The 72,089-nt window shown below is 45.4% G+C and overlaps 1 protein-coding gene across 1 annotated transcript; it reads right to left on the reverse strand.

Moving 5' to 3' along the window:
- Positions 1–23,443: 23,443 nt before the first annotated feature.
- Positions 23,444–53,547, reverse strand: LOC146861806 (uncharacterized). Its single transcript, XM_085643038.1, has 3 exons — positions 53,438–53,547; positions 46,141–51,382; positions 23,444–23,530 (listed from the first exon to the last, which is right to left on the reverse strand). The coding sequence occupies exons 2-3, from the start codon at positions 51,337–51,339 to the stop codon at positions 23,444–23,446; spliced, it is 5,286 nt and encodes a 1,761-aa protein (XP_085499164.1). The 5' UTR covers positions 51,340–51,382; positions 53,438–53,547.
- Positions 53,548–72,089: the final 18,542 nt, after the last annotated feature.

A 72,089-nucleotide genomic window follows, 5' to 3' on the forward strand; every position in this document is an offset into this window, starting at 1 on the left:
AGGCCAGGTTCAGGAGCAGCCTGACCTGAAGGGTAGGACTACTGTAACAAGTGTCCTGACCGGTTCTCCTTCCAGAGGTACCGCCCCAGTTGGTAGGGAGCAGGACTCTGGAAGGGGGTGCAGAGGGTGGGAGAGCCCACCTCTGACCCCGGTGCAACCTGAGGGGTTAAACCCTAGGTTAGGAGACCAGTTCTCAGGGAAGGGTCCTGAGCTGGTTGGTGAGTTATGTTACGGGGTCGCCTCTCAGAGGAAGAGAGGGCGGAACCCTAGGAGAAGAGGTAGGGGGAGGAGAGCCTCACCCGTGACTTTTGGTCAGCCTGAGGGTACGGACCCTAGGCTGGAGGATCAGTGGCAGTTTAGAACTGCCCTGATGAGGGGTAGAGTGGAAAATGGTCACTATGTGCCAGGGGTTACTACCCCCCACTCTGTGGTTAGGCAAGGACCAGTGGCGCCTAGATGGTCTAGAGCCTGGTCCGGGCCACGGACAGCTGAGGAGTACCAGGGGTGTAGCCCAGTTGGTCCGCCGAGTTTTTTCAGAGGAAACCATGTGAGTTCAGAGTGGCGTAAAACCGGAGAGTGTCCCTGCCGTTGCGGGCCTGCGTCCGTGTTTTATCGCCCCAAGCAGGGAAGACCATCACGGTGGTGATTGGTCTACCCTGCATTTTGGCTGGAAGGGGGTCGTGTTGGACTTGGCCCTTCTGGCAGGTTCACCCCCGAGACTTTTTGCTTTTTATGGGTGACTTGGTGTAATGATTTTTGGTTTAGGCGCACTTTACCGCTGTGTCCCAGGGTAAAGTGCGTGCGTGTGTTGAGGTTGGCCTGCCCTCCCATAGGAATGCATGGGGGAATGTATGTGTCCCAGTAGTTCCTGATGCGTGGGGTGTGCAGGCCCGAGTTTGGTATGTGCGGACTCGTGTGAGTGAATGCTGCGCGATGATGTGTGCGGCGTGCATGTACCTAGTGTGGAAGTGCCACTTCTAGAAGTGGGCACTTCAGTGTGCAGTCTGAAATGTGTGGCTTGTCTGGCGATTGGCTGGTGGAGGTCATGTGACGGACTAGGGAAATCCCCAGGGACAGGAGGAGTCACCCAGTGGTGAATGGGAGTTTAGCATACTGATGGCTGGGGAGGAGTATACCTGGGTCCTGAATAGGACAGGGCTTTCCCCACACACTGCTGGCTCCGGCCCCTGTGGTGCGTCTGATGACCCTGGCCTGCCAGTGAATAGGGAGAGAGGCTGAGCAAAACAAAGTGCTCAGGAACCTGTTGTAACTGGTTCGCCCCTTCCCTGCACCTTCAGACAAAGACTTTTACTGTATAAAAAGGGGCTGTGTCCCCTTACAATGGGTTCTCTTCCAGGATCCACTTGAGGGGGGGCCTGCAGCTGCTGGGCGCCAGGAGAGACCGCCACTGGGGACTGCCTCCCTGCTGGAGGGCCCTGTGAGCTGGCTCTGGGCCCAGTCTTTGCCCCCCTGCTCTTTGAAGGACCTTTTGGCTGGACTTGGTATCCCTAAGCGCCTGGGAGCGCTTGTATCTACTTGTAGCGCCTGGGAGCGCTTTTTGGGCTTTATAGCGCTGGGAGCGCTGTGTGGCTGTGTAGCGCTGTGAGCGCTTTGATTCTGCTTGCGGGTGCCCACACCGCTTATTTGAGTACTCTTACGGCGGGTGCCCACCCCGCCGTACATCGCACCTATCGAGGGAGCTCACCCCTCTTATCGCCGGGAAGATCACCGCTGCGGCCCCGGCAAAACAGGAAGTCAGGTGGCCGAGGGCGGGCCTCCGGGACACCCAGGACCGGAAGTAGGAGGGCGGGAGCCTACCCCGCCTCCCACCGAGGACTCGCGTTGAATTGCAAGCCCCGGAGCAGGCAGGAGCCTACCCTGCGCCCCGGGGTACTGAGGAGAGAAGCTGCCTTCCCGCGGACCGGCCAGGAGCTTAGCGGAGTCCCCGGAGAACAGCCCGGTGAGTAGGGAAGGGCTGGGGGACTCCGTACATGCGCTGTGGGTGCCGGTCCCAGACCGGCCTATTCCTCGAGCGGCCCTCATACATTGCAGAGCCCCGTGAGGCTCAAAGGGGGCATGAGTGTTTAGAGCGCTAGACGCTCCACCGACGGGGACATTATTCTTTGGTGCCCAGAGCCCCGAGGAGGCTCTAACGTTGGGGGCGCATTGGTTGTGCAGAGCCGCTTGAGGCTCTAGGGGGCATTTCGTTGTCTAGAGCCCAGGGAGGGCTCCACAAGAGAGACAGATTGCTTCTAAAGGGCACAGTGGTGCCCACGCTCCTTCCTACAGCTGCCCAGCACTTAGTGGGCAGTTGCAACGTTTAGGTGGGAATAATTACGTTTTGCTTTGCGCAGCTGGCGCAGCCTGACTTGAACACAGGGCGTCCTAGCCTGGACAAGGCCAGTTGACCTAGGGACTGCCACAGGTGGTGGCGTATGAGTTTGTGCGCAATTGGTCCTTTCCTTGCACCTCTGAATGTGTTTTGATGCGTCATGTGCCTTGTTTTACACCTCTGAATGTTTTTATGCATCATGTGTTTTCCTTCCCTACACCTCTGAATGTGATGCATCATGTGTAACGTTCTATTACCCCTACAGGTATTGTGATACTTAGGTGGTTGTTTGCTTTCTCCTAGTACAGGTGGTACTAGGGAGGTTCTGAGTCCCTGCGTGATAGTCTCCTAAGGTGGTTAGGGTTGCGTAGGTGGTACTTTCTTGTTACCAGTAAGTACTGGTTGTGTGCAATATATATGTTATTTTTGTGCTACAGTAATTTTATATTTGGTGCTAAGTGCTAAATATCTAAAAGTGCTAATTCCTGACAGTGGTCCATGTGGCCCTGTCCCCTGTACATATAATCCCTTGTAAATTCTGGCCGTGACTGTTGGCACATTGTAAAGTGTGTGTTTTTATCTAATGTGTTGTGTATAATACAAAGGCTATTTTTATAGAATACCTTGTGTGGAGTTTCCTTTGTGGTGGGCCTTGGGTGTTGTTGCTGGGTGCGCGCGCAGACGCTTTACACATTGCCTCAGAGATAAGCCTGACTGCTCGTGCCAAGCTACCAAGGGGGTGAGCAGGGGTTATCTTTGGCGTGTGACTTCCTTGCCCTGACTAGAGTGGTGGTTTCTGCCTGGCTTTGGCGCAAGCCCTAGCCAACCAGAAATCCCCATTTCTAACAATTACCAAAAGGCTGTGCTGACTGTTTGCCAGCCAGGGCAGAAGGTGTGGGTGTTGGAGCCTGTGGCCCCAGTAGCCCTCCAAGATACATAGAGTGGCCCCCATACAATTGTTGAACAGAAAGGGGAGGTTACCTACTTGGTAGACCTTGGAACCCCCAGGAGTCCCCAAAGGGTACTCCATGTCAACAGACTAAAACCATATGTTGACAGGGCAGACATGGGCTTGCTCATGGCTACTGATGAGGGATAGGAGGAAGAGAGTGACCCAATCCCTGACCTGCTCTCTCAGAACCCTGATGATGGATCAGTAGATGGTGAAGCCTTGGGAGGCAGCCTCACTGTCCAGCAGCAAACTGACTTGAAAAAATGTCTCTGCCAGTTCAGACCAATGTTCCCTCTAATTTTTTTCTTCTGTGTGCAACAGTATAAGGTCTCTGTGCGCTGCTGCCAAGGCTATGTGCGCCAAGAACCCAACCACATGTGTGGGTGCAGCGACAAACATCAGTGCAAATATCGCTCAAATGTTTCCTTAATAAGATGAAAAGACAGTGTATTTCTATACATACAGCACCACATGAATGGTCTTAAGGCAGGTTTGCAACATACAACAAACATAAAAAGGATACAATATTCAAAAGCATATTCTCCATTAAAAGTCTTTTAATGTAACAATGTGTCCCTTATTATCACTTGTCAAATGTGAATGCTACATCCCTGAGAGGTGTCTGTGTTATTCAAGATTGCACCACAATGGGTTCTGTGAAAACGCATTGTTGTGCTATCCTTAGCCGACCACAGAACATTCCTTATATGGTTATCTCCTGCTCTCCTACTGCATTCTTTCATGCCTTTCTCAGCCCCGCCAAGTACCACACATCAGACTTAGACTAATGCATTTTAGTGTGGTGGTCTGCATCACCACACTGAAATGCATTAATACACATTTGTAGCGCCTTGACAACACCTGAGTGCTGTGAGGGAGAAGATGGAACTGCAGCTGCAAAGTGCACGTCATGTGCACTATTGCAGTAGATAACGCCGTCCAACCCACCAAGAATTTGGGCCCCACTGAATAATGTGCTAAACCCGTCCGGTGTAATTTCAAACACCAGGACACTTTCAGCAGCACCTGCATGTTGTCTGATTTCCGTTTGCAAAAAGCAACAACGTGCAGGCGGGACGGGGCTTTCTTATTTAATACTACTGCTGGGCCCGTAACAAAGGCCGAATTTGAGGGGTCATCAGGCCTCCTTTTGTTCGAGTATCTTGGCTGGGGGCAGTCAGGAGCCTCACACCTGACACAAATGAAGCGAAGGTGAAATAAAGGCTCAAACCCAGTGGCGGCTGGTGCCATTTCATAGTGGTGGGGCGTAAACAGTGTGGAAGAGAGTTACGTCACGCTTGAGTGAGGCAAGGCTTCGACCGACATAAGTGGGGTTTGGCTAGTTTCCCACGAAGAAATTTGTTAAAAAAAGAGTATGCAAATAGTGCATTTGAAACCAAATTTCAGAAAGCATGAAGGTAAATATCCTGTACGGCTATTTTATATGGAATACAGGCTCCTTCACTTGGACACTTTGTGTGACCCTGTACCTCAGTATACTTATCTGTACATATAGGTAGCACGTAGAAAACTGAGTTTTTGCATTTGCTCACATTGCCATACGTGACTCAACGGCTGCTTACCACATGTGGTTATGATTACAACTTAGCTAGTAGCGCAGGATGGGGGACAAATACAATTCTAAGAGAAGCTAAAGCCCACTCTACATATACATTTTAAAGAATTTGTAAGAATAAGTGATTTTCCAGCCAAATCTAAAATTGTTAAATCGTCCTCAAACTGTGGATACAAGAGAAGAGCCCTAAATTTTGTCCACACGATAAAAGAAAACCCTTACAATTTACACACTACCAATGTTTTGCAGCCATTTTTACAGGTACTCAAAGCATTCCTCTTAATTTGCGACTGAACTAAACAGTTTGAAGTCATCTTTACAAGGCTGGAGGCATCAAGATCTTTCCTAGCGAGAATGGGGAGATGACAGAGCTGACCCAGCAAAAACACAAATGGCGAGCATGTAGCTGCAGGCCACGCTAGAAGTATGAAACCGTGTAGAATTGCTACAATAAAATAAAAGAAAGGATTCAGTTAGCCCAGATTCACTATGTCTTTTTAGGATGCGATAGTGGGACACTGAGTGCGCTTGACAAAGTAAATTGTTGATAAAATCAGCGCAGTGTCTTTTCATGTACAAAAGGTATTTTTGGGCCAAAGTTGACTAAGGGTGTTACTAAATTATTTGTCGATGGGGTTCTCCAACCTGTTAATATATGCACAATTTTCCCGTTCTTGCAACGAGGCACTGCAGAATTATACACCGCACACCTCGACTTTCAGTAAATCAAGTAGGCCTTACTTTATTTAGCTGGAAAGCATGCCTGCAGTTAGAATGCCTTTTCTTCTTGTGTTTAATTTGAAAGATGCGACTTTCATCTTGCTCATTTCCTTGCTGAACCATTTAACCCCTTGGCTGCGGCAGGAATTCCGCCGCAGCGCTGGGGGGGGGGGGGGGGTTTGGGGGCAGTGCGGTGGCGCTGTGCTCATGACGGAGCCACTCCGTCATGAGTCACGGTTGAGCTGTGCTCATGACGGAGTGGTTCCGTCATGACTCCACCCACTGCGCTAATCGCCCGCACAGGCGGGGATTTAGTGCCGCGTGGGCGGAGCGGCCGCCAACGGCCGCAGCATGACGGAACCACTCCGTCATGAGCACACGGCGCCCGTGGCTCATGACGGCGTGGTTCCGTCATGAGCTCGGAACGGGTTAACATGCTAAGAGCTGTTTTCTCACGTAGTATAGTTAGCTTGATGGCTTTTTTGCCCAAGGTGCCTTGAAACCTAAAGGTGGCCAAGAGCTCTGGGAAAGTTCATGTTCATTCATGTTGACGTTGACAAATACATAGGAGTATTATATGCATGATTTGCTCGAGTAGTAAGTGGCCAAAAATTATTCTTTGATTGCAAACTCAAATTCTGCACCCACTGCGGGAATACAGATTGGGTGCAAATTAGCTGGGATGCATGTTATTTACCCAGAATTTTGTGGGTAACTGAAGGCTGTCACAAATCGTAGAAGCAACACACACACGTCCACCTACACACACTTTTAGCACATTCATTGGAATGTCCCAAGAGCATGCACTATTAGCGCACTCTCCAACATTCACAGGCTCATAATGAGGTGCAAATTGCACCTGGTCGCTAATTAGCACCCCACACATTTTATCTAAATAACATAGAACGTGCTTACTCTTTTTTTCTGGGTGCGCAGTCTGTACCCCTATTGGGGCCAAGCTTGATTGGTCCAATATACGGTTCGTACAAATATCGCTGAGATGAGGGCACCGCATACAGAACTTGAATAAAGACATTGGATGTATTAAACGATGCAGATGTTTTTTGCTACGAACACGTAATACACTTCTTTTTTTTGTCTTACAAGGCAAATGCACTCCTCTCATAGATTTAAAGCTCTTATTTGCAGTTACGTCCCTTTATAGTTTTATAACGATCTTCATTCTTCTTGCCTGACCACTACAGTGAACTATATCAAGACCATGTTCCAGAACTTTCAAAAAGGCACTCAAACCGCTGCGTTCTGTTAAGAAAAAGCACCCAGCAAGCCCAACAGCACGATGTGTGCTTTCACAATCACTGATTCATATTAGTGATTGTGAAAGCACACGTTGCGCTGTTAGGCTTGTTGCATGCCTTTTGGTAATAGAGCGTGGCAAATTGCACGCCTTTTTAAAAGTTTTCATGTTAATTGCAGCTCCCAACATGCTTACACAAGGGGCTGCAATTAACATGAAAACTTTCAAAAAGGCACATAAACTGTCACGCTCTGTTAAGAAAAGGCAGGCAGCATGCCCAACAGCACGACTTGTGCTTTCACAATCACTAATATATGTTAATGATTGTGAAAGCACACATCGTGATTTTAGGCTTGCTGCATGCCGTTTCTTGATGGAGCACAGAGGGGGGCAGATTGTCTGCTCTTCTTCAAGTATTCATGTTAATCGCAGCAACCATCATGCTTCTACGGGGCGCTGCGATTAACCTGAATACTTGACTCTGGTGGTGTGTGCGCTGCAAGGAAGTCACTGCGCGCTCAGATTCTCAAAGGTGCGCGGGTGCACAGGCGCGCAACTTGAAGGGAACAGTGGTTCAGACATATGTTTTCTCTGACTCCAAGTCAGACTACCCGGTGCACTCATGAAGTGGACACTGGGGACAGACAGTCTGCCTGTTAAAAACAAGATTTACAGGCAACCTGATCATGTCAGGGACTGTATCAGGACAGAGGTCCAAAAGATGCTGGATTTGGGAGTCATTGAACCCTCAGATAGCCCTTGGGCTAGTCCAGTAGTCCTTGTGCCTAAACCTCACACCAAAGATGGAAAGATAGAGATGAGGTTTTGTGTGGATTACAGGGGTCTCAATGCAGTCACTAGGACTGATGCCCATCCCATCCCAAGGGCAGATGAGCTGATAGAAACTTGGCTGAGGCCAAAGTATCTAAGCACATTTGACTCGACAGCTGGCTACTGGCAGATCAGACTAGCTGATGATGCAAAGCCAAAGACAGCATTTTCTACCCCTAGTGGGCATTATCAATTAGTGGTAATGCCCTTTGATTTGAAGAATGCACCTGCCACTTTCCAAAGGTTGGTGAATAAAGTCCTTACATGCCTGGAAGACTATAGTGCATCATACTTAGATGATACTAGTGTCTTTAGCTCCACCTGGGAGGATCAGCTGGTCCACCTAAGGAATGTTTTGGAGGCCCTGAAAAAAGCAGGCCTAACTATCAAGGCTACTAAGTGCCAGATAGGGCAGAGCCAGGTTGTGTACATGGGCCACCTTGTAGGTGGAGGCCAGGTTCAACCACTACAGAGCAAAATCCAGACCATAATTGACTCGGTTGCTCCCACTACCCAGACTCAGCCTTCTTAGGCCTGACTGGGTATTACAGAAGATTTGTAAAAGGTTATGGATCCATTGTGACTCTATTGAATGACCTTACTTCCAAGAAAATGCTCACAAAGGTTCAGTGGACAGCTAGCTGTCAAAAGGCATTTCATGACCTGAAGCAGGCAATGTGCACTGCTCCCATTCTGCAAAGTCCTGATTACTCCAAGAAGTTCATTGTGCAAACAGATGCAGCTTAGTTGGGGGTAGGGGTTGTACTGTCACAATTGAATGATGAAGGTCAGGATCAGCCAGTAGCTTACATAAGCAGAAGGCTGACCCCCAGAGAGAAACGTTGGTCAGCCATTAAGAGGGAGGCCTTTGCTGTGGTTTGGGCTCTGAAGAAGTTGAGGCCATACTTGTTTGGTACTCACTTCATTGTTCAGACAGACCATAAGCCCCTCTTATGGCTTAAATAGATGAAAGGTGAAAACCCCAAACTTTTAAGGTGGTCCATTTCCCTACAGGGGAACCATGCCAATGCAAATGGACTCTCCAGATATTTCCAATTAGAACATGAAGACTCAACTGGTCAAGGTTAGCTTAATGTCCCTGCATTTGGGGGGGGGGTGTAGGAGAGTAAGATCTGCTTCTTATGGTTATCCTCTCTTTTTGATGATGCTGTAACACTGTTTTTTGACTTTAGTCTGTCTGGGGCCCTGCTAATCAGGACCCCAGCCTAACTGCTTCCTCTCTAAATTGATTCATAGTACCTTGGGTACAAAACAGATTGGATTCTGAGGTGCCCTTATAAGTTCCTAGTATATGGTATTATATATACCCAGGGCATAGGTACCCCAGAGGCCTACCAGGGGCTGCAGCATGCATTATGACACCCCTGGGAAGCCCTTCAAAATGACACCACAAGTCTTCTACTTCAGCCTGAGTAAGGTGGTGTATGCATCCCTTACAGAGATGTATGCTCACTATATCTCACCTATCACTGCACATGTAAACCTAGCAGTCACCCCTATGGCAGGCCTTATCAATCCTGAAGGCAGGGTGCTTGGTTTTGTGAGAGAGGGTGCCCATGCATGAGCAGAGCCCCTCTGCAGCATTCGGAATCTCTTCTCCGGGGTTGTCTGTGATGCAGCCTGACCATATACTCTTAAGTGCATTATAACAAAACGGTAAATGCTAACTTTGGACTGGCTGCACGGAAACATGTCATGTTTGGTGTCAGACCCCTTGGAATCATACCCCACACCAGTAACCGGTGTGGGAGTATGATCCCACCCTTCTAAACATGACAGCACCGGTATACTCGGTACCAGCTTAAAAGAACCCTAGCATCACAAAATGGATGCTGCAGCCACAGACACGAGTCTGGCCTCCTGCTGCTGACCAAAACTCCAGCAGGGGAGGCCTGGACAATAGGTTCCCTCTCACAGGGAGGTGTTACCACCTCCCAGACAGGCTTTAGTGCATTGGGGCTGGGTGGGTGCACTGTGAGAGTGCTTTGAAGTCCTGCACTTGGGGCACATTTGGTGACCCTGTGCATAGTCCAACTCAAACCGGTTGCAGTGGCTACCAGCCCCTGCTCTGGTGCAAAACTGGACAAAGGAAATGGGTGTAGCCACCCCTCTTTCCAAACCCTCTCATAGAGGGGTCCCCTGAGTTAATCCAACCCCTTCCTTGGGTATAAAGAAGGAACCTATGTAACCAGAATTTTAGATATTCATGGACAAAACTCTGCAACTGAATCCTGGACCTTCGACGATCTGTTTAGTGCTAGATGACTGAAGTATCTCCCTTGGGGTAAAGGAGTTACTCCCCTGCTTGGCAGGCACCAAAGACGCATATGTCCAGTCTGCATCTCCGAAGCACCTGCCGGACGCCGAAGACCAACACCAGAGGTGGATTTTAAGACTTCCCAGAGGCCGAACCGAGTCCCCAGAAAAGCTGAGACCCGTAGCCCTCGTGGGTACCGTGGAACCGGAACCCCCAGACACCGCGTACATTTGCAAGTGCATCAGCTTCCCGACGACTCTCGAGGCTGTACATTGGGTTACCTGTAGCCCAGACTCCAAGCACCCTGTGCACTGAAGATTGTGAGCCTACACTCCACGAGTGTTCCGTGAGCCCGCTCTTTACATTCCCGCTTGAGGTACCTTCGCGATCCCTGGTCCATCAACTGGTGGGTCCCTGTGAAGGCAACTCTTACTTCAATGGTGCTTCCCTGGTTGCTCCAGACCTGCTCTGACTTGCCGGTCCGCACCGAAGCATCTTTCTCTTTTCTACGTGGGTTGCTGTTGCCAAGGCTTGTTGTGTCCAATCCGGGCACCGATGCAGCAGCACTCGACATCCTTCAAGGGACAGCTTGAATCCAGCTCCTGGTTATCCTCGACGCCTCCTGGTCCTCGTGGCTGAAGAGTCAAACTTCACCTCTTTCACCTGAAACACCTGACATCGTTGGGCATTCGTCTATCGTGCCACTGGTCACTGGCAAGTGACCCAGACTCTGTCCCATCAGCTTTGAAGTTCTTCGCATCTCCAATCCTGGCTTGGATCTCTTTGGACACTTCACATCTTCCCGGCAGCAGCACTTCTTCGCCAGCTGGCATTGAAAACGACGACGCGACCTGACACTATTTGACACCTATGCAGCCGGCTTCCTTGGGTGAGGTAACTCGAGTACTCCGGTGCTCTCATGCGTGTTGACCCTAGAACTGTCTGAGTCCAAGAGGGTTCGGTTCTAGTCCATTTCTAAGTGTCCTTTAACTTTAAAAATCTAACTGCGCCTTTCCCCATAGAAACTACCTGAAGCTCGCGGCTGTGTTCTCACACTTCACACGGCCCCCGTGGGTCCCCTGTGTCACTACCTTGGGTGGTTCCTTGGAGTCCCAGCGATTCTACAGGCTCGAGGCCTTGTGTCTAGTCAAGTCGTGGTTCTTACACCACTTATTAGTATATGGTTTGGTACGCCCCTAGGTCCTAACATGTATTGTGCTATTTTACTGTAATATTTGAAGTGTAACTTATGTGCTTTTGCCTCTAGCCTCATAAAGAGACTAGAGGGGTGTGTTTAGGAATAAATACATATATTTTATATATACCTGGTGTGGTCTCCTTTCATTTTGTCACTCAAGAGATTATAGACTGGTAAAACAAGCTGCTTTACATTCCTTCAAGACTTAGCCTGAAGGCTGCTCTCCATAGCTACCACTAGGATAGCTTTCAATAAAGCTTGTCTTTAACCTATCATCAATAAGGAGTTGTTTGGACTGGTGGAAGGTGCCCACTATCACTAGTGGACAGCATATACCAGGCCAACTTCCCACATCACATTTAGCCATCTGTTGACATGGTTGAACATGATTGGCTTAGTAAGCATGACCCACAGCTGTACGGGGCAGAACTCAGGCATAAAGTTGAAATTACACAATTAAACATACATGTATCAATTGGGCAGCCTCACTGATAACATGTTGTGCCTAACTAGCCAGTGAAAAAGGCAGCTGTGGGGGGTGTGGCTTGGTGAGCCAAGATGACGGTCACACTCTGAGAGTGCTCCAGACCCATCTGCAATCTGCCGTCATCCTGAACCTCCAGTAGGCATCATCAGGCGGAGACACCTCTATCACTAGGGTGTCTGCGTCTGTGGCAGTCCTGATCCCCTGAACAAACGCCCACCAGAGTGACAGAAACAACCGAAGATCACCCGCGGAGCAATGAGGCATGCGAAAAAATGTCAGTGGACTGACCTGTGCCTGAAGGGCCTGCCGAGTGACGGATGTGGTGATCCCGGAGCCCCTGCAGCCCGCCTGACGCTTTGTGGGCAAGACTCAGATCCTGTGCCTGCCGAAAGTGGTCTCTAAGACTGTCTGGCGCTCTGAAGTTCCAGTGGCAGCCATTCAGCCCAGAACGAGCGAGACGACCACCAGTGATGCCTAAGGTGCGGAGGGGTAGCACACTCAGCAGCAGAGCTGCCGCCCTGCTTCCTGTGGTGGCTGCGACTCCCGACAGTCAGACTGCGGGCAGCCTTGGGCTGCTTGCAGGGCGTTTGACCTGCGACCGGCATGACGCATTGCGAGGGCCTGGTGGACTGCAGACTGCAGCCTGCGGCCTTGGAGCAGGCACCCTTTGACAATCGGTGCACAACCTGCCTGCTAACTGCCTCCACCCCTCTAGACCCAGTGGCCAAATTAACAGCTTTCCTCCGGCCCACAAATCACGGTGACTTCTGCCCCCCTGCTGAGGCTGATGGCGGCCAAAGTGACTGGGCGACTCGCGGGGGCTTTCCCCTTAGATTGGGAGATCCAGTGGGCCACAATAATGCAGTGAAGGGATCCTGTGTGGCCTCACGGCTGCTTCTTTACCATCCCAAGGCCCCGACGCTGTGGAAGCAGCTGACCTGCGATCAGTAGGGCACCCCGGGTGACCATCGCACCACAAAGACTAACCAACCTAAACAGGAGCAGCAATCACTGTGAAAGGCGAATGCTGATCAATCCGTGGTTGGCGGACTTGTGCACCAGTCCCTGAAGGAGGCCCCCCTTTTGGAACCCGGTCAGCCATGTGAGCCTACTTCTGTGTCCTGGAAGGCGAGCAGACAATAGTCGTGAGTGCCCTTGCGCGCCACTTACTCCAAGGTGCATATGGCATAAATGGAGAGGTGTACTGCATTGGTCTGTGGCATGAGGTGTGAGACCCAAGTCCACCTGGGGGATGGCCTGACTGGGACCGGAGGCCCAGCAAGAGCGGAGGCACCACTACATAACCCGCACCCAGTGAAGGAGGGCACTGTGACATTGCAGTTTATGTACAAGTGACCACATACTCCTGAAAATCACTGACTAAGAGCCCAGTCCACCCCCTCTTGCCTTGCACTTTTTCCACTCTCTGAATGCTGGACCACCTACACAAACGATTGGGTCTGAGTCCTGTGTCGGCTCTGACAATCTGACCCTCGCCTGAGCTTCTCCCAGGGCAGCAGGACCGTTTCATCTAGCTGGGCCAGACAGTGCTCTATTGACCCAGGCGGGGGTGTGTGCTGTGGGGTTGGGGTAATCCCCTCTTGGGTGTCCGTTCCATCATGGGGAAAGACAAAGGAGCGAAGGCGTGTCTGACCCAGATCCGAATGGAGCAGTACACACTCAATGGCCCCATCCAGGTTGAGACTGTGCCTTCTGTGACCGGTTGCCCTGAAGGGGACCTGGCTACCATATTGCAAGCCATCAATACATGTCAAGAGTCTATGGAGACCAAGATTGGAGAAGTCTGTGTGGATTTGGCCCACATCCGCCAAGAACACTGCATTGCAACTACCTGCATAATGACAGCAGAATTCCGCCTTTCAGAAGTGGAAGATGACGTCTCAACAATAAAAAACGCAAGTGACGCAACTTCTATCCCACACATCTGAACTCTATCAGCGGACTGAGGATTCAGAAAATCACTCCCTCCAGAACAATCTCAGCCTGGCCGGCCTCCCCGAGGGCACAGAGCCTACCCAGGTCAATACCTTTATTAAAGAGTGGATCAGATCTTGAATGCCTGTGGATGCCCTGGCTCCCTGGGTTGTTGTGGAGCGGGCCCACCACGCTCTCTCTCCAAGACCACCACCAGGAGCCCACACAAACCAATAATTGTGAGGATCCTCAACTTCTGAGATCGTGATGCTATCCTGCAAGAGGCCCCCTCCCGAGCAGAACAACTCCACAAAGAGGCCAAGTAATGATCCTCCCTGGCTACACAAAGGAAGTGCAAGCCCATAGAAGATCATACACTCACGTAAAACAGAAGCTGCGGGCCCTCAAGCTGACTCCTCTTCCCGGCCCGCCTCAAAGTGAATTTCCAAAGTAAATCCTTTCTTTGATACGCCAGAAGCAGCGTGGACCTGGGCAACCGAACAATGTCCAATCCATCCAATGAATAGTGCCCTTTTGGTGGATCACCAGTAGGGGCAGTGGGAGAATGCACGGGTAGCCTCCTGTGGGTGACGCGCTGGGTCCCGTAGAAGACGCAACACCCGTGGAGCGGCATTCGCCTCACCTGCTGGTTCCCCCAGGAGAGAACTGGGTCCCCGGGACTCCGCGAGAACTCAAACTAATGAAACCTGCTGACCGAAGCAGGTCCTAATCACTCTCCAAGGCCCAGCTCTGATGAGACCGACCTGTCACGCAGCCCCCAAATCTGAATCGAAGTGCTGCCACTGTGAAGAATTGTACCTGGAGGTACACAAATCCTTGAACACTGAGGGGCTCAACATGTAGCCCTACACTACGCCCCATAACTAACTCATTTACACCTTAAGCCTTTGTTTAATGGGTGACAGATGCTTCATTTGGTGATGTATGGGGAAGGAGGTTGGTTGGGGTTTCTGACTGGGACTGTTCTCCCAGCCCTCAGTTATGTTACCTTGTTTTTTTTTGTAAAAGATGTCTTTATTGATAAGAAAACAAAAACAGAACACACCGGCAACAGTCCCGCCCAACTTCCTTCACAGGGGGACGCATATTAGGAGGGGAGGCCAGGGAGCCAAACAGCCGCATGGGGGATCAACCAGGTCAAGCAAACAGCCCTATAGCTAGAAAGAGGCCCAGGCAAGGTCCGAGGTATCAGGGAGAATGGCAATTGCGGGGCCTCACTTCCGCCCAGTAAGATGCCCCTGCAAGGTCCATGCTATCGGGAAGGGCCCAGCAATCGAGAATTATCCAGCTCTCCCCCCCTCTTCAGGCGCCGCTCCTGAAAACAAACTCAAAAGAAAAAAAAAGAAATCCCCCCAACCCTCAACCTCCCCGACCCTCCCAACCCCTCCCCCCAGTGGTGGTAACTCTCAATCATACGCAGGGACTTTCCCAACCGGTAATCACACCTGGAACAGGTGAAGGGCTCGAACTGAGGGAGGACACACCGCCGCCGGCAATCCCTTAGAGAGAAAGTGCACTAGAGGGCCCCAGCGGAAAATGAAATTCTTAAAGGACCCCAGGAAGACATCCGCCATCCGTTCCATGCTCAACAATTTCCACAACCTCGCATGCCACAAAGATATCGCCGGGGCTTCCTTCTTTTTCCAAGCTGCCGCCAGAGTGATCTTAGCCGCCCCCAAACACAGCCAAAGGATCTTTTTGTCCGCACGCGTCTGGTGTGCAGGAGGGGATCCCTGAGAGTGAGACCCAGCAACACGTGAACTACGGAGTCCGCGATCGGGTATCCCAAGATCTCTTTAATATGGGACAGTATCTCCTGCCAATAGGGACAGATGACCGGGCAATCCCACCAAATATGGCGGAAGTCCCCCAGGAGACCACAGCCCCTCCAACACCTGTCTGAGGAGGTAGGGAAGATGCGGTGTATCTTGGCGGGAGAGAGATACCAGTCCATCATTGTCTTGAGATGCGCCTCGCGCAGTTCCACTGAGTGGTTGTGGCTGGCCAGATCGTGCCACAAGTGAGACCATTCTTCATCCGCGACAGCCCTCCCCAGGATGTCCTCCCAGAAGCCCATATAGCGCGGCCTCGGAGAGAGAGCGGTGGCCAAGAGATGGCCATAGATAAAGGAGATGGCTCCGCGCATCGTCGAAGTGCGCGAGAGAAAGGCCTCAAAGGGGGTGGGCGGCCTAACTGCCACCTCTCGAACCGATGGGGACAAAGCCCAGTGCAACAGTTGGGTGTGGCAGAACAGCTCTGTCTGAGGAACCCCATAATCCCGTCCACAGTTTGCAAAGGTGAGCGGGGCAGAGCCATGAAACAAATGCGTAAGAGCGAGACAGCCCCCGCTTCTCCATGCGTCGAATGGACCCTCTTGCATCACGGGCGGGAAGGCCGGATTGAAATGTATGGGAGTAAAAGGCGATGGGAACGTAGTCCAGTGCTCATCCCCAGAAACCGAGTCCCAGACCTTAAGGGTGGTGCCGGTAGGTGTGCTGATGTACGCATTCCGGGGCCTGTCCCCCTTAGGTTTCCATACCAGATCCCATATCGTGCGTCCCGCCACACTTCTGTCCATGTGGAGCCAGTGTTTCTCTGAAAGTGGTTGGGTCCATTCCACCAAGACCCGCAACTGCGCAGCTTTATAGTAGAGGAGCAAATCCAGGAGGCCCACCCCTCCCTCTCCCCGTGGGCGTCGGAGAGTGGCAAAAGAAAATCGAGCTCGCCCCCCTTGCCATATGAAACGGAGCATTAGAGTCTTGACCCGGCGAAAGAAATCAGTGTCCAAGACAATAGGGAGCGCCTGGAACAGATATAAAAGCTTCGGCAAGAGCGTCATTTTGATCGCGTGTATCCTGCCGAGCCAAGAGATAAACAACGGCTTCCACCGTTTCAGATCCGCCCGTATCGCAGCCATGAGAGGAGGGAAATTCGCCGAGTACAGTTTCCCCACTGTGGGGGTCAAGCGCACCCCAAGGTATAGTAATGAGGAATGAGTCCAAGGCAGAGGCGAGAGCGGCCGGAGGCGGTCCAGCTCCTGCGGCGAGAGTGTAAGATTAAGGATGTAGGATTTGTCATAGTTCACCTTAAACCCCGATACCGCCTCAAAACGCGCCAGGGATATCTGCACGTGGGGGAGGGAGTGCGCAGGGTCCGCCAGCGAGAGCAAGACGTCATCAGCGAACAAGGAGATCTTGTGCTGTTCGCCCGTAAAGGGTAACCCCCGAATGTCTGGGTGTTCCCGTATCGCCAGCGCCAGCGGCTCAATACTCAGAGCGAACAGCAAGGGAGAGAGAGCACACCCCTGTCTCATGCCCCGTGAGTGTGGGTAGAAGGACGAAAAGTGGCCATTGACCGCGACACGGGAACGGGGCCCGCTATAGTTGGCCCGAAGCATGGTGAGGAAGCCATCAGAGAACCCAAACGCTTCCAAGGTACGGAAGAGAAACTGCCAGTCCACCCGGTCAAACGCCTTCTCGGCATCCAGGCCAAGTAAAACTGCCGGAATGTTAAATCGGTTGGCCTTCTCGATGAGGTGAATCACCCTCCTAATGTTATCATGGGTTTGATGCCCTTTAATGAACCCCGACTGATCCGGGTGGATTAGCACCGGCATCAGGTCTTGCAGGCGGGACGCTAGGATAGAAGAATAGAGTTTGGCATCGACATTGAGCAGGGCAATCGGCCTATACGAGGAACAGAGAGCAGGGTCTTTACCGGGCTTAGGGATGACTGAGATGACGGCCTCCGCCATAGAGGCCGAGGAAACCCCTGACTCAGCCATCGCATTAAACAGTTGGACCAAGAAGTCACTGACATCGGCGGCAAAGGTCTGGTAGAAGAGAGTCATGAATCCGTCTGCACCAGGCGCCTTATGAGGCTTCAAGGACTTGATGGCACACAGTACCTCTTCTCTAGTGATGGGAGCAGAGAGCAGCTCATTCCAGGCCGCAGACACCTGAGGGAGCGGGAGAGTGCGCAAGTAGTCCCTCTGAGCCGTGGAGTCAAGGGATTCCCCCGCGTATAGCGCCGCACAAAAGTCACCGAATCGGGCAGCGTTGGCCGCATCGCAGTGCTGCAGCGTGCCCGCTGCGTCCCGAATGCCTCCGATGTATTCCCGCTCACGCTTACGGCGCAGTTGGCGGGCCAGAAGTCTCCCCACTTTGTTCCCCTGAGCATAAGAAAGATGATGAAGCTTCAGGAGGGTAAATTCCGACCTATTATTGTAATGAGCCCGGAGCTTGCCCCAGATAGCAGTAAGCGGTCGCAACGTGTGTTTGGAAGGATTGTCTTTGTGCGCACGCTCCAGTACCGCGAGTTCCGCCTCTAACGCCTCTCGTTCCGTTCTCCTCAATCTATTCAGAGCCGCATTAATGGCTAGACAACTACCCCTCACGGAGGCCTTAAAGGCATCCCACGTAGTGAAGACAGATGTGTCTTGAATCGGGTTAAGGTCTAAGAAGTCCCGAATCGCCACACGGAGCTCCTTGCAAGAGGAATCGTCCCTCGTCAGGGAGGCTGGGAAATACCATCTGCGCGGAACGTCCCCCACCGGCGCCCACTGTAGCCCCAGCGCAAACAAGCTATGGTCAGAGACGGAAAGGGGAAAAATCTTGGCCTCACTCACGGAACCCCGGAGGGACTGGCTGTAAAAAATATGATCCAATCGGGAGTACGATTGGTGGACATGAGAGAAGAAAGTGTAGTCCTGGGAGAGGGGATGCAGGGAGCGCCCCCCCATCCAGCAACCCCAGCTCCTCGATCCGCTGGCGCGACTCATCAGAAAAGACCTCAGTCTCGGCCCTCCGGCAGTGGGAGTAGTCCAAGTCTGGATCCCAAACGAGATTGAAGTCCCCTCCACAAAATCCTCTATAGTTCGCAGTAAGTTCAAAAGGAATCTATTTTGCCCCACATTGGGAGCATACAGCACAAGGAAGGAACAAGTCCTTCCGAGTAGCATCCCCTTGACTAGTAGCCATCTACCCTCCCTATCGCTCCGGACCCCTAAGGGCTGGAAGTGGAGAGTCGAGCGGAACAGCAGTGCTACGCCCCTATGCTTTGAAACCGCTGAAGATCTATAGATAAGGGGGAACTGCCTATGTTTCAACCTGGCCTCATCCCGCCGAGCCAGGTGGGTCTCCTGGAGACCCACCACATCCAGGTGATGATCCAGTACATATTTCCAAACCTTGTGGCGCTTCTGAGGCGAATTCAACCCCTTTACATTCCAAGTTCCTAGGGTAACAGGCATGCTTCGGAGTTCCCAACGCTCAGCTCTCTCAGATCAGCCCCAGACAAAGCGCAGCCCCCATCCCAGGGACCCAACCCGTCCAGCAGGGCCCCGGCAGAGGTGGGCCCACAGTGCTCCGCAGGACCGCGGTCCTCAGACCAACCTATGTTATCTCTCCGGGGGCGACCCGCAGCCCGCACCCAGCCAGAGCAGCGCCCCCAACACCAGCAACCCCCTCCTCCCCCACCTCGTCCAGGATCAGTCCCTCCCCCAAAGCAAGCGCCATTCCCCCTCTGCCCTTCAAGAGTGACCCCCACCACCTCCCCAACCCCCCCCTAGAACCCCCATGAAGTGCACCCCACAGAGCCTCCTTCTCAGCCGCTCCATGCTACCACCACCGGCCCCTCCCCAGCCCTCCCCCACCCATCCACCCTGACGCCCCCCTCCCCACCCCCAGAATCCCCGTCCCAAAAACTCAAAACGAACCCCAATGCAACAGGCAAAAGAGTCAACTGAACCCATCCCAAGAAAGCCAAAAAAACGAATGTTGCAACCAGGAGGGCTGGTGTTGAGACCCTCGGAGAACGGGGTCGCAGGCAACAGGCAGTGTCCCATCCGCTCTCCAGTCTGGGGTGTCTTCCCCAAAAGTACATAGTAACCCACAGTACCTGAACAGGAGGAAGGCGTCCCCCCGCCAAGCAGCCTTCCCTCTACAGTCAAGCCGCTGATGAGCTGTCCCGTGTCGACGACACCGTCACATTCACTAGCAAGGCCACTGCTCCATCTCTTTCTTGTTGACTGGTCGCGGTGTCCGGCCCAGTCTGTGCCACCAGGCGCCCAAATCTCTGCCAGGAGGAAGAGTGCCTTCTGCGCCGCGATGGTGAGCGTCCCTCCCTCGGGGAGCCCGTGGCGTCGTCCAGCCCCAGGAGGTCTTTGGCAGCTGGCAGAGATCGAATCTGAACCAGTCTGTTTTGCCATCGGAAGATGAGACGAAAGGGATGACCCCAGGAATATGTCACATTCTGATCACGCAGAAACGCCGTCACAGGACGAAAGTCGCGTCGCTTCCGCAGTGTGGAGGCTGCCAGATCCTGGAAGAGCTGGGGATGGTGCTCTCTGAATAGCATGTTAGTAATACTCCGCGCCTTCCGAAGAATACGTTCCTTGAGCTGGAAATCATTGACGCAGACCAGAATGTCCGGTGGAGGAGCCCCCGATCCCCTCGGTAGGCCCACTCTGTGGACCCTGTCCATCCTGACTTCGTGGAGATCGTCTTCGCCCAGGATTTGCAAGAAAAGAGCTTCCACATACCCACGGAGATCACCAGCTTCGCCCCCCCAGGACACCGCTCAGATACGGATGTTGTGCCGCCGAGACCGGTTTTCCAGGTCTTCCGCATGGGCCTGGAGGTCCAAGTTCTGTTCCGTGAGTCGAAGCACGTCCTGTTGGAGCTGATGGACATCCCCCGCCAGACCCAGATCATGTTCCTCCAGCGTCACCACATGCTCGCCAATGCCATCCACTTCACGCCGCATTTCTCTGAGGTCCGAGGCAAGCTGGGAGCGGAGATTCGAGATGTCTTCCTTGATGGCGGAGAAAAGCTCTACCATGAACGCCTTGGTGGCGGCGCATCCTCTTCTTTCCGCTGGGGGGAAGCGCTGGTACCCGGGGGCGTCGCCAGCTGTGCACCCCTCGGGGGTCCCTCCTTGCCCGGCTTTCCCCCGCGGGGCCTAGTCGACATCGCGAGCAGCACTTCGGGTTCCAGACCACAGGCCGACCGACTCCCTCATGTCCCTGCCCCCTCACGGCTGGCAGGGTCTCCAATACCTCACCCCTGGCCAGTACAAGCGTAGAGTTCCAAGTCCCGGGCTTCCCACTCCGTCACACGCCGGGGGGCCTCCGTGTCGCAGCGCCCCAGGGTCCGGTCCAGCGCCAGAAAGCCACAGAGAACTCTCTTCAGCGCCTATGGGGAGGGGGGAAGGATCTCACCGGCGTGTCCCGAGAACAGCTCGGCAGCAGGCCTCACTCCTGGAGAGGCTGTCCAGGTCCGGGATTTCCACAAGGGGGGCAGCCCCCTGCTCCACAGGCTCCCACCGGCACACCACCGCAGACGGAGCCCCCACGGGGCCCTCTAATCCTAGGGCCGGGGCCACCCCTTACGCCAGTCGATCACCGGTCCAGAGACCCCCCCGCAACAGCGGTCTAGCGTCGTTTCATGGACATCGGTCGCAGGGCCATCCGCACCTCCGCAGCGCTCCTCGTAGGCGAGCCCGCGAGTCCCAGGGCCGGGGCCACCCCACACGCCAGTCAATCACAGTCCCAGAGGCCCCCCAGCATCGGCGGTCCCGCGTCTCTTTTCGGACCTCGGCCGCCGTCTCTCACCGCTCCTCCGTAGTGGTCCTCGTAGGCAGGGCCCTCGCTCCGTGCCGTCAGCGCCAGCCGCAGGCTCGCTTTCACCGCCTCGGCAGCCCCACTGCAAATCCAACAGGGCCCTCCACATCCGCCAGGTCCCCAGGCCACACTCCTCCGATCTGGTGAGCAGGAGCGGCAATTAGCGTCGGAGCGGTAGAGCGGCCAAGAGCACCGCCCCCAGCCGCGTCGCCACGCAAACCTCCCGGCCGCGGCTGCCGCTCTCGGCCCAGGCCCCAATGCCGCCAGAGGTCTCCGCTTCTGCCCCCTGGGCACATAGATCACCAGGCTTCCTCCTGGGCCCCAAGGGGACCAGCGTCAGTTCAGGGTGTCAAGCGGGAGAGTCGAGGGAAGGCGCTATTCAACGCTGAGCGGATACAGCGGCCGTGTTACCTCGTTTTACTGCAACACTGTGCATCACATCCAAGATCCACACCCGGGCAGCCCACGTAACGACTCCGAACGTGCCCAGCTTCCCTCAGGGCCCAACTACTTGGTCCACCATAGCTCTCCAGATCACTGGGCTCCTCCACTGTTACTCTGTTACAATGCCACATCCTTATGGTGGGGTGAACCCCTGAGAGTATTCTCATAGAATGTTAATGGCCTTTTAGATAAAATCAAATGGACAGAAAATACACCCGAATGATTAACCCAGATGTCCCACTATTGCAGGAGATGTACCTGATGATAAATCAATGTCCCTTTTTGGCATATCAGGGATTCAACAGAGTATGGCACTCTGTGATTTCCAGGGGTGCTCGGGGGATGTCAATCAACTTGCGACGCTCCTTTCTCTTCACACCAACCCAGGCGTTTGATGACCCTCAGGGCCACTTTATCACCCTCACAGGTACTCTTGGGGACTCTACTCTCAACCTGAAGTCATTATATGCCCCTTCGGCAAACCTAGAGCCTTCCCTTCGGGCCACAATGGAGACGCTATCCTCCCTCCCTCAGGGCCTGAGTGTAATCGGGGTGATTTTAATGTTGTCCCTGAACCCACCAGAGATGCCACAGTTGCCCCATCCTCCCACAGAAAGCTAGAGGTCAAACGTCTTGGAGACTGGGCCTCATACTGGGCCTTTGTAGTCTGGCACACTACAATACACGCACACCTCCACTGCGCACCACACCCACTCTCGTATTGACCTCATCTTTTTGCCCACCCCAGACTTTCGGGCCGTTTCTGCCATCCAGATCCTGGCGTGCGGAGTATCAGACCACTCCCCACTCCTTTTACAGGTGGGGGCCCCACGGGAGCTCTTCGACCACTATGACGACTAAATGCCTGGTTCCTTCCTTAACCCAGAACATAGCTGAAATTTGATTAAAACGACACTTTACCTTTTCTAAAGGCAGTCATTATCCAATAATATAGGAACTTGTCAGAACCATGTACCGTGGTAGTTTCTTGGAATTTTGCAATATTATTGCAACAACAGATACTAATATGTTCAAATGCATTATAATGTAAAATAAAACATACCCTACTTGTAATACCAAAAAGGATCATCTGCTCATCATAATCTACAATCCCACAAAAGTTCATGGAAATCCGACTTGCCATTTGTCCACTAAGAGTGAGTACAAAATCTATGAAAAAATGAATTGGTGCCAAAATGCGTTTTGGGACCCACTTTTATCTTTGCACACCCTTGACCAATCACCACAAAACGTTTCATCTTCTGCCATTGTAGAAAAATAAGTATGTCTACAATGTTTAGACAGGCACGCCCAGGGCCTGACCTTTTAAAAAAAAATATTTAAAGGGCAAAGTGGCTGGGTGGCCCCCTTTTCCAAACCTATTATGAACTCCTGGGAACGTGTCGGAGTACGACTCGTACCGCAGAGAACTTCGCGTATGACCTTTTACGGCTGTTTTTGGCTCCTGTAAGAAAAGAGCCGTACGGAGTGCTGTAGGGACGAATCGTACTTGCTGGGCCGTAAACCGCTGCTTAAATATGTCCGGACGTCGCATACAGGCTGTTCCGGATCCGAATCGTTGTTTTTTTTTTACCCGTACGGTCTTTTGTACGATTCGTACGGAAAGAGGCTTTCTGTACGAATCGTACTTCCTAGGTTGTAAAGTTTACCGGGTACGAGTCGTATGGAGAAAACGCTCCGTACAAGTATTCGTACAGCCTTTTTCCAGGATTGGAATCGGCCCCCAAGTGTCTTAATTTGTTTTGCTCCTTTGAAAATCTTTGCTTCAATTACACTTCAGAATTACAAAATAAATGTGCTTCAGTTTTGCTTTCATCATCATCACCATCAATTACTTTATTCGGATAAAAGCATATCTGTAAAAGGACAAATCACATTTCACAATTGCCTCATAATATCAAATATAAAATCAAGTACATTAAAACATCATTCATAAAGTGCACATCGTGTTACGGGCTTGCACAGCCATTTTCAAGAAAGCACATACTCGGAACGCCAATTCATCATCTTCCAGGAGGAGAATAGATCTATATGCAATGTCGAGGTGAATAGGTGAATTGTTTTTAAAATAGGGTATTAAGATTCATTTAGCATACTTTATATAAAACTCACAGAAGAATAAAAAGTGTAATGTAGATTGCCCACTCTGGCCATCACACAGGCAAGGCAGGAGATGAAGATTAACATGAAAACCGAGAGGAAAACAAAGTAAGAATTTCACAGTGCCCACTCTTAAGTGAAAAAGGAGTTTTGCTTTCCTAACTGTCGCATGTGCACAGTTCTTATACAAGGATTAACATCGTGTTGAGTGTTACAATAAATGACCTCCTACAGCCTTTCCTTTCACACAATTCACTTTAATTTTCTTGACTTCAAAGTGAGAGGAGTTTGTGAACATCAGTCCCCATGTTATAAGAATAAGCCACAAGTTGTCGGAAGAATTGGCCTGACATTTGACCTCTGTCTTTGAGGCACAACAAATGTGACAAGATAAATTCAGAATTTAAAGGCATTCTTATTTATTGCATGGACTTATGTGATCCACTAAAATTGGCTCAAGACTCACCAGTGGATCAGAACCCACAGTCTTAGACATGCCGATCTAGAGTTCCACAGAAGATTCATTCCCCTACCTGTGCCTCAGAGGGCTTAGTGGGCCAAGACCACTGCCCCTGGAGAGGCCCATTTTATTCCTGGGGCAGCTGGAGCCAAAATCCCGAAGTCCATTCTTGCAGGGTATCGGGTGGCTTCTCTTTTCTGCTGGACATTCTTTTGCCATCATTGCTCACAGATCCAGTGTCTTCTCATCTTTCTCTCTATCTTGTGCAGAGGTTTCTGAGTGGGGGATGGAAAGTTCCCAACCCTTCTGCACAGGGGACAATCCAATATTGCAACTTCAAGTTGTCAATGGAAATGGCTCCCCTGATATCCTCAAACTGACCCTGGGTGACATAGTTGCCTTATTCCTTCCCGCCAAAATATGGAAGCCCTTCCTGTGGTGGCTATAGAGGTCTAGCCTTTTGCCTCTATAACAGTGAGCCTGGGCTGCCCCCGCCCAATTGAAGTATGACTTAACAGATACCGATTTTCTATACCCCCTTCATTGCCCAGGAACTGGGTCAAACACCATTAATAGCTCAAATGTGTGGGGAGTTGTAGGAAGGTGGAGTATTATGTGGTGATGCTGGTTAAGTTTCACAATACAATACTCTCGGAGACCCCAAGGATGGCACCTGGATTTACAAGAATAAATCCGTAGTTCAGTAGTGTGGCAAAGAGCTGTCAGGTTTACTAGAGGAACATGTATTAAGCCTTTCAGAGATCCAACAACGGCAATAAATATTTTACACAACTCTATATAAATTTGACACCAATTTATAAAACAAGGTGTATTTGTATCTTAATTTAGACACCAAAATGAATGGTCTAGTGCAGTTACTGAACTGGGGACAAACCAACCTTGGCAGCAGCCAGCATAGAACATAGTTACTTTGAAGTCTGGTGGTCCTGGTGAACATGGTTGCTTCCTGAAAGATTGTGGAAGGCAGGACTGCAGCTCCCTCACAGCACTAAACCATCTGTATTTGGGCGATCCCATGGAGGACCTGATGGCAAGCTATTTATGGGATATGGAGCTGTATTTTACCTACAGTTTGCAGGGATTAGTGCCACTATTTAGGGGAGTCAGAAGTTGCTTCGGGCTTCCACAGAGGTTCCTCTGTCTGGAGGAACCAAGCCTCGATCATGCAGTTCCAGTAGCATTACCACAGGGACACGTATCCCTCTTTTGGTTTGCTTTGTGCAAAGTCCTATTGTTGTAGACACTGGTTCTTTGTCCTCTTCCATGTAATTTGATTCAGAACTGAGGACCTGGTGTCATGGTGGTCCCTTATATCCTAGGGAGTTAGGGGTGTGAGAGCAAGTAGCCAATGGGCTGTTAGTTCCTACAACTAGTCTGCCCTTGAGGTGACCACATTTGGATGTGTAGGTCACCTTTTCTACCAAGAACCAATAATTTCTACCACTTTTAAAAATGAAAGATGTCTTCCTTAGCTGCATAGATCATGTAGCCCACCCCAGGGGTGTGGCTAGCCTTTTGAGTGTGTCCACATCCTGCAAACCACATTTCACACCTGTCCGGGTGCAAATATGCCTGGGGCAAGGGGAGGGCTGTTTCTTCTTTGGAGAGTCAGCACTGATGTATATCAGAGGTGGTGTAGCCTTTGAAACTCATCCCCTGGACACGCCCCTTCACTAACCTGCCTGGCAGGAAGAGGTGTGACCTCCTTCCTGCCCCTGACTCCGGGGACTGATCACACTGCCAGGAAGGAAATGAGAATCCTATCTTGGCAGCAGCAAGCGTGGGCTTGCCAGCCGGAGCACAGAGAAGCTGGGGCAACCAGGTGGGCATCCTCTAAGCTATCCATATGGGTGCATGCCACATTGCCCTTGAGACTGTATCAGGGGTGAGAAGGCACATTGTTTGATAGCAAACATGACATGTTTTGGTGGTACCATAATGGAGCTGCCAGCCTCTTGACTGCCTAGGTGCTAGCTCATGTTATTCTATGGACCGCTGAACACTTACAGTAGTTTCCAATGGGGAAGGCCAATATAGGGACATATAGGCTTATATTTATATGCTCTCACCTTTAATATAATGCACTTAGTCTCCTGGGCTTAGGAGGCCTTCCTTAGAGGTGACTGGCATATATTAAAAATAGTGCATTGACTGTGCTAAACATGGTGAGGGCACAGTCAAGTTCATTCAGTTTTTACTGCTCCTGCAGTCTGCAATGGCAGGCCTGCTGTCAGTAGTTTATCCAGATCACTCAGGGTGGCACAAACAGTGCAACACGCCCTGGTGACCCCTTTAACACTTATGCCCAGGGTACCACTGGTACCATAGACTAGGGACTATTAAGGGGTTAATATCCTTTGCCAATTGGGGTTGCCAATTCACACATATCAGCTTTAAAGAGAGAGAGCACTGGAACTGGGGCATGGGAAGCAGGCTCCAGTGTACTTTCAGGCTCATAACAATGAGCAGTAGGGCAAAATATGGGGGGGCATGGTTACCATACAAAAAGGGCACTTCGGGGCAGGAAGTCTTTGCACCTTCTACTGTGGAGCAGAGCAATTAACATGGCCCAGTAGCAGGGACAAATGCCTGGAATCTGATTCTGAGCTGAGTTTGGAAATACGACAATCCTAAAGTGCCATAATAAGTGTAGATGGGGTTTTAGGGGCTGTACATTTACACTCTACTGTATATTCATCCCTAGGATTTTACCTCTCTGGATCTTGTAGGACTACATAGAGCAAAACTGTTCTTCAGAGAAGATTTTTACTACAGTGAGTAGTCTGGTGTAAGCAACACAGACCTTCAGTAAACTCTACCGATTTACACTATGAATGCCACTCACATTATAAGGCTTACCCCAGGTCATTACCAATCCCTGAAGAGTCCCTTATGGTACAAGCTACCTATGGGCATATTCTGGGCAGAGCAAAACTGTATTCTCACATGCACAGCCTGCAAACATGCACAGATATGTGTGCTCATGTGAAACCAGCCCAGACCCTCTTACTATAGCTGTGCAGCAGAAGCCTTATCCTAAAACTCACACAACAGCGGTTATCACTTTCAGTCCATTACTCCATTTACAGTGAGTGAGACTCACTCAATATAAAAGTATTCAAATGTGAAAAAACTAGAGGTAAAATAGGTAGAAACCATTTTAACTGTGCTTTTTTCAAAATATGTGTGTGTGTGTTTGTGTGTTTGCTAGTGTGTGTGTGTATATATATTTATATATACATATATTCACTAGATAAACCATAGGTTTCAGGGGCGTTATAGTTAGTTGGACATTTCACTCATACAAACTATAGAAATTCCCCCATTATAGTTAGTTCAGCTAACTATAACTCACGCCCCCGCAATGTACTGCTGATGACATCTCAAATGACATCACTGATGACATCACTGATGACATCATCCAGTGAATGTGTGTTTTTGTGAAATTTAAATATGTTTTATATATGTATATGTCGAGGTCGATGGAAGAATAAGTGGGTATATAAGTGTGTAAATGGATGATTTTGTTTGTGTGAAACTGATTGTATAACTGACTAAGTGTATCTTAGTGAATACATGGGTTAGTGAGTAATCTTTAAGTGTGTAAATATCTGTATCAGTCTCTCACTTTGTGTATAAGTGGCAGCATGGGATGGTGAGTAGCTACATGGGTGTCTATATGGGTTATTAGTTGGTTTTTTGATTATCAGTATGAGTGTCTGAGTGTCTGAGTGGTTCGTTGGGGGTATTACTTTGTGCATAGATGCATGAATGAGTGAGTCACTGTTTGTATGTGTTGAAGACAACATGTGTGCAGGACTGTATTGGTGGATGAGTGTGTGTATGGGTGTGTTGGCGAGTGAATGACTGTCTCAGTAGTGGCTTTATGAGTAACTACATATGTTTTAAACAAGTATATGTGAGTATTGGTGTATGTAAGTAAGTATATGTGAGAGATTGGAAGAGTACCTATATAAATGAGTATGTGTTTCTATAAGTGATTGTTTAAGAGAGTAAGTATGTGTTAGTTTCTGTAGAAGTAAGTGTGGTGGTGTGTGTATAACTGTATACACAAGTAAATGGATGTTTGATACTTTCTTTGCATGTGTGACTATGTGTGTGAGTAACTATGGATGAGTGGTGGTGTGTAAGTGTATGTATAGGTGTATGAGTACACATGATGAGTGAGTGCATGTATGAGTGACTGTATAGGACTTTTAGTGAATGAGTGGATGTGTGTTTAGATCGTGGGTATGTTGTAACTGGTATTGGTGTGTCCATTGTTTTGAAAATGGTATTTTGTAATTTAGAGTGTGTGTATCAAAGGTTATATTAGGGTGAGAGGAGGTCTGCCACCACCACAAGGATTATGTAATCAGTGATGTCATTTGAGAAGTCATCAGTGATGTCACTGACCATGTCATGAGTGATGTAATATGTGACGTCATCAGCAGTGCATTGCAGGGGCGCAAGTTATAGTTAGCTGGACTAACTATAACGGGGTAATTTCTATGGTTTTCTACGAGTGAAATGTCCAAATAACTATAACGCCCCTGAAACCTATGTTTTTTTCAGTGAATTTCTAAGGTTTTTTAAATGCTACTTACTAACTATGCCTACAGAGGTAGGACATGTGAAGAAAGAAGAAAAAGCGCACAGAAAGAAGCAAAATAAATGCAGAAAGAAGCAACAGAAGTGCACAAAGACGACGAAAAGTGCAGGAAGAAGCAAGACACGTGCAGAAAGAACCAACAGAGGAGCAGAAAGAGGCCTTGTTGCAAAATCATCCTGCGCCCACAACTTTTTCTGACCAGTACTGGTGGTAACTGATCCTGACTAATCAGGCCTAGTGCACATATGTCACCTCAGGCCCCACCCCCTCCCTTCACCACTGTGCAAACGCGCCCCACGGCGCGTTTTAAGTTGGGGGATTAAGTCCCCTTGAATCCTGAGGGTCTCTGGGGTCCAACTAGCCCACCAAGTACCTCCAGTAAGCGCCACAGAGCTGCGTTGCAGAGAGGTGTAAGAAGGGGCATGGCCTGGACCACCTCTCTGCAATGCAGCCCAGCACTTCCTGGTTTGGAGTGTTGACAGACAATTAGCATAACGCTCGTGGTCGGAAGGGTCCGTGGATCCTCCGTCCCTCTAAATATCGAAACTTTTTTTTTTAATTTTCTCAGCAACTACTCAACGGATTTACACCATTTACAAAAAAAGGTCTCTTTCTGACCCAAGGGCTAACTTTTTGCCAAATTTGGTGTAATTCCGTTCAGCCGTTCGGGCTGTAGCCGTGTCTAAAGTTTCCTATGGGAATTAACATGGAGAAAACAAGTTTTTGGACCCCCTTTTTTCTCGGCCCCTGCTTTCCAAAACACCCTGAAACTTTCAAGATAGGAGCTGACCGGAGTGCCCCACTAATTTTAAAAGTTTTGCGGCGCCAAAGTTATTGGGAAAAGAAAAAATGCTTTTTGAATAGAAACAAGGTCCTAACTATATCTACCACCAGTAGGTAATATATATATTTAGAAATTGAGGTTTACGGTTGGCAGAGGACACACCCTGTCCAAGCAGGAGCCCTGATCCTAGTCAGGGCAAGTCAGATACACAACCCAAATTAACCTGTGCTCACCCTCTTGTAGCTTGGCACAGAGTGGTCAGGCTTAACTTAAGAGGCAATGTGTAAAGTATTTGTGAACATTTTAATTACAGTTCAGTGAAAAAAATAACACAGAAAAATAGAGAATATTTATCTGGGAAAACCAAGAGCAAAATGAGAAACATCCAATTAGCAGAAGTCAAGATATTATTAATTATAAATTAAATAAAAAACAGTGCTTAGAAGTCAATTGTGCAAAAAGGTTATTTAAGGTTGTGCTGGACCAGGGTGAATCCAAAGTTCTGGCTGACCCCTATGGAGAGCAGGCCAGCTACAGGACCCATGTAGGTCCTGCTGAAAAAGTATCTTATGCAGAGCAAGCGTTACCATTGAGGACTCCCTGCGTTGCTTCCAATTCACGAAGTACTGACGGTATGTTGGACTTGAACCTTGCAGTCAATGTTGCCCCCCTCCTTTGTTTTGCATGGGCAGCCCCTGGGAGGTGGTGGTTCCTGGGGCCATATATGGCCCGGCAGGGGGTCTGTGTGGCCTCTCTCCCAGTTTATAAAATTGTATTTGCCCCAGGGGGATGGTGGACCCAGAGACATATCAAAATCAACTTTCAGGTACGTGAATTACATTTAATTTGGAGAAAAAATGAATGAAAAGTTATATGGGTATGTGAGAATGTCATAACAGAGTATCACATATTTTTGAGAAACTATTGGATTTATTTGAAGTAGTGTATGAGTGTTTTGTGAGTGGCTTATTTGATTTAATAACAGGTCAGTAAAACTCTTTGAGAGTGTATGAGAATGTGACAGTTTGTATGATTTGCAGACTAGGGGCCCAATTCACAAAGGTAATCTGAGACAAATGTCTAACATTACGACTTTCGGTAGAAAAAAGGCATTTACTCCTCGCAAATGTCCTTAATTAATACCAAAAGTCAAACTTTACGAATTTTGATATTCATAAAGGGCATTTATGAGTAGTAAATGCCGTTTGTGAATAGCGAAGTCATCAAGTTAGACTTTTATCTCCAATTACCTTTGTGAATCTGGCCCTAGGTGTGTGAGAAGTTTGAAGAAATAGTGGCAGCTAGGGAATCTCAGTCACTGCACCACCTAATGTAATCACAAATGTAATCCTAACAATGATGTTGCCCTCCTCAAATGGCCAGCTGCCAGATGGTCACGAATCATACAATATAAAACACAAGAAATGAGAGGCAACATATGAACAGAAGAATATGGAAACATAAGGACAGCTTCAAAATTATTTGTAGAAGTATATGATGAGTCCGTAAGTACTTGAATGTTCTTTTATTACTTTCTTTTGACTTGAGAACAGAACATACAAATGCAACCAAAGTGTTTTGCCCCAACATGGGCAACTGACATAGATGTTCAGAATAACATAAAGCCTCGGTTTCAGCTATTGAGACAGCTAAAGAAGCCTAGGTTCAGTCACTCACCAGAAACTAATAATACATGCAGCAGACTCAAAGGTAGTTGCAGTCACTCCAGTGTAGCTCTGTCTTGCCTAATTCAGGCACTGAAGTATTTCAGCAGTCACTTACATACACATTTAGACAGCCAGAGAGGTGGTATAGCAGGCAGTTACATACCAGCACATTTACTTAAACATCACATGGCATTGATAAAGGTGTAAGTCTACATTTTCTCAGATATGTAGGCAAATACTGACACAATCTTCTCAGCCATGCAGAGAATAGTGTTTCAAAATGGGTGATGGGTACTAGTGCAGACCCTGTCTGTGCACTGTCACTGCAAGCTTCACTTGGCATGTTGCAGGTGTTTCTGAAGTGTCAAACACGCGTTTAAGTGCACAGAACACATTTCTATGATATGTTGTACTTATGCCATAAAGGATGGTCTTTTGTGCTTAATAGATTGACAGATGTCCTTTTGAGTAAAATAAGTTAATTGAGCACATGTAGGCTCCTCTGCAAAGTACTAAATAGAGTATGCACCCCTTAAACAACTGATATACATGTTCACAAAAGCATAGACCCTCACTGTAACTACCCAGACAGCTACAGGAGCCCATATACAGTCAGTCACATACTAGAAACTGCTTATGCCTGCAGCAGACTCAAGGGTAGGTGCAGTCAGACATTCATAGATCTCTATTCCTTTACAGAAGCACTCAATTATTTGTACAGCCACTCACATACACATTTAAACAGCTATAGAGCTATTAAAACACATAGTCACATACCAGCAAAGTCACTTCCAAATCTTATGGCACTCATACAGGTGTACTTCTACACTCACATATGTAGGAAAGGACTGATACAACCTTCCGAACCATGCAGAGAAATAGTTTGGGAATCATGGGTGATGGCTACTAGTACAGACCCTGTTTGTGTATTCTTTCTCCAAGATTCACTTGGCATGTTATAGGTCTTTCTCAAGTATCATACTCATATTTTAGTGCACATAATGCAATTCTAAGATATGTTGTGGGTATGCAATAAAAAATGATGTTGTGTGCTTCAGAAAGTGATAAAAGTCCTTTTGAGTTGAATAAGTTACGTGTGCAGTTGCAGGCCTCTTTGCCAAGTACTACATAGAGTATGGAATCCCTAAAACAATTAACAAACATGTATACAAAAGCATCAAGTCTGTGTTTCAGGTATAGAGACAGTTACAGAAGCACTTATACATTCAGTCACTCATTAGAAACTCTTTATGCATGCAGCAGACTCAAAGGTAGCTGCAATGACACCTACATAGCTCGCTATTGCGTAACACAGGCACTGAACTATTTGTTTAGCCACTTGCATACACATTTAGGAATCATAGAGGTATTATAGCAGGCAGTTACATATCAGTACATTTACTTAAACATCTCCTGGCACAGATAGAGGTGTACTCCCACAATCTCTGAGATATGTAGGCATGTACTGACACAACCTTCCCAACCATATACAGAAATAGTCCTTCAAACATGGGTGATGGCTACTAGTGCAGACACTGTCTGTGTTTTCTCACCACATGCTTCACTTGGCATGTTTTAGGCCTTTCTCAAGTGTCAAATGAGTGGTTTTATGAGTGAATGAGTAGCTGTATGGGTGAATGACTGACTGTGTTTGTGGTTGTCTGGGTAAGTGAGTGTGGGGCTGTCAGTGGTGCATGGGTGAGTGAGTGGGTATGTGAGATGCCATATAAGTGAGAGATGTGATATGTGAGTGGCTGTATGGGTAGGTGAGTGGGTGCATAATTGGTATATGGATGAGTACTTAGGCATGTGAGTGACTATGGATTAGTGAGTAAATGTGACACTGGCTATACGTGTGAGTGTGTGCTTGTGTAAATGACTGTATACATGAGTGAATACATGTGTTAGTATCTGTATGAGTATGTGAGTGGGTGTGTGAGTAACTGAGTGAGGGACTGTATGAGGTATGAGTGATTATACCAGTCAGTGAATATGTATGTGAGAAGCTGCATGGGTGACCTGGAGGTTTTCTTGTGTAATCTTGAGATTATTTATTACCAGACCTGGACGTGAGCCTAATCACAACACATTACTGTGGTGTATGACATCCTTAATTTGGGATCCTTCTACTAGCCATCATCCGTTGAAGGCTTAGATAGAGACGGCTTGAAACCATTTTTTTAGATACATTACAATACCTGACGGGAAAGAGCTTATAAGCTACGAAGCCTGCCACTCACTAGCATTTGGATGTGATTGACCCACCCAATATTTAGTGCCCTGAAGAAGTCCTGCACTAGGACGACGCATCCGTATACACACTCTACTATGCACACCCTTCATCTGAGAGAGAGGTCTGAAATGAGAGGCCAGACTCTCTCCACACCCTACTGCCCACACCTATCATTACAGAGAGTGGTTTCCGCAGAGAGGCTAGACCCTCCACACACCCTACTACCCACATACGTCATCTGAGAGAGAGGTCTGAAAGGAGAGCCCAGTAGCTCTCTGCATCTTCCTACACATACCCGTCATCCAAGAGGGAGGTCGGAGTGGACAGGCCAGTCCCTATCTGCACTCTACTACATACACCCATCACCTTAGAGAGGGGCTTGAAAGTAGAGGCGAGTCCCTCCCCACACTCTACTACACACACCCATCATTTTAGAGAAGGGTCTGAAAGGAAACGCCAGTCCATTCACACAATACACACCCGTGATCTGAGGGAGAGTTCTGAAAGGAGAAGTCAGTCCCTCCACTTGTTCAATCCTTGAAAGAGGAGTTGGTCACTTTAAAATCCTTGGTCTCGCCCTGACCACCATAGTAAATCTGCTACTAGACGTGCACAGGAATGCAGTGGCTCCTTATCCCCAAACAATCCCTGAATCTACTTACGGGTCCTCATTTCGAGCTCAAGCACTGGCTGTAAAAGCAACACTTTTTTCCAGAGAGCTCCTTGCCTAGGCTCTTAGTAGGAATAGCTTATTTTCCAGCAAAGCAAAACACCAGCACACTTGTTTCCCAGAGTTTACCCCAAAGAGATAATTCTTAAAACTCAGCTCATGTGCACACTCATAGTGGACCCGTGGGTATGAGCAGATAGGCAACCCACACTTAAATAGACACAAACTCCCACCTCATGGCTATATTTCAATGACTAACATCCCTAAGCTGTCCCCTCACTTGCCCATAGAGTCAGAAGACTCCCTTAAAAACAAGGTGATCCATTGGATCCACCACGTTCGGGGCTGCCCTTCTCTTAATCTATACAATATTATTGTTAAAAGGTTTGAAAGTATCTTCTCTGGATTTAAGAATCTAGATCTAATCTCCTCCACCTCTGATCTGACAAATTACCTAGTTGACCTGGACCCCATGACTTCTCCTCCAGGCTCTTCTAAAAGCCAATTTAAATACACTAGTTCACGATTCCACCCAAACACTGAAGCCCACACATCATTCCTTAATTATATTGACTGACTCAAGCAGATCTCTCAAGTACACACTCACGTGGCCCAGATATCACCAGCTAGCAGTAGTCATACTCAAAGTCAACAGCAAGTTAGCCCTATTGCCTAGTCTTTGCCCAGTATGTCCTTTCACAAAATATAATATTAATGTAATATGTTTTACTATTTCCAATAGTAATGCATCCTCTTCTGTCAATAACCAACCTCACACACTTCACCATCTACTTCACTTGGGATAGTATACTAAAATGTGTCTGATGCAGCTCTCATGAATATGTCCACTTGCCCCCTAACCTGTATGCCCTACCACCTATGATATGGACCCTCAACAACAGATTATTAATAACTTGCTAATAAGTTTATGCAATGTGGTGAGACTTAGATCTAAGATCTTATTGCCTGACTGGACCCTCCCTCGTGTACGACCACGATCTATGTCTTTTTTAAGAAACATGGTCCTCAGAGTATATTCTCTGTTCTGACTTTCTCAATTTTTTTTATCCCTGCCACTCCTAACCAATGTTAGTAAATTCTTTGAATATTCTGTGGTGTGCTTCTCATGAGAATTTCACTGTTTGAAAATAGTGTTGAATAGAATTAACTCTCTCTATAGAGTAAACGCTGTTTACATTACTCAGTTCTTGACCTGATAACAACTTCATTTCTTTTTGAAGGTTCAGTGTGTTTGTTGTAGGGCAGTGTGTCCGTAGTAGGGCATTTCTTTTAGAATTGACATTCACTATTTTGTCTTTTTGTGAACGGTTGTATGCAGATTGACCACCGTACTTAATAAGGGTTTGATGTATATCTGTGGTTGATTGTTAATGTGAAGTACACCGTTTATAAATCTATATCAATTTATACAGTAATATGTACGAAAATGAAGCTTGTTTGATGTCACAATTGATGTAATTCTTTATGTCATTTGAGATGTCATCAGTGATGCCATAAATGATGTAATAGAACATGTAATCAGTGATGTCATGTGAGGTCATAAGCAGTGTATGGCGGAGGTACAAGTTATAGCTAGTGTTTTAAACTATATAAATTTGTGTGTTGTTTTGTTCAAAACATTATTGTTATCACTGGCATGTTCACTTAACTATAACGTTACTTGGACCCTTGAACCTTTGGTTCTTTGGGTGAAATTATATAATGTGTATATGTGTGTGTGTGTATATATATATATATTCACTTAAAAAACCATAGGTTTCACACACGTTATAGTTAGGAATTAGCATTTTAAAAACCTTGCAAATTCACTGAAAAACCATAGGTTTCACACATGTTATAGTTAGCTGGACATTTCACTCGTAAAAAACCATTGAAATTCCCCCGTTATAGTTAGTTCAGCTAAATATAACTCGCGCGACCGCAATCCACTGCTGATGATGTCACATATTACATCACTGTATTCACTAAGATACTGTTAATAAGTCAGTTATACAATTAATTTTTAAAAAAAACATCCATTTAGACACTTATTTACCCATTTGTTCTTCCATTAACCTTTAGATATACATATATAAAAAATATTTATTTTTCAGAAAGACACATATTCACTGGATGATGTCATCACTGATGTCATCAGTGATGTCATTTGAGATGTCATCAGTGATGTCATGAGTGATGTCACTGACCATGTCATGAGCGATGTAATATGTGACGTCATCAGCAGTGGATTACGGTCGCGCGAGTTATATTTAGCTGAACTAACTATAATGAGGGAACTTCAATGGTTTTTTACGAGTGAAATGTCCAGCTAACTATAACATGTGTGAAACCTATGGTTTTTTCAAAATATATATATATATATATATATATATATATATTCACTTAAAAAACCATAGGTTTCACACATGTTATAGTTAGCTGTACATTTCACCCGTAAAAAACCAATGAAATTCCACGTTATAGTTAGATCAGGTAACTATAACTTGCACGCCCACAATAAACTGCTGATGACGTTACATATTACATCACTCATGACATGGTCAGTGACATCACTCTTCACATCAATGATGACATCTGAAATGACAAATTGTGGATTGCGGTCGCGCAAGTTATAGTTACCTGATCTAACTATAACGTGGAATTTCATTGTTTTTTTACGAGTGAAATGTACAGCTAACTATAACATGTGTGAAACCTATGGTTTTTTAAGTGAATTTGCAAGGTTTTTTAAATGCTAATTCCTAACTATAACGTGTGTGAAACCTATTGTTTTTTCAGTGAATTTGTACGGTTTTTTAAATGCTAAGTTATGTATTTATTTTTTATTTATTTTTCTGGTTTTTCACCGTGCGCACACCCTGCGCGCACGGTGCGCAGTTCATACTGTGCGCGCCTCGCCTTTTTTTTACACAGTAACAATTTTTTTTTCTCCCTTGCGGGTCCCTCAATTGATTTAATAAATGTGATTGTTATTTCGTTTTTTAAAAAAAAAAATTTTTTGCCGTGCGCGTACGGTAAGCTTACCGTACGCGCACTCCGCAATTTTTTTTTAAAATTATTAAATGTATTTTTCGTACTTTTTGGTCCTTCGTGGACCCCCTGACAAACGCTAGGGGTCTGCAACTCTCTTCGTTGCCCCCTTTTCACGTTATCCACCTTTGTTTTTCAGTGCGAGAGACAGAAAATGGCGGCCGACACTTTCTGATTTCGACCGATTCGAATGTTTACAGTCATGTAACCACCAATCAGAATTGAGCTCGCGCACGGCACCGTACGCGTACGGTAAGCTTACCGTAAGCGCACGGAGCGCGCTTACAGATATATATATTGATTTAAATGCTATTTTCTCAGGACCTACTGAACAGATTTACACCAGACCTGCAAAAGGCACATCTCTGACCTGAGGACTACCTCTCTGCCAAATTTCAAGTAATTCTGTTCAGCCGTTCGGGCTGTAGCTCGGACTAAAGGTCCTATGGTAAAATGCATGGGGAAAACGCGTTTTGGGACCCCCCATTTTTCTCAGCCCCCGCTTGACGAATTCCCCCGAGACTTTCAGGGTAGGAGCGGATCGGAGCGCCCCACCTATTTTGAAAATTTCGCGAGGATTCGTCAACCGGCGCCAAAGTTATTCCAAATAGAATGTTGCGGATCTCCTATGGAAACACGGTCCTAACTATAACTATCTACTGGCGACCGCCAGTAGATAATATATATGTATGTGTATATATATATATATGTATGTGTATATGTATATGTATGTGTATATATATATGTATGTGTATATATATATGTATGTGTATATATATATATTCACTTAAAAAACCATAGGTTTCACACATGTTATAGTTAGCTGTACATTTCACTCGTAAAAAACCAATGAAATTCCACGTTATAGTTAGATCAGGTAACTATAACTTGCGCGCCCACAATAAACTGCTGATGACGTCACATAGTACATCACTCATGACATGGTCAGTAACATCACTCATGACATCAATGATGACATCTGAAATTACACATTGTGGATTGCGGTCACGCAAGTTATAGTTACCTGATCTAACTATAACGTGGAATTTCATTGGTTTTTTACGAGTGAAATGTACAGCTAACTATAACATGTGTGAAACCTATGGTTTTTTAAGTGAATTTGCAAGGTTTTGTAAATGATAATTCCTAACTATAACGTGTGTGAAACCTATGGTTTTTTCAGTGAATTTGTACGGTTTTTTAAATGCTAAGTTATGTATTTATTTTTTAGTTTTTTTTTCTGGTTTTTCACTATGCGCACACACTGCGCGCACGGTGCGCCCACGTTGCGCAGTCCATGCCGTGCGCGCCTCGCCTTTTTTTACGCAGTAACATTTGTTTTTTTCTCCCTTGTGGGTCCTTTAATTTATTTAATAAATGTGATTGTTACTTTTTTTTATTTATTAATTTTTTTTTTTGCCGTGCGCGTACGGTAAGTTTACCGTACGCGTACCCCGCGATTTTTAAAAAAAATTATTAAATTTATTTTTCGTACTTTTGGGTCCTTCTTGGACCCCCTGACAAACACTAGGGGGTCTCCAACTCTCTTCGTTGCCCCCGTTTCACGTTCCCCACCTTTGTTTCTCAGTGCGAGAGACAGAAAATGGCGGCCGACACTTCCTGATTTCGATCGATTCGAATGTTTACAGTCATGTAACCACCAATCAGAATTGAGCTCGCGCACGGCACCGTACGCGTACGGTAAGCTTACGGTAAGCGCACGGAGCGCGCTTACAGATATATATATTGATTTAAATGCTATTTTCTCAGGACCTACTGAACAGATTTATACCAGACCTACAAAAGGCACATCCTTGATCTGAGGACTACCTCTCTGCCAAATTTCAAGTAATTCTGTTCAGCCGTTCGGGCTGTAGCTGTGTCTAAAGGTCCTATGGAAAAATGCATGGGAAAAACGCGTTTTGGGACCCCCTTTTTTTCTCAGCCCCCGCTTGACGAATACCCTCGAGACTTTCAGGGTAGGAGCGGAGCGTAGCGCCCCATTAGTTTTGAAAATTTCGCGAGGATTCGTCGACCGGCGCCAAAGTTATTCCAAATAGAATGTTGCGGATTTCCTATGGAAACACGGTCCTAACTATAACTATCTACTGGCGACCGCCAGTAGATAATATGTATGTGTATATATATATTCACTTCAAAAACCATAGGTTTCACACATGTTATAGTTAGCTGGGCATTTCCCTCGTAAAAAACCAATGAAATTCCCCCGTTATAGTTAGTGCAGGCAACTATAACTCACGCGACCGCAATCCGCTGTTGATGACGTCAGATATTACATCACTGTATTTAGACACTTATTTACCCATGTCTTCTTCCATTCATCTTTAGCTATACATATATTTCATTTTTTTTTTTTCGGAAAGACACATATGTCATCAGTGATGTAATATCTGACGTCATCAGCAGCGGATTGCGGTCGCGTGAGATATAGTAGCCTGCACTAACTATAACGGGGGAATTTCATTGGTTTTTTACGAGGGAAATGCCCAGCTAACTATAACATGTGTGAAACCTATGGTTTTTTAAGTGAATTTGCAAGGTTTTTTAAATGCTAATTCCTAACTATAACGTGTGTGAAACCTATGGTTTTTTCAGTGAATTTGTACGGTTTTTTAAATGCTAAGTTATGTATTTATTAATATATTTTTTTAAACAAAACTTTTTCACGGCGTGCGCACGGTGCGCTTCGCGCACCGCGCGCCCACTTTACACAGTTCGTGTCGAGCGCACACGGAGCGCTTTGCGCACCGTGCGCGCGTGGTGGGCACCGAGCGCTTCGCCCCCAAGGGCCAAATACATTTTTTTTTTCCGAAAAATCGCGGAGTGCGCGCACGCTGCGCGAACTTCGCAGAATTTTTTCCGTTTGGGTGGTGCGCGCAGGGTGCGCGCAATCGGCGATTTTTCAAAAAAAAATAAAATGTTTTTTTTGCCCTTGGGGGTCCTTCTGGGACCCCCTGACCACGGCTAGGGGGTCAGGAACTGTCCACCCTGCCCCCTTTTCACGTTCTCCACATTTGTTTTTCACCCCCTCAGAGTGCGAGAGACAAAATGGCGGCCGACACTTCCTGGTTTCGACCGATTCGAATGTTTACTAAGATCTAACAACCAATCAGAATTGCGCTCGCGCACGGCAAGGTGCGCGCACCCAGCACGCACGCTGCGCACGTACAGATATATATATTGATTCAAATGCTATTTTCTCTGGAAATACTGAGCAGATTTACACCAAACCTGCAAAAGGCACTTCATGGACCTTATGGCTACCTCTCTGCCAAATTTCACGTAATTCTGTTCAGCCGTTCGGGCTGTAGCTGCTACTAAAGTCCCTATGGAAAAATCCATGGGGAAAACGCGTTTTGGGACCCCCCCTTTTTCCCGGCCCCCGCTTGACGAATCACCCCGAGACTTTCAGGGTAGGAGCGGAGCGGAGCGCCCCATTAGTTTTGAAAATTTCGCGAGGATTCGTCAATCGGCGCCAAAGTTATTGAAAATAGAATTTTGAGATTTCCTATGGAAACTCGGTCCTAACTATAACTATCTACTGGCGACCGCCAGTAGATAATGTGTGTGTGTGTATATATATATATATAATATTCACTGAAAAAACCATAGGTTTCACACACGTTATAGTTAGGAATTAGCATTTAAAAAACCTTAGAAATTTAGTGAAAAAACCATAGGTTTCACACATGTTATAGTTAGCTGGACATTTTACTCGTAAAAAACCAATGAAATTGCCCCGTTATAGTTAGTTCAGCTAACTATAACTCGCGCGCCCGCAATGCACTGCTGATGACGTCACATATTACATCACTCATGACATGGTCAGTGACATCACTCATGACATCACTGATGACATCTCAAATGACATCACTGATGACCTCACTGATGACATCATCCTTGTGATAGAGTGGCAGACCTCCTCTCACCTTAATATAAGCTTTGATACACACATTCAAAAATAGAGACTAAAAATTTCAAAACAATGGACATACCAATACCAGTTACAACAACCTCTTCAGTAATTCTAAGATCCACATACACATCCACTCATTCACCAACAGTCCTATACAGTCACTCATACATGTACTCACTCATCATATGTACTCATACATCTATACATCCTGTTACACAATGCCACTCATCCATAGAGTTACTCACACACATAGTCACTCATGCTAATAAAGAATCAAACATACATTTACTTGCATATACAGTTATACACACACCACCACACTTACTTCTACGGAAACTTACACATACTTAGTCTTTTAAACAATCACTTATAGAAACACATACTTATTCATACAGGAACTCTTTCAATCTCTCACTCTCACATATACTCACATATATACACCAATAGTCACATATACTAGTTTAAAACATATGTAGTCACTCATAAAGACACTATTGAGACAGTCATTCACTCACTAACACACCCATACACACACTCATCCACCCATGCAGTCCTGCACACATGCTCTGTTCAACACATACAAACAGTGAGTCACTCATTCATGCACCGATGCACTACGTAATACCCCCCACCGAACCATGCAGACACTCAGACTGATACTCAAAAAAACAACTAATAACCTATATAGACACCCATGTAGCTACTCACCAACCCATGCAGCCACTTATACACAAAGTGAGAGACTGATACAGATATTTACATATTTAAACATTACTCACTAAGCCATGTATTCACTATGATACACTTAATCAGTCAGTTACACAATCAATTTTTCAAAAACAAATCATCCATTTAGACAGTAATATACCCATTTATTCTTCCATCAACCTTGAGATATACATATATAAAACATATTTAATTTTCAGAAAAACACACATTCACTGGATGATGTCATCAGTGAGGTCATCAGTGATGTCATTTGAGATGTCATCAGTGATGTCATGAGTGATGTCACTGACCATGTCATGAGTGATGTAATATGTGACGTCATCAGCAGTGCATTGCGGGCGCGCGAGTTATAGTTAGCTGAACTAACTATAACGGGGCAATTTCATTGGTTTTTTACGAGTAAAATGTCCAGCTAACTATAACATGTGTGAAACCTATGGTTTTTTCACTAAATTTCTAAGGTTTTTTAAATGCTAATTCCTAACTATAACGTGTGTGAAACCTATGGTTTTTTCAGTGAATTTCTAAGGTTTTTTAAATGCTAATTCCTAACTATAACGTGTGTGAAACCCATGGTTTTTTCAGTGAATTTGCAAGGTTTTTTAAATGCTAATTCCTAACTATAACGTGTGTGAAACCCATGGTTTTTTCAGTGAATTTGCAAGGTTTTTTAAATGCTTTTTTTTTTTTATATTCTTCATTTTTTTCAAACATATTTTTATTTTAATTTTCTTATCTTTTATAAAGACTATGCTTTAATTTTTAAAATCCTTAAATATTTTTTTTATATATATTTTTTAAAATAAACGTAAAATTTATTTCCAGATTTTTTTTTTTTTTTTTTTTTTTTTTTATAGTACGCGTACCGTAAGCTCACGGTAAGCGTACGGTTTACGCAACGTCCGTAATCTATCTACGCTGCTTGCGTATAGTTACGCACTTTGCGTAGCCGCGCGTACTGCGCGTGGGACGCGTGCGCGCTTACGCAACACGCGCACGTTACGCGGAAGTGCCGGGAAATGACTTTTATGCGCATGTGCGCAAGCGCGTGTCTTTTTTACGCGCACGCGTACTTTTTGCCGTAAGCGCACCGTAAGCGTACCGTAAGCGTACGGTAGGTCATGTGATCTTGAAACACAACTTTTGATTGGTTGAAACTACTTTCAGTTCTAGAACTCTCCTACACCACACCCATTCCCCTCATTTCTGCTTGTGATCCCTTAGGAGAAGGAGCTGGTTTGTCTTTGGGATACGATGGCAGAACAGCAGAGCCCTTCTGAGAGTGAGGCTAGCACCAGCAGCACTGTCTTGAGGCAGAGAGCGAGGAAAGTAAAGCCTTCTTATGTTTGGGATTTTTTTACTTTTCCAGAAGGCCAGCAAAAGGTGAATGCACCCTTAGTTACTTGCATTCTGTGTAAGCGTGTACTTTCTAGAGGTAATCCTGACAGGAAGTATTCCTTTGGGAATCACACCATGATGAGGCACCTCAAAGAAGTACACAGAAGGACACATGGTCATCTTTTTGGAGGTAACTCTTCAGAAAGACGAGCCAGTACATCCACAGCAGCTCAGCCTGGACCATCATCTGCAGGGCAGACTCCTTCTTCTGCAGGTCAGGTGAGCCCTTCATCTGTGGGGGGAGAATCTCCTTTTGCTGGCCCTCTGGAAATTAACCCTCGGTTTGCGAGGGTTGAAGTACGGTGCGCCACTTGTCACGATCTAATTACTTATAGGGAGACCAGTGTTTCCCTGGTGAACAGTAAAATAGATCAGCACACTTGTCGTACCGTCTAATATTCCCAATCTTTCTTTCCTCTGTCCCTGCATGAACACAACGGTTCTTTTAAGAGCCAACCTTATCTTTCATCTTTTTTTTTCTTTTTTTTTAAAAACTTTTTTTTTTTTTTTTTACCGTACGCGTACGGTAAGCGTACCTTTTTTTTATTTTTTTTAAAAAACACTAAAAATCATTTTTCACATTACAAGGTCCTTGAAAGACTACAATTATTACTATTGACTTACCATACTCACTGAAAAAAATATTTATTCATTTGTTTTTTTAAAAAATAGTTTTTAAAATGGTTGTAGTTTACGAAAATTTTCTATATCGATCTGAAAAAAAAGAAAAAAGTATTAATATTTTTAAAACATTTTATAATACAGTACACATATTTACATTTTTTTCCAAAAAATATTTTTGCCTTATTTTTGCTGTTTTCAGAATATATTGCATTTCACTATAAATTGTGAAAGCAATTGCATTCATCATTTTACAGCGGGCAAAAAAAAATAACAATCTCAAAGATTGTATTAAAAAAGCCCAGAATCTCTTCTCACTTAAACTTATCATTACAGAAATGCATATTATTCTTAAAAAATGTCATCTAAAAACAATACTTTTTTCTTTAAAATACCGTCTGATATTTTTGTTTCAGAAGTACATTCACAATAATATATCTCAAATAACTCCAAAATACATCTGATTTTATTTCCTTTAGGCCAAATAGTATTTTTTATTCTTTCCCTGGAATAAATTTCCAAGGGAAAACCATTAAAATTCTAAAGTTTAATCTGTCCAGATCTCACCGATTCTCTGTAACATTTTGGTTCACGAAAATTTTTCGAATAATTTATTTAGTCCACAATAGAATTGCTTACTTTTCCACATGGCCAAATAGTAATTTTTGAAATCATTTTTGAAAAAATTTCCAGTGGCAGTCCAATAACATTCCAAAATTTAAAATGTGCAGAAGTTACCGATAATCTCTAAATTATTGGTTTTTCAAAATTGCATTAAAAATTTAAAAAGTCCACATTACAATTGGTTATCTTTCCTTTAGGCCAAATGATAATTTTAAAAATCTTTTTTCTACAAAATTGCAATGGTAATCCTGTAAAATGGTAAAATTATTTTGTCCAGATCTTGCCAAGTCTCTCTAAAATTTAGGTTTCAGGAGGATTAGATAGGAATTTGCTAAATCAAAAGGCAAACGTTGTTTGAAAATCAATTGGGAATCATTACACAGTGTCCATCCTTTTTCACATTTTAGATAAACTGTGTAATGTCCAGAAGTAACAGTAGGTCCATCATGGAAAATTATTGCAACAGTTACAAAAGTTTTTCCTGAAATTGATAATTGCTGTCCTGTAAACTTCTTTATTAAAGTATCCAATTTTGATCCATCAGCTCTACATCGTTGCATCATTAAAATTACATACTGTCCGTATTCCCTTAAAATTAATGTTGATAACATGTCAGAATTACACTCACCACATTTCATGCTATGATTAGCATCTTTAACTAAGTTTGCAAAAGTGACTGTTTTACTCTCTGGCAATGTCAAATAAATAAACCTTTCATTATCAACAATAGAACCACTTATATTATAACAATTATCACAACTATGTTCCCATTTATAAGAGAGACCAAAAAAAATGTCAATGGGAACTCCTTCTTCTTCCACTACCTGAAGAAAATACATCAAAAATTCGTGAGCATCTTGCTGTTCATTTTGAGAAAACTGTGTTCGTCCTGAACATACATCTAAAAGTTTTCTAATATCAGTAGCACTTTCTATTTGAGTTTTATCTTTACTCAGCTTTTGAAAAAGGAGACTGAGCTCTGAACAGAATCTTTTTCCCTGATTTATTATTATCTGCTCTTGCAAACTTTCCAGATAAAAAGCAACATTCAGCACTACATTTGCGTAGCAGTTGACACCAGAGCTATTTTCAAAATGACATCCTACAACCTGTTCTTCATTTTCCTTATTCTTTTTGCTTGCAATTACATCACTCCTCTTTTTTTTCCTCTTCTCTACATCTTCATTACAGATATTCTCATTTCTCCTTTTACGAGAAACTACACGTTTCTCCAACACAGGATACTGACCTAAATGAGGAGCATAGCTTCTTCTTAATCTATTATACTCCTTTACACAGTTTGTATCAGCACTAACTTTTGAGTCATCGAAGTCTATCATGAATAAACCTGATAATGTTTTGACTCGTGACAAAGCAACATATGCCATACCTTCTTTGAACACACTAGATCCAATGTTCACAAATGCACAATCTACAGTCAATCCTTGAGACTTGTGAATAGTTACAGCATATGCTAGAGAAAACGGAAACTGCTTCCTACGTACATATAAGTCTTTCACAAGCATGAAACGAACTGAACAACGACAAATGTCTTTAACTTCCTCTATCTGATCAAATTTTATTTTTAACCATTCAATTCCATCTTTTTTCTGATAATTAATAAAACCCACAACTCTTCCCATCGCTCCATTTACTAAGCCTTTTTCAACATCCAAATTTCTCCTTAAAAACACTCTACAGTTCATGCAAACATATAGATTTTTTTCTAATCCTGCTGTTTTGGAGATGTTCTTCTCTAGTGAGTCCAATTTATTTTTCAGTTTGCCTGTTACTGTGACAGTAATTCTTCCATCCTCAATTTTGTCCACTGCTTCCAATTTCCTGATCTCTTCCTTTTCCAATTTCAAAAGCTCCTCATTGAATATTGAGCATTCACGTAGAGTTGGCATTAAGCAGATGACACTTTTGTTTTCTGCAATGTTCTTGTATATCTTCTCTGCAACTATTTCTTCCTTTGGAAATAAATTATGTAGCAGCCGAGTCTGTAATGCTTTTTTGCCAGCTTCTGTGAGTAGTCCAATCCTGATATCTTTCAGAATACTTCCATATTCTTCATCGTTTGCTTGCCTCATATTAGTTGTAAGTTCCTTGTACTCAAAGAAGGACCAAATATTTGTATTACCGATGCTTCCCAATGACTTCTTCGTGTCTTCATGTGTCACAGTATTAAACACTGGTTGTCCTTTAACCGGAGTAAGTTGCAAAAGATCCCCAAAAACTATGACGTGTTTTCCACCAAATAACACGTCATAGTCTGTCTTCAAAATTTGCTGCATTCTTAAATGCACAAAGGCAAGCATTAAGTTTGATACCATGCTCACCTCATCAATAATGAGAACTTGCATCTTCTTCAATACTCTTGAAACTTCCAAGCATGCTTCTCCAGTTAGCTTGTTGAATTGTATTTTGTTCTCATGCTCCACTGGTAACATTAGCAAACGATGTAAGGTGATTCCTTTTATGTTATATGCTGCTAACCCAGTTGGAGCAGTAACCACACAAGACAAAGTAGAATCTGTTTTTTGCTTTAGGTAGCTTCTGATGACTTTAATTAGGAAACTTTTTCCAGTGCCAGCTTGTCCGCTTACATACATCCTGATTGGATGAAATGATGTGCATGAGCACTCTTTTTTTTCATGTAGAAATCCGTGATCAATTTTGTTTTTGATCTCTTCATAAATTTGTTGCTGCTCTTGATTCAGTTGTCTTTCCAAATTTTCTAAGTCTATAAATTCTTCTTGAGCTTGATTCATAGCCGTTTCCACTTCATTCATGGCTATTGATGCTTCATTTTCAACGATTGGTTGTCCTAGGGGATCTTGACTGTATGTTCCTGAACTTTGGCTGTCCTGAGAACTGTCTCTAGCAATTTCTGCTGCAATTGTAGTTTCCTGTTCAATTTCTTCATTTAACATTTGCAGATAAGTTGAGAATGTACTGCATTGTATGCTGTCTTTGCAAGCATTAAAAGAATCTTCATAGCTCTGGAATTCTCCCAGTAGTTCATCCTCTGAACGCCATGGTTTAAACAACTGTAAAAGAGCCAAGTAGTAAAATTCTTTCTTGTCGGTAGTGTCGCAACTCAGCTTCCGGTGATTTATCAAACTTCCTTTGGTTTGCTTCACCAAACATCCTTCTTCACCAACGACTTTATATTTTCCATTATTGATGTCTTCTGCAGCTTTCCGTGAATAAATGTAGTTCTGCAGCACTTCATAGAGACACATGTTCTCCAGATGATGACTTCTCTTGGGATAATATGTGTCCAACATGTTTGTTTTCAATATATCTGTACTTTCAGGTTCGAACTGTGCCAAATATTCAATTTCTCCAACAGATTTCAGTACCCGATTTCTCATTGCTGCAAGGCCTAAACTTGCCCAAATTATTCTTCTTGACTTCGAGTAGAGACTTGCAGAAGATAATCTATCTGAACATTCGTAGGATCCAATTTCTCGATGCGATAACATCTTCAAACTGAAACTGTACAGCTTCTTACTGACAGTCTTCTCGTGAGAAATCTCTTCCCACATTTCCTTCAATTCTGTTTTTTCTGATTTCGTAATGTAAGACGTTACATATCGAGCAACAGCAATGGAATTGTCAGCAACATACTGTATATCCATGTTAGCGTTCCACATGGATAAAATGACTGGGTTGTAGTCATTTATATTTTTTGATTCTTCTTTTCTTTTAAGGTTGTAGGTATTCTTAGGTGATTTTCTTGTGATAGTATGTCTCACAGCTGACATAAAACTGTTGACTCTTCCATTTGTAAGAACAGGTCTAGGAAATCCAAATCGACATTTAGTGTAGTATTTTTCTTTGCTCTTGTATTTCCGTCGACAGTATTTTCCACACCGATGACTTTGGAAACGTAGAACTTGCTCCTTTAACTTGTACTCTTCTGTGCTTTTAGGTATAGCACATGTTGCATATTCTTCAATGTAAGATAACACTGCTTCATCAGTATCTGTTCCAAACTTTGGGGCATCCTTGATCCACAGCAGCATATGAATATGAGGAGCACCTCTTGCCTGGTACTCTTTTCTCCAAAAGAAATCCACTACTTCTCCAAGGGGTGGATTTTTTTTATTGCAGATGAAGGACATCATAGCCTCAAATCTATGATTGAAATATCTGCAAACATTAACCGGATCCAATGAGCACAGTTCTCCTGCTGTCTTGTATTCGATGTTTTCAATGTTTGAATTGGCCTCTCGTAGAAAATCCAGTAAATCATCCCAAGCGTACTCGGCGCAGCTTAGGGTAAGGAACCATGTTGGTGTTCCTAAATTGCGTAACATGCATTTTAGTTCACCATGGCGTCGGTACCAATATTCATTTGTCCCACGCTGACAAGCCATCAGATTGATCAGTTGTGTTTCCAAATGATCATCTCGGTGCTGCACTTTCTCCATAAAATCCTTAGCAGACACATTTTGTAAATGTACTCCACTTTTTAAAATGTGATTTACTGCATAAGACAGTGCAGACAAGTCGCTTTCAAATAAAAGATGGAACAAATAAGGGATACTTTGTCGAAATCTGGGATCTTCAGCATATAGTCTTGTAGTCCGATACTCAGAAGCTGGAATCTGTTCCGGACGTTCATCGTATCGTCCTCCTTTTCCTTTAGGAAACAGCTGAGGAAAACATCGAGCTTCCAAGCTCTCCTCCCATACACTCACGGGATTTCCTTTTGCTTTCTTCATCTGAAAGAGATCAATATTGTCTCCCATAACTTCTTTCGAATGGAGAGGATGTATGCTAAAATGTTCATAAATTTCTTCTTCCTTTGACTTGTCCACTTTTTCAATTTGTCCACTTGGTGTTTCTGTATCTCCTTGTAAATCTTCTTCTTCTTCTTCTTCTACTATATAAATTGATTCATACCATTTGTTATTTTTTTTCAAATACAAATTTGCTCTTTGTACTTTCCGCACATCTACCAGCTCCTGCCAAATCTTCTTATTCTTTGTAGGTACACCATTAACCAGAATAATTAATGGTTCAGTTTCCAAAGTATCCGCATCAATAGTTTCCATATTTTTTTTCAAATCCAAGGGCAAATACACCACTCTACCTTTTAAACCTCTCAGTAAATCTGAAGGAGGTAATTTACCAGTTTTGGGCTCCATACGTACTATGGTCTGGAACGGATGAACACATTGAATGAGTATAGACTCATATGTATTTAATTCAGAAAGTTCAGCAGGAATAGCATCCAATTCTAAATTATTATGTACAGCTCTGGTCGGCATTCTATTTTCCTCTAACTTGTTGTAGCAGTATTTACAAATACGCTGATCTTCACCCAATTCAAAACAATTTTCAAGAAATATATATGTTGCAAAATCCATCCACTTATAATTATCTTCATTTTCACTCTTTCTGTAGAGATCAACATTCCTAGTTTGTTTTCTATAATGAGTTCTGCGGCAACAAATACAAGTAACATTTGGTCTTTCATTAGAGACTATTGCAAATTTTGTTATGTGATCATTAAATGTCTTACTTACACAAGGTTCTACATTCTCTTCCACTTCTGCCTCATTTACTGTGTCCTTCTCTGCACTGTTTTGTTCAGGACCAAAGTAACAAAACTGAATTTCATCAACAACCTTCTCTACATCTGATACCGTTCCTCGGAACAGAGCCCTATTCAATTCATTTAACTTTATTGCTGGACTTTTGGCAAAATACAACCGTCTCACAAACTTTCTCATTTCAGTATGATGAACAGCCAGCATCCTAAAATGATGGAAAACACTATTGCACACTTTTCTAGATAGACAAGCAAGAGAATGACCCTGCAAACCAGTATTCTCTCTCACTCTGCATGGATCCAGACTTTGAAGCACCTTAATCTTTTGTTTTACACTTTTTTTACTATATTCTCTTAGAAACTCTCGAAATCTGTCAATAGATTCCTGACGCACAGTGCAAATACTACTACAATTCCAAGTGTACACTGGGGCTTTAGGACGTCTCCCCATTGCCTCATCTGCCATCACTTGTACCTCATCTCTTGGAACCATTATCTCCTTCTCCATTATGCAACCATTTTTTACTTCGTATGAACGACCTCTGGTGTCAACTGCATGCAGCAAACTATTACTTTGAAAATAGCTCTCTTCATTAAAAAAAGGTTCACTACTTGAGCTATGCATCCACTTTCCTAAAAACACTTTACAAAAATTTGTTCTGTTCACTACTCTTTTGCTTTTGCTTTGTGATTTCAGTACATTAACCATTTTATCTAATGTACGCATCCTATTCAAAATTAATATGAATAGTTTCCTTTTTAATTCTAATGCCTTTGCTGCAATGGCTTCAATTTCTTTTTTTCTCTTATAATATTTAGCCTTTTGCTTATATTTCTTTATATCCTTTATCAAATTGGACATAACTCTTCTCTGAAACATTTTTCTACGTATCTCTTTAAATGCTGTTTTTCTGTTTATGTTAAACTTTTCAATTGCAGAAGGTATATTTGCATTAACTAAATCCTCAATTTTTTGCTGTTCTGTAGGTTTTGTTACATTTTTCCGAGAACAGACATTTTGTACATTTTTGTTTGTTTTCAATATTTTGTTTAGGAATTGTCTTTTTTGCTTACCAGAAGATTTTTTCTTTTTCCCAACATCAGCATCTTCTACTAACTTTGGTCCTCCAGTTGTCCTCAAATATAGTTTTTTTTTTAGCGTTTTTTGAACTCGAGATGTTGTAGGCATCTTAAATTTTGTTCACTGTTCTTCAGCAATACCTGCAAAAAAACTAAAAAAAAAATTCTTTATTGTATTTAAATATATTACTACATTTCTTTTCACAATAGTCACAAAACGAAATTTCTTTGCCAATTTGAATGCACACAAACTCCTCTTTTTTTTTGGGCAAGTGAAAATCTGTATAACAAACTGTCACATTATGAAACCAAGCTGTTTTTTTTTCAGACCACCACCGTGTGTATTCTCTGTGACTGCCTACACTCCAGCAGGGGCAACCAGCCTTAGTGATGCTGAATGTATTTGCATTACAGACTTAAACCTGAAAACCCCACTCGCTTCTAATTACTGTGCATGACTATACATGGCAAGCACATGGGTGTGTGCTAAACCTCTGCTTCTTCCCCCAAAAATTCGCTCCTCTTTTCCATCTACTGCAACTGTGAAATCACCAGAGCAAGACGCAATACATTTCTGCCTATAATTCTTCTATGCACACAGAGTCATGTTTTCACATTAGTGCCAAAACGAAATTTCTTTGCCAATTTGAAAGCACACTTACTGCTCTTTTTTTTTCGGGGGCAAGTGTATATCTCTTTTTTCAATTTGAAATCACTTTTACAGACTGACACATTCTGAAACCTTTTTTTTAAATTTATTTAAATGCACATGTCCAAGCAGTTTTTTTTTCAGACCACCACCGTGTGTATTCTCTGTGACTGCCTACACTCCAGCAGGGGCAACCAGCCTTAGTGATGCTGAATGTATTTGCATTACAGACTTAAACCTGAAAACCCCACTCGCTTCTAATTACTGTGCATGACTATACATGGCAAGCACATGGGTGTGTGCTAAACCTCTGCTTCTTCCCCCAAAAATTCGCTCCTCTTTTCCATCTACTGCAACTGTGAAATCACCAGAGCAAGACGCAATACATTTCTGCCTATAATTCTTCTATGCACACAGAGTCATGTTTTCACATTAGTGCCAAAACGAAATTTCTTTGCCAATTTGAAAGCACACTTACTGCTCTTTTTTTTTCGGGCCAAGTGAAAATCTCTTTTTACACTTTGAAATCACTTTTACAGACTGACACATTCTGAAACCTTTTTTTTTAAATTTATTTAAATGCACATGTCCAAGCTGTTTTTTTTTCAGACCACCACCGTGTGTATTCTCTGTGACTGCCTACACTCCAGCAGGGGCAACCAGCCTTAGTGATGCTGAATGTTTTTGCATTACAGACTTAAACCTGAAAACCCCACTCGCTTCTAATTACTGTGCATGACTATACATGGCAAGCACATGGGTGTGTGCTAAACCTCTGCTTCTTCCCCCAAAAATTCGCTCCTCTTTTCCATCTACTGCAACTGTGAAATCACCAGAGCAAGACGCAATACATTTCTGCCTATAATTCTTCTATGCACACAGAGTCATGTTTTCACATTAGTGCCAAAACGAAATTTCTTTGCCAATTTGAAAGCACACTTACTGCTCTTTTTTTTTCGGGGGCAAGTGTATATCTCTTTTTTCAATTTGAAATCACTTTTACAGACTGACACATTCTGAAACCTTTTTTTTAAATTTATTTAAATGCACATGTCCAAGCAGTTTTTTTTTCAGACCACCACCGTGTGTATTCTCTGTGACTGCCTACACTCCAGCAGGGGCAACCAGCCTTAGTGATGCTGAATGTATTTGCATTACAGACTTAAACCTGAAAACCCCACTCGCTTCTAATTACTGTGCATGACTATACATGGCAAGCACATGGGTGTGTGCTAAACCTCTGCTTCTTCCCCCAAAAATTCGCTCCTCTTTTCCATCTACTGCAACTGTGAAATCACCAGAGCAAGACGCAATACATTTCTGCCTATAATTCTTCTATGCACACACAGTCATGTTTTCACATTAGTGCCAAAACGAAATTTCTTTGCCAATTTGAAAGCACACTTACTGCTCTTTTTTTTTCGGGCCAAGTGAAAATCTCTTTTACAGACTGACACATTATGAATCCACCATGTGTAACTACAACAAAAACAATTCCCATTTCTATTATTCATTTCTTAAGTTACCACATACATCCCCTCTCAAACTGTAAACTCACCTTTAGAATTAGTTAGTTGTGAAAGAAATGTGTCACTCAAACAGCAGATTATCAGAGCCAGGATCTCTGTTCTGTACACCTCTCTCCTCTCAGCAGAACCAGATAATGGCAAACTTTCCCTCTATTTTTCCACACATATACATGTAAGTTTCAAATCTCAGTGCTTCCCCCTTTTTTTCAAATGTAATGACACATTTCTATTGGTTGAAAACCAACCCTTTTCCAAAAGTACCCTGCCCCCAACTTGACTTCTGCCTAGTACCCTTCCCCCAACTTGACTTCTGCCTGCTACCATAGCAACAGCTCATGGAACACTGCTGTGTGCAGTTAGGTCAGAAGTTCGACACACAATGTTTCAATTCCACAGAGCAAGAGTGCTTGACTTTTCAAACCTAACTGCAAATCCATAGTACTGTTCTTTGGTTACACATTTTTTTGTACCAATACAAAACATGCTTCTATTAATTTTCACATACAGCCTAGTTTTTTTTCTAGAATGGTATGAAACAGCCAATCAGTTCTTTTTGTTTTGTAAAAAATATGTATGCCTCCATTTCCAAACTGTCTTTCTTTTCATATTGCCATTCTACTGAAAGACACCTCCTGAGTGCATCCAGTTCTCCTTTGAAGATGTTCACAGTGTGGATTGTAGGGCACAGCTATGTCTTCTGGAGTGAAAAGTTTGCAGAGAAAACAGATATGGTGAGAGACCTTGCTTTGCCAAATGTAGACATTAAATGGATTGGTCAGAGAGGGTTAAAGTGGCACCAATTGATGCCATTGGTGAAATCCTTCATGCAAATCCAACACCCTGACCTCATAATAGTGCACTGTGGTGGCAATGACCTAGGCACTTTGACTGGGGTAGGTCTGGAAATGCTTATGAAGGACACCTTTGCACAACTGTTTACACTTTTCCCTAAAACTGCCTTTGTGTTTTCCAACATATGCCAAAGGCAAAAATGGAACTGGTCCAATCATTTCTGTCCACAGATTGACAAAGCAAGAAAGCACGTCAACAAATCTGTTTCTGCTTTCCTCCGTGACTATGGTATGGGTGCCATTTACCACAACAACTTGCGTTACGACATGCAAGACATTTATAGAGGAGATGGTGTGCACTTCAATGATGAAGGGAACAGAGTCTTCCTCTTGAACCTTAGACTCTGCATCGGTACTTACTTGTAGGTACCACTAAAAAAATGACTCCATAAACACAACAGCTCTTTTTAGAGCTCCCTAATTTCTAAACTCTTAAATCTGATTTTCATTTATTTATTTTTTTTTTTTTTACCGTACGCTTACCGTGAGCTTACCGTACGCGTACCCCGTGATTTTTTTTAAAATCAATAAATGTTTTTTTTGTACTTTTCTGTCCTTCTTTGACCCCCTTACAATTGTTAGGGGGTCTGTAACTCTCCTCATTGCCCCCTTTCCTTGTTTTCACTCTTTTTTTTCAGAGTGAAATACACAAAATGGCGGCCGCCGCTTCCTGGTTTCGGCCGATTCGAATGTTTACTAAGATCTAAGAGCCAATCAGAATCGCGCTCGCGCACGCCACCGTACGCTTACCGTAAGCGTACGGTAAGCGTACCGTAAGCTGGCTCAGATATATATATTGATTTAAAGGCTATTTTCTCAAAATCTACTGAACTGATTTACACCAAACCTACAAAAGGCACTTCCTTGACCTACGGACTACCTCTCTGCCAAATTTCTAGTAATTCTGTTCAGCCGTTCGGGCTGTAGGTCGTTCTAAAGGTCCTATGGAAAAATGCATGGGAAAAACGCGTTTTGGGACCCCCCTTTTATCTCAGCCCCCGCTTGACGGATCCCCCCGAGACTTTCAGGGTAGGAGCGGAGCGTAGCGCCCCACCTATTTTGAGAAATTCGCGAGGATTCGTCGACCGGCGCCAAAGTTATTCAAAATAGAATGTTGAGGTTTTCCTATGGAAACGTGGTCCTAACTATAACTACCTACTGGCGACCGCCAGTAGGTAATAGATACACACACACATATTACCTACTGGTGGTCGCCGGTAGGTAGTTATAATTAGGTCCTTGTTTCTATTAATATTTTTTATTTTTGTTGCCAATATCTTTGGCGCCGGTTGATGAGTCTTCGCAAAATATTCTAAACTAATGGGGCACTCCAGTCAGCTCCTGTCTTAAAAGTTTTGGGGTGATTCGTCTGGCAGGGGCCAAAAAAAATGGGGGTTCCAAAAACATGTTTTCTCCATGTTAATTTCCATAGGAAACTTTAGACACAGACTACAGCCCTATCTGCTGAATGTGGCAAAAGGTAGCTGTTGGTCGAAAAAGCACTCTTTTTGTTAAATGGTGTTAATCCGTTCCGTAGTTCTTGAGAAATTCCTATTAGAAAAATATCGATATCTGGTGACCGCGGTGGATCTGTGCACCCTCCCGATCACGAGCTTGACTCTGACTGGCTTTTAGCAATTCAAAACAGAAAGTGTTGGCAGCCATCTTTTGACTCGGTTGAACTGAGTCGCAAGAAAAAAGGTGAAAAAAGAAGAAAAGGGCCAGTGTAGGAACACTTTGACCCCCTAGGGCTGCTCAGGGGGTGCTACAGGGACCCCAAAGTGCTTAAAAAGTTTTTTTTTTTAACGTTTTCGGAGTGAAACACGTAGGGTCTTGAAATCATGGCAAAAAAAGGAAGAGAATAAAAGCATGTTGTTGAGCGGTTTGTTTAATTAAGCCCCCTGTTGGACCAGGTCCCGGGAGCAATGCCTAGTTATGATACGAAGGGCAAATATAATTAAATGCGGGGGGCACGCAGCCCCCCACAGCCCCAGAGAGCACCACCTCCCTGGGGCTATACGTGAAATTTAAGTGTGGAGGGGCTCAAGCCCTCCTCACACTTCTCTGGGTACCACTACCTCCCCGGGGCATTCATCAATTAAAATGCGTGGGTCCGTTGCGGACTGCCAGCCCCAGGGAGCTTTACATTTGATGGAGGGGGATCGCGCAGTCTCCCTTGAGAAGCTCTGTATGGCCTTGGGGACCGCCACCCCCCAGGGGCCAGTTCCAAGAATGTCTCGTGGTGTCTTTCCCAGGGACAGTGGAGTTTGTTATGGCATGGTGGGAGTGGTGCTCCCGCCATGCCATAGCAAAATTCTGCTTCACTTTATGGAAGCGAGAGAAGGAAATTTGAGCTAGGTTTCATGGAGCAAAGTGGAATTGCTATTGGGCAAAGGGAGCTGCATGTCAGCAGGTGCTTTGTCCAAAATCAATGCCAGCTCCTGCAGGAGGTAGGGAGCTGGCTGGGACCACAGGGGTATTGGGGCTCTCCCTGTGGTCCCCACCATAAGGCCAGGCCCTGGGGGATGGGGTCCCTGGGGCCACAAATGGGCCTTATCCAGCACTTACTGATTAGCCAGTAGAAAGTACTCCAGTCGAGTAGAGAGGTACTGCACAAAACGGTGGCATCTTCGTGGATAAATATGCAGGGCAGGATTCATTCTGGCACGGTGCTCTTGTCACAAAAATTAAACCTCAACAGGAAGCACTTACAGACATAGACATGGAGGTCTTTGCATCCAACAGTTTCTTGAGCGCAATCCCCATGTAGTTCCTGTGACCAGGAGGCTGCTATCCCCTCATCTGCTGCTCTGATCGGCCTCTGACCCTATCAAGATGCATGTGAACTCGCAAAGAAGCCCCGCCCCCGAAATCTCCACGAACACGCGAAATTCCACTGTTCGCGGAGAGTTTTGCAGTTTCGCGGAATTTTGCGAAAGGCAATTTCGCAAATTCCGCCCACCCCTAGCGAGAAGCATGTTTCTGATTGGTTAATAAAAAGAGTTTGAAAGGTACGGTAGATAGGATAAGATAAAAGGTTGCAGAAGTCAACCACACCTGCTATTTACATTTGTTAGCTTGTGTAGTAAACTCAAAAATATGGTGAACTTGTGACCCGCGACTGCAATTTAATGTTGCAGAAACGTTTATTATGGAAACTGGCATTAGGGAGACTGGTTAAAGGGTTGAAACAACTGTGGTATTAACATATGAAATGCAGATTTAAATACAAGTGATAAACTGTTAAAGTTAGTTTTTCTAAATCAGTAGTATGTTTACAAGAAGTGTGTTGTTCAAGAATAACAGAAGTATTATTGGAAATGGGTTTTTGAACTCTTGTAGGGGTTCCGGAGATCAATGGCAATGGGGCAGCATGGTGGAGTCAGGGCTGCTGCAAATTACAGAACCAGTTTGGGCAATTTAAGAAGACAGTTAGAAAGAGTTAATATGAGTAACCAATAGAAATGTGTTTCACAATTGGAAATAATGAAGGGACAAATTTTATTTGTTACATTGTGTCATGTTGAAAGGTATGCATGGTCTTGTGACTGAGGTACAGGGTTGAATTGGTATGCAAAATCGTCCGGGGCAATGTAAAAGAAATGGCCCACATTTGCAGATAGCGCCTTGACCAAAATCCTGGGAGGGATTTAGAAAAGCCATATTTTATTAACTTGAGGGAGATAAAAAAGAAACCAAATGTTGCCTACACACTTTCTGCACGCATTTTTTCACACTGTTCAACCACACAGGAATATAAGTGAAGCTAATTCTCGGGCTCCCTGGCCCTGCTGAATCTGTGTATATTACAGGGCCGCCACATTGAGAGACTGGATTTGACACCTCCATCGACTCCCCCCCAGCCTCCCTCTTCCAATGCTTCCTTCCCTCCCCATTTGTAAAAGAAAGGTAACAGAGGTCATCTGCGTGGAAAAATACCACTTAGGCCCTTAGTGGGCTGCTTGTGGCATCTGAACAGCAGAGACAAAAACTCAATCTGCTTCCATGCTAGACAAAAAAGCGGCACACAGTTGCAGCTTACATACTGGCGCATTGTACATTGCCCGAGTGTCCGTCTTAGCAATGTGACCTATAAAACACAGGTATACATCTATTTGTATGTTTGTTTCATGTATGACGCCAGTAGTGAAAGCCACAAACATATGCATACATGCTTTCAGTGATATGATGAGACTTATACAGTACATGTGAAGGTTTACTGCTTTATATTTGGCTAGGGAAAACAGTCTGAGTATTCGCTGAAAAGTGAAGCTATAGGAGAAAACTGATGTTTAAGACATGCTGGCAGAGATTAGTGATTATGCTACTTTGTATGAGTATTGTAACCACCCAGGCAATATCCATGCAATCATGCAATCACCGAGTCACTACCAATGCACTCATGCAATGAAGGAAATACTATCTATACACATATCCAATCAATCAGATATTACATACACAATCATACAATCACCCAGGAACTAGGCTGGCATTCAACTATTCACTAAGCCACTACCTAGGCACTCATCTATTCTGTCAAGCAATACCAAGGCACTCATCGAATGATACAGGCACTACACTTGCACTAAACCATTCCCTCAGGCACTACCCATTCACTCATTCATTCTCTGAGCTCTATTCATGCACTCATCCAATGACCAAACATTAGTCTTGTACTGATACTTTCACTCAGGTACTTCCTATGCAGTCATACTATCAGCCAGGCACAACGTTTGCACTGATGCAATCACGCAGGCAGTATGCATGTACTCATGCAATCAGTAGGGCACTAGTTTTGCACTCAACTGTTTACTCGGGGAGTACTTATGCACTTATCTATTCTCTGAGGCACTACTGTGGCACTCATCCAGTGACCCAACCATTGATGTTACAGTCATCATTTTACTCAGACAATACCCATGCATTGATCTAAGCATTCAGACGATACCCGTGCAGTCATGAAGTTAATCAGGCACAACTTATGCATTCATGCAATCACACAGGCACTACCCCTGCACTCATGCTATCACATAGGCACTACCTATGGACTCATTGAATCAGGCAGGTACTAGTCTTGCACTCAGCCATTCAGCCAGGCAGTACCTACGCAGTCATCCACACACTCATGAACTACTCATGCAGTCATGCAATCAAAGAGGCACAATCTATACACACATCAAATTAATCAGGCATTACCTACAGAGTCGTGCAATCATCTAGCCACTACTGTTGCACTCAAGCATTCAGTCAGGTACTATTCATGAACTCATCCATTCACTCAGGCAGTATGTATGCACTTATCCATGATACATGAATTACCCTTTCATGCATCGTTCCATTCAGTTAGCACCCATACACTCATCAAATTACCATGATACTAGTCCTGAACTCATACTATCACACAGGACTACTCATGGAGTCATGTAATCAAGGACGCACTACTTATGCATACATAGAATTAATAAGACATTACCTATACAGTCGTGCAATGAATCAGGCACTACTCTTGCACTCATCCATTTACTCAGGCATTACCCATGCACTCATCTGTTTTGTGAAGCACTACCATACACTCATCCAATGACGCAGGTACTATAGTTGCACTAATCCATTCACTCGGGCACTACCCATGCACTGTTCTAGGCTGCCAGACATTACTCTTGCACTAATTAATTTACTTATGCACTAGGCATGTATTTTACCCGTGTTATGCATCTGAAGATCGTAGACCTATAAAACACAGGTATACTTGCATTTGTATGCTGCTTTGATGTATGATGTCACTAACAAAAGGCACAGAGACATGTATGCATGCTTTAGGAATATGATGACACTTGGAACAGTGACACGCAAAGGGTTCATGCTTTAGATTTGGCTAGGCCCAACACTCTTAGTAGTTGCTGAATACTGAAGCTGCTAAACAAAACTGAGGTTTAAGACATGCTGGCAGAGGGATTAGTGATTAGGTTACTTTGTTGAATTGTTAGTCCCATTCTATATAAAAGAAGGATACAAATACATGTATAGCTGTGTTTCAAAGGTGTACCATCTTTAGATGCATAACACATGTGAAAATAGATGTAGAAATATAAATACAACTCAGTCGGAAGACCATACACTCTTCTCAACTAGACAGACTGCACTTTCATTTCAAGAATACACCAACATTTATATGGCATAGTTCAAGTGTACCTTTCCAGGGACTTGTACAAAGTAGCGTAATCACTAATCCCTTGTCCAGCATTTTAAGACCTAATTTTTTTTCTTGTAGATTCACTATTGAGCGACTACTCCCAGTGTTTGGTGCAGCCAAACATAAAGAACCAAGTCTTCACATGTTACTGTTGGATATGTCACAACATTCTTGAATGTATGTGTGTGTACCCTTTGCTGGTGGTATCATACATAAAAATATATACAAATAGATGTAGGATGGCACTAGCAAAAGGCACAGACAGATGTATGCATTGTTTGAGGAAAACGGTGAGACTTACAACAGTAACATTGCAACGATTGCTGTTTTGAATTTCTGGAATTCTCTTGCTTGTTTATGCACTTGTCTGGAAAGTTTCTTCATGTCAGTTCCTTGTTTCTGCAGTTCTTTTGTTTCTTTCTGCATGCTTCTTGTGAGTTTCTAGACATCTGCTGCTTGTTTTTGTACTTGTCTTCTTTGTTCGTGCACCTCTTTCGCTTCTTTTTGTTGGCCTCTTTCCCATTTTTGTAGCTGTTTTGCCTGTTTCTACTCCTCTCTTCCGTGCCCCTCCACTTCTGTTCCATCTTTCTACAACTCACTTTTCTTTCTCCACATCTCTTGATTCTTTACAAACTTGTTGTGGCACTTTAACCACATCTGTTGCTTCTTTCTGCACTTGTCTTGCCTCTATCTGCACCTCTGTTTGTTCTTTTGGCTATCATCTTGCCTCTTTTTGCACACATGTTGTATGTTTGTGCACTACTTTTCTCTCTTTTTGCACCTTTGTTGCGTCTTTGAGCATGTTTGTCAGCCTGTTTCTGCACCTGTCTTGCTTCTTTTGCACCCTTGTTGCCTATTTCTGTACCTGTGTTCCTTGTTTTGCAGTTCTCTTGCCTCTTTGTGCATCTCTCTTGCGTGTTTGTGTACTTCTCTTGCATGTTTGTACACCGCTCTTGTTTCTTTGTGCGCTGCTATTGTGTCTTTGTGCAGCTCTGTTGCCTCTTTCAGAAGATCTCAGTAGTTTGTGTTTTTGTTTTAGGTGTTTATAAACTTGTTTATTTTGTGTCCCTTTATTTCTCTTTCAGTACATTGTTTGCTCTTTCTACAGTTCCCTTGCTTGTTTCTACACTTTTGTTTGTTTATTTGTATTAGAGAATATAGCAATGTAATTGTAATTAATCGATTACTAGTTAATATCATGATTCATTTGTAGTTAATTTAAAATAGTTAATTCATGTAACAAACTATTGAAACTGTTCTTTGCTTTTTAGAAAATTATTTTGTTTGAATTACAAATTCAAGTTGGGAAGAAAACACGAAAAGAGAAGACAAAAAAAAAGAGATCTACTTACAGAAAATGAAAAAGACTGCATTAGAAAAAGATGAAAATGTTACTAAGGATAAAGTTTGTTCTGGTTGCAGATCAATTAAAGAAAGACAATAGTAATCAAAGGAAAAAGAAGTGTTTTAGAACAAAGCAGAAGGAGAAGCACATTTCTAATGGTAAAAAAGCATTCGTTTTTGAAAAAACAACATATGTTGGAAGAAGATAAAAATGATTTAAAGACACACGTGTTCGAATGTTTCGAACTAGAGTAGATAAAAATATTAAAACATTATAAAAAGTATAAAAGAAGATCTGCAGCGTATAAGACGAAGCAACAGATTGAAAATGTAGTATATACTGCTTTTGATTTGAAAAGACAAATATTAATTTTAATATTGAAGAGAATGAGAATATTGGTTAAACAATGTAATGCATGAAAGACAAAAGCAAAAGAAAAAAACTTGTTATTAAACGTAACTTTTGTAAAACTTTCGCCGGTGAATTGAAGCACAGTTCTACTAGTGAGCCTTTCTTTAATGAAGAAAGCTACTTTCAACAAAACACATTAGTACATTCAGTTGATACTAGTGGTCGATGCTAGGAGATGAAAGATGATTCACCCATTCCAAAAGAACACATGGTTGTTAGGAATATGGAAGAAGTAACAGCTGAAGAAGTTCAAGGGAAGCTTACACTAGGTCCTGTATTTAAGTGGGATCGTAGTAGTATTTGCAGTATTTGACAGGAATCTATTGACATATTGCAAAAATGTTTACAAGAGTATGCAAAAAAAAGTCTTAAACAAAAGATTAGGATGATACAAGGAGTAGATCCATGTAAAATAAGAGAATATACTAGCATTGACATTCTCTGGCTTGTCTTTCAAGTAAAGTATGTAAAAGTACTTTTCATTACTTAAGAATGTTAGCAGTACACCACTCAGGAATGAGGAACTTAGAAAGGAAAATCTACCATGTAAACGTTCCTGCATTATGTTTAAGTGAAATGAACACAGCTCTTTTACACGGTTCCTGTCAGATGTACAAAAAGTTTGTGATGATATACAGTTTTGTTTCTTTGGTTCACAACAGAAATGTGGAAAAAGGTAGAGCTTGATAAGTGTAGATGTTGAAGAACATGAGAAGGAGAAGAGTATTGATGAGTTTGTAGAAGAAATTACGAATTTTAAGACAGTTTGCTCTGAAAAACCAACCATGTTTGTATTTTCTGTTGACGTACTCATTATAGAAGTCAAACTAGGAATAATAATTTGTATTTAAAAAGTGATAAGGAAAACAATGATAAGTGGCAGCAATTTGGTGCTTACTTGTTGGTCGTAGGTAGGTTTGAGTTGGGGAATGATCAACATATTGTAAATATTGTTACAACAAAGTATATGAGAACAAAATGCCAGCTAGAGCAGTGCATAACAAGTTAGAGTTAGTAGCTATTCCAGAGGAACTGGTAGATTTGAATGCATATGAGTCAATTCTTGTTCAATCTGTACACCCATTTCAAGCCATAATTCATATGCAGCCTAAAACAGGTAAGCTGCCATCAACAGTCAGTCAAGAAAATCTTTATTTGGTTATCAAAACCATAAAGCATGATACTAAAAATTTGTTTAAAACACAGTTACAAGATTTTAAACAAAATTTCATAAAAAGATCATTCATTTATAAAAACCTTTTACAATTCATGCAAAGTTTCCAACTCATTTATAACCTAACTCATTTAGCATTGTCCACTATTCGTAAGAGTTTGTCAATCAAGGTAAGAAACTTAGCCCCTCAACAGATTAAGATGGTTGATGTTCCCCCCTTCCAACTAGTTGCGGTTTGTCTACAGGTACAAATGTTAAGAGCTTTTAAAATTGGTTTTAAAAGTCTTCTTTTTGCTTCTTTCACTGCAGGCAGACGCACATCAAGTGGCATAAAGATTCATTGTGATATCCACATAAACGGCAATTTGCATTTAGGAATATTCCTTTCCATGTTTGTCGGAAATCCTTGGTTTGTATTCCCCAAACTGGTACAGCATGAAACTCTTTTTTTAGAACCAATCGAAAATGTGCCGCTAAATAAGCATGCTGTAATGTTGCCACCAGCAGATTTACAAAGAGGTCTGAAAGGAAGAGTTGTATAATTATCTTTAGATTTTAAGAAAAATACTGTTGGTGGAGATAGAGAGGAAAATGAGCCAGTAGTTATTCTACTAAATGGTGTCCCAACAAAGAGTCGAAAAACATGGCAAGAGTTTGTAGATGTTAATAAACTTCAAAAGGCAACATCGTATCTGGCAGTGTAAATGTTGATGAATAGGCAGTATGTTTAGAATTTGAATCCGAAATTTCAAGTGTCCAAATAGTAAAAGTAGACAAGTCCAGGAGTGAAGAGATTTATGAACATTAAACAGTACATCCTCTACATTCAAAAGAAGTGATAGGAGACAGCATTGCATTTTTTCCAATGAAAAAAAGCAAAGGATACTCAAATGAGTGTATGGGAAAGAAGCTTAGAAGCTAGTTCTTTTCCACAGCTGTTCTCCACTGGAGAAGGGGGACGATTTGATGAGCGACCTGTACAGATTCCAGCTTCAGAATACCGCTCGACAAGATTGTATTCTGAAGACACTAGATTTCGATAACGCATTCCATTTATATTTCATCTTCTGTTTGAAAGTGATTTGTTTTCTCTTTAATATGCAGTGTGCGACATTTTAAAAACAGGAGTTCATCAATCACTTGTTTTTGTAAAAGAATTCATGGACAAAGTTCAACAAAGAGATGAAAATGTAGAATCCCAGTTAATTGATTTGATGGCATGTCAATGTGATACCCATGAATATTGGTTTCATCATCACAGTAAACTTAAATGTATGTTAAGAAACTTAGGTACACCAACATGGTGTGTAACACTTAGCTGTGCTGCATATGCATGGGAGGATTTACTTGAATTTCTACAAGACGCAAATTCAAATATAAAAAATATTGAAATGAAGACACCTAGAGAACTCTGTTCTTTGGATCCTGTTAATGTGTGCAGGTATTTTAGCCGTAGGTTTCAAACTATGATGTCATGTATCTGCAATAAAAATAATTGTCCTCTTGGAGAAGTTAGTGACCTTTTTTGGCGTAAAGAGTACCAAGCCAGAAGTGCTCCTCATATACACATTCTATTATGGATGAAGAACGCTCCAAAATTTGGAAATGATACTGATAAAACTGTATTGTCTTTAATCGAACAGTATGTTACCTGTGACATTCCAAGAGAAGGAGGAGAGCTTGAGACAACAAGTTTTACTTTTTCAAAGTCTCCATTGGGGAAAGTACTGGCGACGAAAATACAAATCTGTATTGAGAGAGGATGTAGCCTTACGGCTAGAGCGGTCGACCTTGAAGATGGAGGAACCGGGTTTGAGTCTCGACAACAACGCTCAACATCTGGGCAAATCACTCAGGGGCGGTTTCAGATCGGGGTCGGACAGCCCTCTGAGAGCCGTCCGTCGCCTTACCTTATGATGACCCACTCGGTCCCAGAAACGACCCGTCCGGACAAGGAAGTACGATGCCCAAATGTGTCCGATTGATGACCGAGCAGTAAGCTCCCAAATCAGCAACATTTTCCGTACGACCCGGAACCATAACAGCTGAATTCGACACGTCCGGAGGCATTGAAACAGCAGCTTCCGGCCAGGCTAGTACGATGCACACTTCCTACTCGCTGAACGGTTCACCACTGACGGCACGTCTCAGCATCCGGATCAGGAGTCTCTTCGCGTCATTTTGCACCGCAACACGAACAGCGGGTACGAGACGACCCAAGCATGTATCCGATCGCGCATGACATCCCTGCACTGTACGTCTATGACAGAATGAACAACAGGAACCGATTCGTACCCTGCAGACGGCAAGTACAACACCCATAAGGGGCAGATAGCCATAACTACCAGCAGGCACTACCAATAGGGGGGTGGACCATCATTACCAGCAGTGTTTAGCCCATATGGGGTGGATGCCTACCACTATCAACATAATCCACTTACATGGAGGTGGATGCCTTTCACTACCACCATTCTCTAGCTCATAGGGGGTGGATGATTAGTCCATAACCCATAGGGGCGATGCCTATCCCCACCAGCAGTCACAACCTACATGGGGATAGATGCCTCTCACTATCAGCATACTCCCCCTACATGGGGTGGATGCCTATCACTATCTGCATACTCCACCTGCATGGGGGTGAGTACCTATCACTACCACCATTCTCCATCACATAGGGGGTGGGTGCCTAGTCCATAACCCGTAGGGGGGGATGCTTTTCCCCACCAGCAGTCACAACCTACATGGGGTGGATGCCTATCACTATCAGTATACTCCACCTACATGGGGAGGATGCCTATCGCTATCTGCATACTCTACCTGCATGGGGGTGAGTGCCTATCACTACCACCATTCTCCAGCACACAGGGGTTGGATGTCTAGTCCATAACGCATAGGGGGATGCCTATCACCACCAGCAGTCACAACCTACATCGGGGTGGATGCCTACCACTATCAGCATACTCCACCTACATGGGGGTGGATGCCTATCACTATCTGCATACTCTACCTGCATGGGGGTGAGTGCCTATCACTACCATCATTCTCCAGCACATAGGGGGTGGATGCTTAGTCCACAACCCATAGGGGGGATGCCTATCCCCACCAGCAGTCACAACCTACATGGGGTGGATGCCTATCACTATCAGCATAATCCACCTACATGGGAGTAGATGCCTATCACTAGCGGCATACTTTACCTGCATGGGGGTGAGTGCCTATCACTACCACCATTCTCCAGCACATAGGGGGTGGATGCCTATCCCCACCAGCAGTCACAACCTACATGGGGTGGATGCCTATCACTATCAGCATACTCCACCTGCATGGGGTGAGTGCCTATCATTACCACCATTCTCCAGCACATAGGGGGTGGATGTCTGTTCCATAACCCATAGGGGGGATGCCTATCACCACCAGCATTCCCACCCATACGTCATGTAGGCCAAACACCCCTCACCCTACCATCATGCCAAGATTGTGTATTGGTTGTGAAGTCCCTGTAACAGTGGCACTGAAAGGGAACACATACTGTAACTCACATCACATCTGTGAGCAAAAGGTGGATGTGGGGTCAAAGACATCACCCAACATGGTACATCGTGCCCATGGGGCTTGATCCCTCCCACCCTACTGTGGCCAAAAGATGATTCTGGCATCCTAAACCCATGCATATCGTGAACATAGCATCAATGGTGCAAAACCACACACCACCTTAGTGATCCAAATGTGAGTGCCTGTCCAAAAGTGACAGCCAATGCAGCTTTGCATGTCAGATTCCTGGGTGTAACACCACAAGCAATGCAGTGGCTAAGTAGTGGGTGTGTTGCAAACAAACACAGATCTGTTGAGTGGAATTGACCTGCTGCGACTAACATCCCTCTGACATGTGTGGAGCAGCAGTGCACATGGGGGTTGACAATGCCTCCAATGTACAATTACACAATGTAAGTAGTGCCAACCAGAATGCATACACACATATGCACAGACACACATAGCAATGAATCCTGTGTAGATTGCAGCCATCAAGTGAGCAAGACCCATACCATGGCAGCAATGGAGCATAATAACCATGAAGACGAGGAGGAGCCTAGCGCGCAACCAAGATGGCCGCGTAGGTGCGAGGCTCCCGAGGACCTCCGCGACCTCCTGCATAAATCCTGACAGAATCCTGTCCCAGATGAGGGGACTGTATTTGTGAGCCCGAGCAGAGGTGACGCCCGTTTTCCGTTTTTAAATTGGACCTCGGACACCGGCAGGAGCATCGATTGAGGTTTGCGGCCTTCTCCACACCGGCCCCCCGTACTGGAGTTGTGGGGCGATCCGGACACAAAGTGAACAACAGCGGCGGGCAAGGCTGGGTGACTCGCGTACCCCGCACTTTCACTTTCGCTTTTGCGCCCTCCTTGCTGCCAGGCGAGGTTGGGTTGCGGGGCGGTGTGCGGTGGTGTGGTCTCGCTGGGGTGCCCTGCCGGTCCGCCAGCTGCGGTCCGTCCTGCGGAGCGGTGGTCGCTCCCCCCTGGACCCCTTGAACTGGATTGTCGGCCCCCCGTTTCTTGAGGAGATTGACTCGTCTTGGGGATTGAAACCATGTCCACAAAACAAGATGGCGATCGGGCCAAGATAAAATCGACCCGCCGTGGCGCGGCCCAGCAATCCAACAGTATGGACCGCTACACCCTCCAGAAGGGATCCCCAGAGGCGCCGCGTAGGTCCCCTACGGGCCCGACTGATGTTTCCGCTCTGCCCACGGACCTGACCCTCCGAGACGTCATGGGTGCTATCGCCGAGATGAAGGCCTCGGTGGACCAGCGCTTCGACACTCTGGCGCAGAAGATTGACTCGGTCCTCGTGGATGTGGGCCTCGTGAGGGCTGATTTGTCTAAAACCAACGACCGGGTCGACTCTTTGGCCCACTCTACCGCGGGCCTCACAACGGACGTAGCGGCCCTCCAACAGGAGGTGTGCAGGCTTGGCCAGGCGAGCGCCCTGATGAATCGTCGGCTGGAGGATTCCGAGGGTCGGGCCCGGAGGAACAACGTCCGCATTATCGGGGTGCCGGAGGGACGCGAGGCGGAGGCGGCGGATCTATTTGTTGAGGACCTGGTTCTCACCCATCTCCAGCCTCGGGGGCTGAGTAAATTCTTTGCGGTGGAGCGTGCCCACAGGGTCCCCGGGGGTAGGCCTAAGGTTGGAGCCCCTCCGAGGCCTCTCATCGCCCGGATCTTCAATTTTCGGGACAGAGACGCTATCCTACAGACTTCCAGGCTACAAGGGCCGGTCAAACTTGACAATATGGACATCAATTTCTATCCTGACTTCACTCCGGCAGTCCAAAAGCAGAGACTGAGCTTTCTCGGTGTGAAACGTCGCCTAAGGGACCTGAATCTCAAATATGCGATGCTTTTTCCAGCTAAGCTGAGAGTGGAGGTGGATGGCCACACGCACTTTTTTGATCGACCCGAGGTGGCCGGGGACTGGCTAGACACTTTGCCCGGGGATCGGGACCGGGGGGGTGGGGGGGGTGCGGTTGGTGGGGAGGGCCCACCGGATCAGGACTGAGGGACTAATGGTAGGCCTTGCTCTGGACTGCGTTGTTGTCACTATTGACTGTTAGGGTAAGTTCCCCTCCTGTGGAGGTCGTGTGGGGTCTCTTGGGGGATCTCCCTCCTCCTCTGGGGGACTAGTTAGTTTTCTTATCTATGGGGCGACAGGCACACTGCACTTTGGGGGGGCTGTTTGGGCTCATGCAGGGGTGCAGGGTGGGGGGAGTTCTGTTGGGTTGGGTGGGTTGGGGTGGGGTGTGGTTCGTTTCTACTGCAAGGCAAACCCGTTATTTTATTGTTGTTTTTGAGATGCTCTGGGGGGGACAAATGATGGCTTCGTTATGTGATGGGGGGTAGGGATTTGACTTTGTTGTCCTGGAATGTTAACGGACTGGGTGATAGGATCAAGCGGGGTGTGGTCCTGCAGTATTTGAAACGGATTTCGCCTGATGTGGTCTTTCTGCAGGAGACACACCTTATTGGTAACTCCTTTTGTGCCATGAATCGCCGTGGCTTTCGCTTGGTGGCCCACTCGGGCTTCACATCGGGCTCGCGGGGGGTGGGCATCATGATCAAGACCTCGCTCCCGCTAGAAATAGACGAGGTGCGCCATGATGAGAGGGGACGCTACACTGTCTTGGTGGGGAGGATGGAGGGCAAGGTAGTTGTCTTTGTCTCTGTGTACGTCCCACCGGGGCTACAGTCCACCACCTTTGCAGATCTGGGACGCCTCCTTCTTGACCTCCCGGGGGGGCTTCTGGTGGTTGGGGGGGATTTCAATGCGGTGGCTTCTGGGACTATGGATCGTCATCCCCCTAGGGACCTCCCCCGGGCACAGACGTGGTTAGCGGGCCTTTTGGACACACTGGGATTGGTGGACTGCTGGCGTTTAAAGCATCCCACCCAGCTGCAGTACACCTTCCATTCGGGTGCCCATGGTAGCCTCTCGCGGCTTGATTATGTCCTTGTCCCTGCGGCCTATGCTGGGAGGGTGGGAGAGGTGCGCCATCTGGCGCGGGGTATTTCAGATCATTCCCCGCTCCTGTTGCACTTGGGTGTCTTCCCGAGTGGAGAGGGCAGGGTAGCCCCAATCAATGCTTGGTACCTGCGTGACCCCACTATTCGTGCTGACCTGATTAAATCATTGCAACGGTATTTTGAGGAGAATGTGGGGTCCGTTCCGTCGGCTATCTCCCTGTGGGAAGCCTTTAATTAAAACAGTTCTCAGAGGGGAGGCCCTCTCCTTTATCTCCCATGCCCGCAGACGCGCACAGGAGGAGGTGACCCGGGTGGAGGCCGAAATTACTGAATTGGAGGGTGATCTGGGGAGTGGGGTGACTGACGCGGCGCTGCATGTTCTACACCTTAAACAGGCGGCCTATAGGGCCCTCGTCACGGAGGCGGCCAGGGGCCTTAGCAGAGAGCAACAGGGGTGACTGTATGATGTGGGTGATAAGGCTGGCAAACTGATTGCGTGGTTGGATAAGAAGGAGAGAGCTAGTCGTGTGGTCCCGCTGATTGAGAGGATGGATGGTGTACGAATTACTGAGCCGGAAGGCATTGTTTCTTGCTTCGCGGATTATTTCCGCGAGGTATATTCTCCGGTCTCTCCCTGCTCGGAGGAGGACTCCCATGCCCTGCTGCGGGACATCGCGCTGCCCTCGCTTTCAGTGGAGGACAGAGATTTGTTGGATGCCGCTCCCACCTCGGATGAAATCGCCCTCGCCATACGCTCGGTCGCCTCGGGCAAGGCCATGGGCACGAATGGCCTTCCTATCGAATTGTATAAGCTGCGACCGGATGTACTGGCACCTCACCTCCGTGCGATGTTCCTTGCGGCCCACTCGCGGGGCTCCCTCCCGCCGGACCAGCGTCTAGCTACCATCGTGGTTATCCACAAGGAGGGGAGACCGCGAGACCGGGTTACATCCTATCGGCCGATCTCGCTTTTGAATGCGGAGCCTAAAATCCTCGCCAAGGTGCTTGCCAACCGGCTGGTCGGCGTGGTGGGCGATCTGGTCCACCAAGACCAGTCCGGCTTCATTCCCCATCGCAACACGGCTCTCAACTTGCGGCGCTTGCACGGGGTGCTCGCGCGTGTTCCATTCGTGCGGGAGCCGGCCATCTTGGCGTCCTTGGACGCCACCATGGCGTTTGACACGCTCGAGTGGCCGTACATCTGGGCGATGTTGGCGAAATTTGGATTTGGCCCGGGATTCATCAGCTGGGTCAAATTGTTGTACTCTGACCCATTGGCGCAGGTGGTGGTGAATGGTCGAGTCTCGGCCCCATTCGTGCTGGGACGGGGCACGCGACAGGGTTGCCCCCTGTCGCCGCTCCTGTTTGCACTGGCCTTGGAACCCCTGGCGGAGTGGCTGCGGTGGCACCCTTCTATCCGTGGTCTCCGTTGGACCCCTGAGTATGAGGACCGCGTGTCCCTCTACGCCGACGACATCCTGTTGTACCTAGCCTCCCCGCGTAAATCACTGATTGTCATGGTCGATGTTCTGCGCTCCTTCGGCCGTAACTCAGGTCTTGTCATCAACTGGGCTAAATCCTGTATCTATGTGCTTTCCGGGGAGGCTCCTGTTCTCCCGCGGGGCTGCTCGATCCAGATTGCCTCGCAGGGGTTTCGTTACCTGGGCGTCTATATTACGCTGGACCCGGTGGCCCGCTACGAGCGGAATTTGCTTCCCCCCCTCCAGCGCTTGAAGGAGGACGTCGCGCGCTGGCGGCGCTTGCCGCTTTCGCCGCTCGGCCGGGCGGCATTGTTCAAGATGATGTCCTTGCCGCGCTTTTTGTACGCTCTCCAGAACTCGATGGATCTGGTCCCGGCGCGTTACTTCCGTGAGGTGGAGAGTTTGCAGCGCCGCCTGTTCTGGGACGGGAGGCCGCGTATAGCCCTGGCAAAGTTGACGCTCCCGTGGTATGACGGAGGGATTGCCCTCCCGGATATTAAGCGGTATTACTGGGCCTCCCAATTAGCTGCAATTAATCACGGCCTTTACGGGCCCGCCTTAAACCCGGCATTTGAAATGGACAAGATGCTCCTGCCCGGTGGCGATTATAATCGAGCGCTCTACACTAGCGTGCCCGATTCCCGCCTGACGGGACCCACGCGTGTCATGGTGCGAGTATGGCACGCGGCCAATGCAGCTATGGGA

Source organism: Triturus cristatus, chromosome 2_2, assembly GCF_964204655.1.
Source record: "Triturus cristatus chromosome 2_2, aTriCri1.1, whole genome shotgun sequence".
NCBI lineage: Eukaryota > Metazoa > Chordata > Amphibia > Caudata > Salamandridae > Triturus > Triturus cristatus.

Bases quoted from the DNA above. Each gene is read 5' to 3' on its own strand.
- LOC146861806 (XM_085643038.1), bottom strand. From the start codon at position 51,339: ATGCCTACAACATCTCGAGTTCAAAAAACGCTAAAAAAAAAACTATAT. The intron at 23,531-46,140 runs GTTAAAGACATT...GTCCTTTTACAG, and splicing joins AATTTGATCAGATAGAGGAA to ATATGCTTTTATCCGAATAA.